General features: G+C 41.8%; 3 protein-coding genes across 5 annotated transcripts; 1 reads left to right on the forward strand and 2 right to left on the reverse strand.

The window, feature by feature from the left end:
• Positions 1–20346: 20346 nt before the first annotated feature.
• On the reverse strand, positions 20347–31793 carry dedd1 (death effector domain-containing 1). 2 transcript variants are annotated; one of them, XM_069695565.1, is made up of 6 exons: positions 31727–31793; positions 31166–31370; positions 30248–30517; positions 30008–30136; positions 29367–29507; positions 20347–21497 (listed from the first exon to the last, which is right to left on the reverse strand). In XM_069695565.1, exons 2-6 carry the CDS (start codon positions 31200–31202, stop codon positions 21091–21093), a joined length of 984 nt encoding a protein of 327 aa, XP_069551666.1. In that variant the 5' UTR covers positions 31203–31370; positions 31727–31793; the 3' UTR covers positions 20347–21090. The 2 variants fall into 2 exon arrangements, with proteins under 2 accessions (XP_069551666.1, XP_069551665.1); XM_069695564.1 differs by having other exon boundaries at positions 30248–30772.
• Positions 31794–32135: 342 nt separating this feature from the next.
• Positions 32136–35863, forward strand: rabac1 (Rab acceptor 1 (prenylated)). Its single transcript, XM_069695566.1, has 6 exons — positions 32136–32238; positions 33344–33479; positions 33628–33840; positions 34104–34201; positions 34585–34686; positions 34892–35863. The coding sequence occupies exons 2-6, from the start codon at positions 33358–33360 to the stop codon at positions 34978–34980; spliced, it is 624 nt and encodes a 207-aa protein (XP_069551667.1). The 5' UTR covers positions 32136–32238; positions 33344–33357; the 3' UTR covers positions 34981–35863.
• A 1565-nt stretch (positions 35864–37428) lies between these two features.
• atp1a3b (ATPase Na+/K+ transporting subunit alpha 3b) lies at positions 37429–58615 on the reverse strand. 2 transcript variants are annotated; one of them, XM_069695562.1, is made up of 23 exons: positions 58430–58615; positions 58196–58288; positions 47348–47464; positions 46628–46687; positions 46198–46401; positions 45874–45987; positions 45116–45250; positions 44902–45019; positions 44407–44675; positions 43903–44101; positions 43550–43794; positions 43261–43453; positions 42385–42560; positions 42145–42281; positions 41912–42062; positions 41220–41388; positions 40791–40945; positions 40534–40657; positions 40171–40316; positions 39939–40069; positions 39678–39779; positions 39489–39580; positions 37429–39050 (listed from the first exon to the last, which is right to left on the reverse strand). In XM_069695562.1, the coding sequence occupies exons 2-23, from the start codon at positions 58199–58201 to the stop codon at positions 39022–39024; spliced, it is 3072 nt and encodes a 1023-aa protein (XP_069551663.1). In that variant the 5' UTR covers positions 58202–58288; positions 58430–58615; the 3' UTR covers positions 37429–39021. The 2 variants fall into 2 exon arrangements, with proteins under 2 accessions (XP_069551663.1, XP_069551664.1); XM_069695563.1 differs by having other exon boundaries at positions 47348–47425; positions 58196–58614.
• Positions 58616–72089: the final 13474 nt, after the last annotated feature.

Here is a 72089-nt window from a genome sequence, read left to right on the forward strand (position 1 = left end):
CACACACACACACACACACACACACACACACACACAGACACAGATATGTAGAAACTGATGTAAAACCTGATACATGTTTCTTTGCACGCGCCGAAAGAATTCTGAGTTTAGTTCACATACAGTTGAGCTGACGCGCATGCACGCACGCACGCACACACACGCACACGCACACACACACACACACACACACACACACACACAGACTCGGATACAGCCAATTAGGTCCACCACCTTCAGAGAAACACCAGTGGGCATGTAAGATTCGGAGTCCGGCGGGCCTCTAAAACCTAACACAGTCATAAGCCAGAAATAACACATACACGTCTCCAGTAGGCTCTGCAGACCATGTGAAATAGCAAGGCAAAGACAAAACACTCCATTCCATCTCTGACATTTCCAATATCTGTCTATCCCTCATAAACCTCTGTTCACCCATAAAGTGACTCATTCTTCACAGATGAACATGTTCCATCCAGGCGGCTATCAGGCTGGCAACTTACTGCCCAGGCTTGTTATGATTACAAAATTATTGATTCTCTTTACATTTTACAGATGTTTGGCCGGGGAAACAGCCCGATGTGCTGAAGATAAATAGGTTTAACATCCTCATAACAGTGTGTAGATTTGGGCTGGTGCTTAAAAATAGCTGGAATGTGAATCTAATCTCGCTTTTTGCCCTTTTGTTTCTACCCTGCACGTACTGTGTTGCGAAGCTCCCCCCCCCACACACACACACACACTCACACTCACTCGCAGCTCGTAGCTCTGCTTTCCCTCCTCAGCTCCTGCTCTTCTTCTCTCACTCCGTTAATTCACTACACTGTCACCGGTCAGTGTATTTACCTAACAACAATCTCTCCCCTTTTTCCCTCTTCCTCTCCTCTCAATCCTTCTCTCCATCTCTGCCCTGCGAACGGTGAGACTGTGTGAGTGAGTGTTCAGGAGATTTAGAGCGGGGATCAATAAGAAATTTAAAAATCAATGCACTTAGCGCCAGGAAATCAATGGGCCTAATCGGGATGCCAATCGGCCCAGTCAAAACAATTAAGAGGGAAGAAAAATGTTTAACAACCTCCTCTTGCTTACATAGACACAAGGGGGGGAGACAGGAGCAAGCGACGGAGGAAAAGAGGCCTAAAGAGGAATATCAGAGGTACCGACAGGGGGATGAGATGGAGTGATATGTGGGAAGGAAAGGCTCAGGAGAGAAAGCTCAAAGCTTAGACCCAAGAAAAGAGGGATTGGAGGGAGGGGGTGGTGAAAGACAGGGAGCGAGGTGTAGAAATGGAGATAAAGAACAGTAAAAATGAAGAATATGTGACAGCAGGTTGGCAGTCATGAAGGACAACAGAGGAGAGAAGTTGTAGGTTTTGGATGGCAGGGCACAATTGGATTTTTTAAAAATCTTTTTGAATGAATATTCTGCTATTTGTTCCCTCCAAAAACAAAACATGTAACCGAGCTGAGAGTTACAAATAAGGTCATGGTTTGTGATCAGAAACACAAAAGTAATACCCTCTCGATGGAAGTGGAGCTATTTGACTCACCAAAGGCTTCCAAACCAGCTGCTCCCTACAGTCACACATAGCACAGTGTGGCACTCAGCCTCACCACACAGCCAATCAAGTGGCAGCCTGAATCCCCCCCCAAAACAACCACTTCCAAATCAACAATAAAAAAAAAAGGAGACAGTTTGCTCCCAATCATACCAAATGTTTGTCAGCGTGTGGGCACCCAATGAGGAAGCCGCGGCTGAGTGCAGGAACAGCAAGGCGGGATGGGTGGGTGGTGGTAGGGGGGCTAATTTGGGGTCAATCAATAGATCTCCCCTCTCTCTATCTTCTGCCTACTCACCACGCTAAAATCAATGGGAAAGCCAATAGTTCCCCGCCCCAGTGTGGATTAGTGAACACACAACTAATCAGCCAGTCACTGATACTGACATCTCAGCTATTAACCTATTGATACGGAAGACACGTGTTGAACACACACACACACACACACACACACACACACACACACACACACACACACACACACACACACACACACACACACACACACACACACACACACACACACACACACACACACACACACACACACACACACACACACACCAACGCACATTCCAATACAAACACCTGTGCTGCTGTAATGATGAGGCGCATTCCTCAAGGTGTGAAAACGCACACTCTGAGGTCTTTTAAGGGTTTAGATATGTCTGAATGGCAGAGAGCATTTACAGTTAATCTTACAATTACCTCAAAAAATATTAAATTAAATCTAAATATGTATATGGTGTGCCTTTGGGATTTGGGTTTGACATTTTTGCCTGGAGGTTTGATTAAGAAACCATCATTTGAAGCAGGAGGAGCAGCAGTGATAAGGAGTTTAACAATTATTCTGAGCAACAACTTCCTCTGATTCGGTCACAAACAGGACACATTAAGATTTTCTCAGCCTCCCGCTTCTCCAGTCCAATCACGTGCCTCATCTTTTTTGTGGGATCCCTGGCTTTAAGGGTCAAAAGCGGGACTCAAAATGACTCTGTGTGGACACCAGCTTCACTCTAATTCAGGTTTCAGCCACTGGCTGTTCAGCACCACCCTCCATCAAGGAGACAGGGAGTCCGTGTTAGAGACAGAGAGTGTGTGTTTGCTTGTAACATAGTGGCACTCTGCCAGTTCAGACTGACATTTGACATGTAAAGGAATATTTCTGAATAACTGGCTGTCACAATATTGCGATAATAAACAGCAAATGCCGCTGAAAATCCAAGATTTGACTCGTTACTTTACAATATGACCCGAACAGCTGATTAGAAATATCTCACAAAGAAGCTGATAACTGATTTAAAAGACGCCTGTCAAAAATCACATTTAGGACAGTAAATTGCGCAACTTAAAAGAAACCATTGCTGAGTTTTTTGGTGCCAAAACACCTCGCCGAGTCTCCTCAGGAAGATAAAATAATATGTACCTGGCTCTTAAGAGGAGCACTACACAAGGATCATTTTTCAAAAATAACAGCCTGACTAGCTTTCATCCCTTACTTTTGAAAGCCCTCTTGTTTTCTGAGATTGCCTCTCCTTCCTCTGTACCTCCTCCCCTCCCTCCCCATCCCCTCCCCTCTCTGTCATGTTTTAGTTTTCATATGTTGGTTTTTGTTCTTCCTCATTTTCCCCTTGTGTAAAAAATGAAAGGCTGAAAATAGGATGAGTGAGGGGGGAAAAAAAGGCAAGAGGCAAAAGCAGCGACTGTACATCGGTGAAATCACTGTCTGCGGTGCTGAGACTGTTCTCTGCTCTGCACTGACAGTTACGGACTACAATACAGTCCCAAACCCCCATCCATATACATCATACTCTGCAAACCAAATGTTACCCGCAGACAATGCAAAATGGTCCCTTTGCTCAGTGTTGAATTACTGTATACCAATGTGCTATTCTTACAGCATGACAGGAGGAACAGCATTGATCAGCCACAGGCAGCTGCATAAAAACACCCTTTAAAATCGCATTCAGACCTACAAGTTATTTGAAAAGCTAAATCCAACCCATGCATGTTTTTTTGAATTAGTTATCAACCATGCACATTGTAGTGTGACAGGCGAGGGAAAGCAAGGAGAACTGTCTGTCTTTTCCTATCTATTTTTATTTTTTTTTAGCTTCTTGACATCCTTTCAGCAATCCTTTTTCACACGTTAAATGCACAAAGAGAATGGAAGTGAGAGGCGTATGAAGTGGACTGGATTTCCTTTCTTTCTTCTTTTTTTTCTTTTCTTATCTTCACACTTTTATTTCCATGGTGGACGTGGCGTGAGCAGCGGGCAGTCATGGCTCAGGCTGACGTGATTTTTTTTTAATGTTTAGGCCTAATCCAAACCTCTCCCTTCACACTGTTGTTGGTCATGATGGAGATGGAGAGCGGGAAACTTATTGAGAGAGAGACACAGAGGGATGGAGAGGGAGAGAGGAAAGTGTGGAAGTGGTATTGTTGAGATGTCCAGGCAAGTCCGGATGCATTGGTTCCGTATAACATTCCTATTCCACTTCAACAGACGGATGCTGCCATTCTGTGAGGACGCAATCCTGATTTCTCGCTTGAGACCCAATATCTGCACCATACAAATAGGGAATGTGATACAGACCAGGAATATGGCTTTCTTCTTATCCTGCTCAGCCATATTGATGTTTTTTTGAGCCTTTCATTGCTCAGCCAAAATGAAGTCTTTCAGGGACCGCAGCCATTGACAGATTAAGAAAACATATCCTATTTTGTAGAACATGACAGAAGCTCTCTTGTTATCTGAATAATATGAGCGGTGCTGAGGTGGCACAGAAACACTATTTGTGAAACATTGTGTGGTTAAACTCCAGGGGTGAAATTACAGCCCGCTCTCCCTATAAAAAACTTGAACTATGGAAGTGAAAGTATTTTTTCCCGGTGAGTGTAACATCAATTTAGACTTTTTTTCTTTTCATTTATCATCTTGAACAAAGAAAAGCTCATTACACTCGGTTATTTTGTTGTATAATTGATGATGGAAAAATCTATCCATGATTATGCTCCAAAATCCTCTTCACATTCCTCATTTAGCCCTCTGAAAAGGAGGAACATGGCAACGCAGCTGAACCCTCAGAAACAACAGAGAAACTGACGAGCTGAAAATCACTGAGGCCAAATCACAGAAAATTGATCACATCCAACAAAATGGCTGCAGTGACTAAAATTGGTGAGGGCTTGGTTGGGACAGAAAAAAAAAAAAAAAATCACAAGCAAGTGCTCTCTGACAACTGCATTGTAGTTGCTCCCAGAAAAAAAAAAATACTTTGGAGCAAGCTCAAATGAATTTATTTTAATGTGATGGACACATTTAAATCAAACACTGGAGAGGACAGTGAGGAGCATCATGAAAAGAGAGGCTGGGCAGAAAGGGTAGGGGCCAAGAAAAAAAAAAAGGTTGTGTGGTTGACAGCAAAGACGACAACAAGGCGGAAAAATACAGGAAAATGTTGAAGAGATGAAGGAGAGAAAAAAAAGGTGTGTTGCAGTCATCCTGGAGTGTGTAAAAGGGTTATGCTGAGAGGTGGCATGTTCAGATGCGATAGACAGAAAGAAGAGGGAGGAGGCGAGTAACAGAGAGGTACAGGGAGAACAATTGAAAAAAGGGCTGGTAGAGAGGGAAAGAAGAGATTTGGGATTAAGGAATGAGTGTGGGGTAAAAGGAGGAGGATTAGGGGTTCGGGTGAGAGCACGACAAAGTGAGAGGCGGGCGGGATAGAGGAGCAGAGAACAGGAGAATGAGAGACACTGAAAGAGGAAACTGTACAGGGCTTTTGGTGGAGAGAGCAGGGATAAAAAGATGTATTTTTCCTGCTTCCTCTGTTGTCCTCCCTCTCCTCTGGGCAACTTCCCGCTGTTCTCCCCCTCTCTGCTGCCTTCCTCCTCTGTCTGACAGTGGGAAGATAGGTAGGAAACCTAATCGAGCCAGACACACTGGCTGCTCTCTGCTGACACTCACAGGCAGAGGGTGGGCACTACACATTCTGCTGACCAGCCCAGCTGAACGCCCCCCCCCCCCCCCCCACACACACACACACACACAGACAGACACCTATCGGCCAGAGCGGCCAGCAATTCAGGACAATAGCCTCGAGGTGGCTGGGGGACATGGGATGAGAGGGAAGGGGATGTGGTCCTGCGATACTGGATGGGTAACATATGCCACCAAAACTGGCAAGTGTTTGAATCTTGCTGGGATGAGAGGAACCGAATCATGTGGGAGCTCCTAACCTGTAATCAATGTAGAGAATCCACTGAAATCTGGTAATATTGTTTAAAAAAAAATTTTTTTAAATGGCAGGCATGGTAAACATAAGCAAGCTTCCATTACCGATTCACTTTTTTCACAATTGCTTATGAAATAGTGCTAAAACACTTGATTGTTGATCAAAGGAAAATCGTTTCTTAATGTTTATCCTAAATGATCTGTAATAATGAATCAAATAGGGTTTAGAGGCCGATCATGAACTGCAACATTTCCAGTTCAGGTCCAACAGGGAGCCGTTGTTGGGTGTAATTCCCCTCATTTCTCTTCTGGCAGATTCCTAAATTAAGGCATAAATGCCCCCAAAATAATTGAAATATAAATTTTGATAATTTCCATCATCTAATAAAAACTTTCATCTTACATCTTCACCACTGTGAAAAACAGATCTCAACTCTGTTTCATATTTCGAATTTTTTTCCCTTTTTGTGGGGGGTGTTATCAAAACAAATGATCAAATATAACATCACATTAGAGTCTGGCAACTTCAACATTTGTCATAATTTCTGATATTTTAGACAAGATTGGATAATTAAAAAAATAATTGCTCAATAATGAAAAGAAACAATGAACATTAGCTGTGTAATGCTGAAATGTGGAGAAATTGATTGCCAGGGTTGGTGTATCACAGCATATTTAAAAATAAAAACCAGTTCTGTTACATGACTTAAAGTGAAGGGGTATATAAGTACACCGGGAAAAAAAATTGTACACCATTTTTATGACAAATGCTGCATGTTTTGTCGTGTAGTGTTTAAAAAATTTAAAAGATACTCATGACATTTTTTTACAACGTTTTTGTAATTTAACAACAAAAAAAAGATCACTATGACTTTATATAAAAAGCTAGCTCCCACTATCACATTTTGCAGCCGTGCAAGCATAAACCAGTGGCCCCACGACAAGGTTGAGCTTACACTGATTTTGTTTTTGTGTTGTTCTTGTGAAACTCCAACTACTTTTTTTTTTTTTAACACCTCAAATAAAAACAACTTAAGAGAAAACACTCTTCTGTAAGACAACTAACTGCTCTGCATAAGCACAAGTTTGATGTGGTTTCACTTTAAGGGGTGAAAAATTTAAAAGGTGTTAACCCGTATGAATAAAAGCTATTGGTGACGGGTGTGGTAGGATCCGATGCCAGGGTGGGAGCGTGTCCCCCGGTCCGAAGCTGTGGCCGTGGGGCCAACGCTGCATGGGCTACGTCCTGCAGGTAAAATGGATGAGGGTCAGTGTGTAGTGGGAGAGTCTGCCTCCCTGGTCATTGTGTTTGGGGGGAGATAGCCATTACCGACTGACCGTTATGGTGACAAGCAGTGACACAGTGAGGCTCCACTCGGGGGAATTAGATGTGGACAGACGACGGGATGTGCAAAGGTTGCGTGGACATTGTACGCGTGCTGCATTGTCCTTTTTTTTCTTTCTTTTAACTCTATACATTAAGTAGCTATGTGTGTACATGTGTGATTGTGATTCTGTGTTGCTGTTTATATATGTGTGTGTGTGTGTGTGTGTGTGAGTGTGAGTGTGTGTGTGTGTGTGTGTGTGTGTGTGTGTGTGTGTGTGTGTGTGTGTGTGTGTGTGTGTGTGTGTGTGTGTGTGTGTGTGTGTCCGGATAGCACATATTTGCTAATCTGGAGGGGGTCGCTGGAGGAAGGGGGTAGGGTCAGAAGCCGGGGTCAGGTGTTAATTCACTGCTTCAAACCAGAGCCAAGCACAAAAACCAGGGGACACCACAGCAGAATAGATCAACAAAAACCACAAGGATATATTCAAGGGCCACTGGTAACCATGCACCTGTTTCTCCCTCCTGCCGATTTCCTCTTCAGATTCCCCTTCGATCTTACCACCCTCCCTTCGGTCCTAAATTCCCCCTCCTCTTATTCCATCTTTCCCGATCGTCTTGCCAGGGCTGGTCCAGTATCTGCTGCCTCCTCCCCCAGCTGTTAGACCCCAAAAGGTCAGTCAGTCTGTGGGGTCATCAGTCTGGGATGAAGCTGAACTCTGACCCCGAGCCCTTGATGTATTCCAACCACAGACCCGCTGACACACTCACGTAATGGACATGTGTGGCCTCACAAGAGGCCCGTTTCATTGTGGTCCTTTTTGATCAATTTATCACTTCTCTTTTGTCACTTATTGAAGTCCTGTCTGTGTCGGTGGAGCCTCAGTCTGTGCAGCTGCTGCTGGCTGAGTGGTCAGGTTAAGGAAGACAACGCTATCGACAACATGATGTTTTCGGATGATTAATCCATCCAACATTTATCAGCTAATCGATGCGGCGATGATTGTGAATTGCCCATTGATAATATTCAATAACCACTATTGATACATGACTATGTGGCGGGGGGTGGGGGGAACACACTCTTACATGGGAAATACAACAGCCTACACATACATACACCCAAACCATAAATCCATTTTGACAGTGTTGCCTAATCTTCCTCTATGGGAAACTATTTTTTGTGGAAAAACTTACTCTAAACACCACGGTGACAACGATGCGGTGACTTATTTAATCTCCTTTATGGTGTTTTTGAAGCAACATGCTTTAAAAATGTGTGAATGATATTTATCTAATAGATGACATTCAAATTACACTTGATTTAGTTCACTGTTTGCACAATAACCATACACTACATCTAAAATATAGAGTAGTGCTAAATAATTAAAATGTAATTTCACAGCTTTTTTTTTTTTTAATAATAATGTGACAATAAAAACTGAACAGACAAAGCATTCAGAAAATATTAAAACCACATGCAGCGCACTTTAGTGGGATTTTCACATTTTGGGGAGAAAGTTTACGAACTCAGGCAAATTCTATATTAATATATTCTGTCTACCGGTCACCGCTGGCCAATTCTTGTCACAAAAACGATGCATCGTGCAACTGCAATCTTTCCGCCTTAATTGAGGAACTGGCCAAGCGACCTTTGACCTGCAGGTCATCAGCGCATTGTGCACCGGGCCAAGGAGAGCTGCCACATCATTTGGGAGGAGAGTCGTGCGCAGAAAATGGATTAATTTTGTATGGCCTGTGGTGCTTGATAGCGATGGAAATGGCCAGTAACAACAACAACAACAAAAAAAAAATGTATAGAAAAAGCTAGATCAAAGCCTAAACGGATGGTGTCACTCTGTAACAGCAAAACTGTGCCAGTAACCCGTTTATGAAATGAGCTTTGAGACAGGCTGCATAGACTTAACATAAACCATAAAATTGAATGTATCGGTTGTGTGGTCTGTTTGAAGTTGATAAGGTGCAGGACGGGGTGTCAGGGTGCCAGTCCTGCAGAAACAGTCCCAGCTCATCTGCAGACGTTTGATTGGAACATTCACCTCCGTCATACTCGGATAAAATACAACTAATCATTTCCCCGGAACACAGTCCTTTTAAAAACCACGCAGAATGGTGAGAAGACAATTTTATAAAGAATGTCAGGTTTATATATAATTTGTTCAGGAGTCATCAATAGATTTTTAATATTCTGTGTATTTGATCTGACTCCGTGATTATTATAAAAACTTTAGAAAACTGCAAGTAGGTGTTTGCGAAATACAATTCTCGTCTATACTTAAGTTACATTTACAAGCATTTAAATTTCCAAGTAACATTTTTTTGCCTCTTGACTTTCAACGTTTTTCTTTAAAAAGAATAAAACCATATGTTTTTAAATAGGCCTAAAGATAGTTTACAAGTTCTTTTGTCTGTCTTGCATTGGGATGACATTATAGACAATTACTTCTGTAATTAACAACTTCCCTAATAAACAAAAAATATTACACCACTAAAAGTGTCTTGCAAGCATTACAATGCAGATTAAATATGGGGCCTTGAGTTTGAATATGGGAAATACAGTTTAAAAATATTGACTGAAATTTGTTGCAGGGGATTTTAAATAGCCTGACTTCTAAATAAAAAATTGAAGTTTTGAATACCTCTAAACTACAGGCTGTAGATAACACTGTTTCTTCCTGAACACTACAAAAATAAATAATAAACCACGTGTTTTTATTTAAATAATATGCATACCACCTCCACAAATAGATTATACCGTTCAAATAAGCAACAATATTGAAAATGTTTGCGAAATAAACTTAGAATTGTGGTCATAAAAAAATCATTTGCAAAAGGAAAAAAAAGTCAGAAGTTATATTTACGTATTCTCAGAAAAATTTGAACATCAATACATTTAACCGAAAACGCGAAAGGAAGCTCGAAATGTTCGACATGGTGAATAACTTTGAGTCCGCTTGCTGTCAAGCAGATAATGAGGCGATTTAGAGATTTATTTTTGGAAACTTTATGCAAAGTAACGGTGTTCAAAGTTTTCATCACAACTGCAGAAGAACTCGACTTCAATTCGCTATAAATTCTGGGTTTTAATTTCATTTCAAACAATATTTTAAGCAATTTACAAATAGCAAATTAACAATATTTAATGTAAAATTACGGATCGAGAAGCAGTTGATTCGGAATAACTTTCACACACATACACACACACACACACACACACACACACACACTCTGTCAGACGAAAAGGTATGAATATTTGGTAACAAGAGGAGGCTGCAACTCCAAATACAAATTATTAGTCTTATCTAAATTATTTAAATTATTACAGGACACAAGCTGCGCTGAGAGAAAATGTGTTTCATTCATGGTTCCCACATTAAGAAAACTCTTGTATACATAAAACAAACAAAAATAGCCTATATATGTGCATGTATTATTTCTATATTATGGTGCGGTGTAGATAAAGACACGAGTGTAGACTCGTTTAAATATAGAAACATGTTCCTCACGTGCAGCAGCGATAAATATGCAAAGTAATGACTTTTAATGAAACATTCTTTGTTAAATATGAGCCATGGGAAAAAAAAAAAAAAAAAGCAAAATGGGGGGGGGGGGAAATAAATTATCTATATGCAGGTCTTGCAAATAAAAATAAAACAAATAAGTGGAGCTTCTTCCTGCTTTAGTGCTGGCAGTCTTAACGAGAACTGTGTTGAGGGCAACGTGTGTCCCGGTCTCATGAGGGTTGAAAGTTATGCGGGCTCTGTGCTTCACACTTTATACTTAGGCCTATTATTTAGGACTTTACATTTTGCATTTGCGTTTTCCATACAAGGACATTTAAACTAGATTATTATACACAGTGAAACACACTCAATGCAGTTGAAAACGAGTCCGCAAACTTGGACGAGCTCACGTGGTCCTGCCTAAAGCAGCCTATAATGTACAGTTCTTCTAAATTAGGCACGTCGCCTGTTTACCTTCCAAAATTAAAGATGCAACAGGGGGATGCTCAGGCCTTAAAACAGTGTTTTCAGAAGAAGCAGAAAATCTCTCATCAACCCGTGATGGTCTGATCGTTAAGAGAAGATTTGACACAGCGTGGCCTTGAATATGATCTCGTAGTACGTAGGCTATACAATTTAATGAAGAGCAGAGATCAGATGGACAGAAAGGTGTTTGGAAAACACACCTAAACTAAACCAGAGCCGTGATCATTCACGTATATCTAAAGGTGTGTATCACAGCGAGATTGTGCGCAGGAAATCGCCACCCTGACCAAATCATCGCAGCTATTTGGTGTTTTTGAAGATGTTGAGGCGACATGTTGGTGGTAGGCTGTATGCTAGGGGGAAGACACTTTGCCACACGCTGTAGTCAATGGTGCAGCAGAGCAGCTTGTTAAACGATCACCGGTCACCGGGCGGACAGCGGGAGCGCAGCGGCCAGGCAGAGAGGTGGAAGCAGCGGTGGGAAGGTGTCCGCTGGCCGCTCTCATCCTCTCCTCTCCTCTGCCGGTGTTAGTCCCCCCGCTCGGCCTTATAAAGCCCACAGATCCCCTCCTTTTAATTGATTTTCTCATAATTAACTCAGTCTGTCCATCGATTTCCCTTCGGCGGCGTATCAGCCCTCGCCATCCTGAGGTGTTATTATCTACGGACATCGGGGTATACCGACGAGCAAATATCGACCGCATTGATTAAGAAGCCCACAGCTCGGGTGAATTTGGCCGTAAACTGCTCCGTTATGCACAGATTAAGACACAGGTTGCCTATTAACACATCGGCCTGTGCGCACCCCTGCGTGCGCGGAAAGAGCTCCCAAATCAGCCGCCTTTCACGACTGGGAATCAAAACAACAAAGAGGATAAACACCGGAGAGGAATCGGCGGAACAATAGTTTAAATCACTGTCTCCGTTTAACATCGCCGTACAACCCAAACCTCCGTGCACACAGATGTGCATGAATTCAATAAAAATAAAAAATATTTAAAAATAAAAATAAATAAACAACAACAACATTGCATTCCGCAACATTGACAACAACCACACATCGTCGTTTACGAAACACATAATGGTGCACGATAAATTGCAGATGATGAAAGCATTACAGGTGCAGAGCTGCAGCGTGGCTGCCGTTCGCATGCATAACACAGAGCATATTCCGAATCAAATATTCCCGCGATAATACAACATGCAGAGCAGCCAAGAAGACACAACGCTATTCGTCCACGGAGCAAAGGAGCAAGGGAGGACATGGAAAGAGAGAGGGAGAGTCAGAACACGAGGGTTGCCCCCGTGAATTAATTTCTTTCTAATCAATAAAAAAAAAAAAAAAAAAAAAAAAGCCCTGCCCCGCACACACACACACACACACAAAATAAAAAATCATTAGGACCGATATTTCTCTAGCCCTCTCTGCTCTCTCTCTCTCTCTCTCTCTCTCTGCCTTTCCCCGGGACGCCGCCGTGAGGAAACTCGGGCTCCCCTGCAAGTGGACTAAAAAGCATTCGCCTTTTGAACTGATACAGAACAGAAAGATTGTGGTATGAAAAGGTGAAAGAACGGGGGGGGAGTGTACATTAGAGCTGAGGAGAGGAAAGGTGAAAAGACACATGGAGGAAAAGAAGTTCAGTCCCTGCACCCTGCCCCCTTGAATCATTTTCTTGTTTCTTGTTTTTTTTTTTTTTTGTGAGTGTGAAAATTTACCAGTGCTTCCATCGGTGAACGTCTCCATCCCCGCCATGCGAGCAGCCTGTCTGGACAAGAGAGGGATGGAGAGCAAAAAGATGGGGGAGAGGAGGCAGAGGTACGTGAAAGGGGGGCCAGTGTGTGTGTGTGTGTGTGTGTGTGTGTGTGTGTGTGTGTGTGTGAGGGGGGGGGGGTGATCTGAGGGGTGGTGGTGGGGGTTAGAGGTGAGATGGGGCGGGGAGGGGGGGGGGCATATGGTAACACCCTAACCTTTCATGTCCCCCTTTCTTTCTCTCGCTCAGTGTCCCTCGTTGTCCCTCTTTCTCTCTCTCTCTCCGTCTCTCACCCTCAACGTGTGTCTCTCAGCGGTTTCCATGGCGACCCAGTGGCGACGGTGGTGCTGCTGCTGCTGCTGAGGAGAAAGAGGCGCGTGCATGAGAGAGGGGAAGAAGATGGAGCGAGGCGAGGCGAGACGGTCGTTTGCCGGTACAGACAGGGGACCGTGTCTCATCCGAGGCAATTAACAATCAAGAGCATTCAGCGGACTCGTTATCACTGCGCAAACCAAACGGTTTCCTCTCAGTATGCCATTTTAATGTTTGGGGTGCTCTAGATGTTTAAAAGGCCCAGTGTGACCCGGGGACTGAGTGGTTTGCATAGTAATCACATTAAAAAAAAAAAAATGTATAAACAAAACCACAGAGTTCCTCCAGTGAACTGCAAGAATGACTCTGACTTTTACACCAAGTTCAGTGAGTTGTCGACACGGCAGATGTGACGCTGACATGACCCAGCTGAGTGGATATTCACAAGCTCTACTGTTTTGAATATGAGGCCTCCTATGTGCTGCCACCTGCAGGCCAGACACGTTTTTTTTTTTTTTTTCTGCTCAGCGTGCACAGAGAAAACTGCAGCTTCCTCTGCTCACACTCACTGACACGGAGACTCATTTAACATGGTTAAATCATCTTTTTGATTTACTGATCCAGGAATTCCACTATATTCTGTGCAATGGAAAACTACCTGTTATATAATTTCTCGAATAGCTGAATAAGCAATGAAATAAAAACACATTTTCTGGCTAAATAATTAAAATTAAGCAACTGACCAGAGTAAATCCACCTCATATTCTTGTGTTTGGGAAAATCGTAATCAGACGCGGCGTATTTTAAAAACCTAAATCCATTACGACTGAACAATCACAGAGCGGATGCAGAGGTAAACCAAGGAAGACTTTCTAAAAAAAAAAAATCAAAAAAAAAATCACTTAATCTAATTTTATCTCCTCAAGAAAAGCTGTAGTACTCCCCCCCACCCCCACCCCCACCCCATCAGATGGATGTACAATATGCTGCAGGGTATACATACAATAACAGCAGCTCCAGTGGGCCAACAGAGGGCTATAGTGTCTATCAGCTTTAGATGACACGTTTCGATAGGATACTGATTTAGGCCTGAGCTACCACAAGATGACTTGAGTCTCCATCCAATCAAGGAGGTGCGGAGAACACCTGCGGACAGTGGAATAAAGTCCACGGGAGAATGATGACCGGTCCCCTGCCAGACAGCTCAGCATCACATTAGCTTTTGCACTCCAATACAATTTGCACCACACAAAACCACCTCTGATTTTTATGAAGTGGTTTTGGCCATAAACTGAACATTCACTTCACCAAATGTTCAGTGTAAAAAAAAAATAAATAAAAAATACAAGGACAGCTTTATATATTTTACTCCCGAGTTACTCCCTACTGCAGGTAATAGAAAGTGAAAACACATGTTGAACCTGATTGACTCATTAAAAATACAATATGGTTTTATTATTTGCAGTATTGGCTCCATCAATGTTTCCCTCTTGGCTTGGGTTCTCAACCAAATACATCACAAGACTGCCACTGTCCTGCCCAGCTCCGTCACCATAGCAACGGGATCTTTGACCCTGCCTGTGGAATCCCTAACCTGGATGTAGATCGGCGAGACACCGAGGAACCCTATTGGCTGAGAGCTGCTGCTGTGCTGAAGCCTGCAGAGGAGGGGTGACAGTGGAGGTAGTAGTGGGGCGGGGTGGGGTGGGGGTGGACTCTTGAGGGTCAGCAGAATCGTACAGGCCGAGAAAATGAGAGGATCCTGGGGTTTACGACAGCTGACAGACTGAAATCCTGCAGTTTCAGACCCAAAACAATCCCTCAATTGTATTTTTTTGTTGTTTTTTCAGCTTAGTCAGGGTAGCCTCGGACAGCGAGGGTAGATGAAGAGTGATAGCCGTCAGCAGCCAGTTAACTTAGCATGAGACTGACTAAAGGGAGGAATTAGAAGAGCCCCCAAACAGCGCGGACCTCTGTTAATATTGCTCTACTATGATATGCAAACCTGCAACCCCTATTTGTGTTTGAATAAATGTCCAAAACTACTAGAGAGATGTCAAAATACACTTGTGCCCAGCTTCAAGCCTGGTGTTTCTGGATTCCCCCCCTATATTACCAACTGTCCCTGAGTGTGAACCAAAATGCACAAAAGCAGGATTTCCCATAAATTGAATGCAGCCATCATTAATATACACTTATAGTTTCTTTACAACATCAAAATGTCTGCCGTGAAAAAAGGTGTGTAGGCCTTAGTTGGGTCGGAGCACTGGCTACTGGACCCTGATTAGGAAGCCAATTGTTTCCCACGTTTTGAAGCCGCGATTTCAATTAATTAATCCTCACTTCAGTGCTGTGGAAATACTACATTTATTACAAATACTACCACGTGCTACAAACATTTTGACATACTGAGCGGGAAAGAGGAGGCGAAGCAGAGGACACTAACTGCTAAGCGAGCAACCCTGAAGTGGCAATTAAGTAGCCTATAAAACGCATGAAATTTTGCAACACAAGGGGCTTGAGAAGAGTAAACGTGTGTTACACGTAGAAATGAGTCCCTTTACAGATATTAAGTGTTGTTCAGGAAGAAAAAAAACAACCCCGTGAAGGGCAGCAGGCAGTGCAACAAGTAGTGGCACAATAAGCTCACCACGAAGTCAGACAGGATACAGGTGTTGTATTGAGGTTCGTTCCCCCGTCGAGGTGCGTTTCCCGCTAGCGCCCCCTGTTGGTGGTCAGGTTTAGGTTCTTTTTGTTTTCTACGTGCGGTTGGTAACCAGCGCTTTAGTTGCATTAGCGCCACCAGCATTAAGTTTTAAGTCTGAGATCCTGAACTCCAGACTTGTCCAGCAGTTTCTTCGTCTTTCTTGATGATATTTTCTATGATTTCATGACTGAGTCTCTATAAACCGGTTGGATGTTTTCCTATTCGTGTGCTGTTGTAAACTGGAATGGCCTCGCCTTCTGTTACAGCTGACCTCTTCTTTCCTTGACCTGTCGATTTCTTGCTGTTGAATTCATTTTTCTGTTTAAACTGGACCCCTTAATTCAAAGTTCCACCACCCTTTCCTCTTGTCAGGTTCAGGTTCAGCCTAAGCTTTTTGCCTGGACTAGTTTTCCAAGCAGAAGAACCCCCTATTGGTAGCTATAGGCTGTATAAACTATATATTTACATTTAAAGGCTACATTTATGAATTGTATATTTGGTAAATGTGTTCTAATCAAGAGATAATACTCACAGTTTGCTTTTTAACTGATATTCACAAGCCAAAAATTGGATACAGGCTGAACCTAACCCTGAGCACCAAAAGGGGGACGACGCAGCACAAGTCTAACGATGGAAACACATTTCGAAGGCGGAATAGACATAGCCGCCCATCAAACCAAAAGTTCCGGTTTTTGTATGGATTAATCAAACAAACTAGATTATGTTAAAACTAGAGGTGGTAATCAGGGAAGCAAACTGGCTGCTGGAAAAATCAATGGTGTATAAGCCTTCTCAACTCTCATCAAGAAAGCAAGTTCTCCAAATTATGAACCATTTAAAATCATCGCTTTGAGCATCCAGATTGATTGAGAGACTGAATGTCAACATGCTGTCTTTCTGCACAAATCTGGAAGGGTAGAGGAGATTCAGTGATAGCTATAACAACCTCAGCCTAATTCTGTTAAGTTTTATGGCAAGATAAAAAAAAAAAAAAAAAAAAAAAACAGGGCGAGGAAGACACATCACTGAAGACCTCTCCTGAAGGACAGGGCAGTCTGATGGAAAGAATTGTGAGACATTGATGGTGCCCTGCCTCTCGTCCTTGGATATTTGTGAGCATAATGTTCCTGAGCGCTCCAGATATGTGCCCCAATTTCTCCTGACAAACAAATCTCTCATAGTGGCAGGGCCATCTGAGAGGGAGTCATTGTTCAGAGGAGGAACATGGCTGCATCCTTTGAGTTGGACCTCTCTAGTTTTGCAGACTTCTCAGACAGAGAGCCTGGGTCTCCCCGTGGGCATCACATCGCTGGTCTTGCTTTAAGACTGGGCGTGGTGAGAACAGGGCTTTCAAATATCTCAGCTTTCCCCAAGGCAGGCCTGGGGCAGTTTAGCTGGCCATCAAACAAGGCACACTCTGAACAGGGTAGAAATAGCCCCATCAGGTTTTTTCCCAGAGGGCTGGTCCCGCTTACGGTTCCCCATGATGGCAACTCAATAAGAAAACTTAATTTGTTCACTCAGTAGCTTTGTAGATGTGAGGTGTTGCCCGTGTGCTCTTAACTGTCCCAATAATGGGCAGCGTGACATGTGACATGGAAGCAACAGTACACTAAATATTTAAAACAAAAGAGATAAGAGACATTTGCTGCGAGTTTTGTTGCATAGCATCGATTGCTGCAGTCTATGTACACAATAGGAGAAATATATATAATAGATGCAAACCAATTATGAATCAAATAAATTTGATTGCTCCCTCGTGCCTTTGGCTGCTATCGTATAATCTTTAACTGGTTTAAAATGACATTATGAACTAATTAGAAGAAGGCAGTCCAGAGTGCTAGCTTATTTATTTTTTTTAGGTGAAAGGTGACTCTTCAAACTGCCCTTTTGCCAATATTTACATTATTAATTCATGTGATGGGAAGTGTGTTGGTCTCCTGTACATCAGAGGATTTAATGATGTACAAGGAAGCTCAGAGATAAGTCAAAGACCTCTCACACTATTAGAAACAGACAACATTTCTTAATGTCACAGTGAAGTAAAACCACATACAGGTGTTTTGGCTCATCTCTGTTATTCTATGAAAATTAATATTACCTAATCGTTTTAAAATCTCTAATGAAAACTATACAATTTGACAACACTAAGGAATAATATGCTTATTTTTTTTCACCTCCATGAAAATTTTCCAAAAGACTTGCTATATTCTGTGGATTACAGGGCAACATGAATGGGAGATATAATGTCATATGGAAAAAAACAAGATTATCTCAAAGATTTCACTGAGGAACTATATTTTAACTTTTGTTTGTCCTGCAATTTAAAATAGGTGGATGGAATATTTTTTACATTGAAATCAAATCTGTTTTTCGAATTCTCTCTCAGGCAGGGTTTGTAAGTGACAATAGTATATTACTTATGCTAAATAAAGCTTTTAATATGTATATTTTACTTCTAAACTGTACAAGTGTATGAGTTTGTCCTGTACTCTGGAACATCCCTCTTTAGTCTCCTTCAATAGTCTGCCACAAAGAGGGGGCTCCTCTTTCCTTCTTTTCAATGCCCATACTGGAATTAGGGGGACAAAATTTGAATATTGAAGAAAATCTTGAAACATATTTAGATTCAGCAGGCAAAAAAACACAAGACACAGGTATTTTCTCACATGGGAAAACATTTCTTTTTACTTCTTTTTCTCCTTTTAAAAGCTGCAACAGGAGCGCACAATCTCAAATCTAAAGGCAAACTATAAGGATGTCATTAGTGTAATATGGAGCATGGCTATAAGGGTTATTTGGAAACAATCAGAAACACTTTGATATTAATTTCATACCAGCTAGAGGCAGCCAGTAGTCCAATTTTTAAATTGTAAAAGTTACATTTTAAGCAGCATCCCCAAAAAAACGCCTTGAAGGCAGAAAGTAACATTTTTATGTTTCATGTATAATTATTTAACTTGCAAATAAAAATTGTAGACTTTCAAGCAAGGAAATAACACGAGAAAATAAATAGCACAAGTGGCGGTAATTTGATAACATGTTTGAAGCAGACATTATTCTTGGGTTTCATCATGCCGACAGCTTAGAGCAAGGAGAAATAATTAAGGATCTGATCCACGGTGACCTGCATTCGATGGAGTTCTTCAGACCATTTGGGGGCAGCGAGAGGGCACACTCCCACTAATACAGGTACAGAGGGTGGAGGATCAAGAAAAATGACAGTTGAGAGCTGTTCAAAATATCAGACGAGCACAAAGAGATTCAAGACCGAGGGATTTCAGAACAATACAATAGGTACCAGATTGAGATTTGGAAAACAGTTCCTTTCAAAGACTCCGACAGGATGAAAAGTTGAGGAAATGTATTAGGGTGTTTGTTTTTTCATGAATGTACTTTAACAACTGCTTGTCTTTAAAGTGAAGTTTTCTATTTGATAGAAACAACTTTGGATAAAACCCAAAATGGAAATGTTCTCTTGCGACATTAGCAGCAAAAATATAAATAATTTTATAGTTGAGAACTAGACTGTAATCGTCGTGAGACTGAAATTCTTCTATTGGTAAGTCATACAAAATTTTTACATACACATCTGTCATAATTTTTTTTAAAAGTCAAAAATAATATTCATAAATTGCTTTAGGCCAACAAAACCTTTATTTTTCACAGAAATGTTTTCTAATATATAAAGATTTCCACAAAAACAATTGCCCCACCAAAAGCAAATTTTCTGTTCACAAAAATGTTACCTCACTCTTTTTTTAAATTCTTTATATGAACAATACAAACAGACATTAATAAATTCCTGCTTTACCAAAAACACACAAAAGTAAAGATGGAAATCTGTCCATTGTCCCTCTCTGTGCCCGGCCCTGCAGAGACCTGCACTTCAGACAGTGTCTGCCTGCTTAAGTCATGCCTGTATGAAGGGACTTAGAGCGAGGGGCCTTATTGATCGCCTTCTATGAGTGAAGTCCAGGCATTAGTTCCAGCAGGGTGAGTAGACAGCTGTCTGTGAGCCACTCTACTGGGCCTACATAGCAGGGCTGAGTGGAGCTGGGATGTGCACTTTTGATTTTGATCTCCCCAACATCACTTCTATTGACCGACGTACTGTTCCGTGCTTTACTTGCCGAGAGAAGCACTTGCTGAGGCCTAGCTGGAAGCCCGGACACAAGCCACCATTGCATTATCCGGGTTGCCTTTGACAAGCTTGTGATGATGAATCTTCCATGGTCTGTTGAGACCTAGCCCTAATCACTGCTGTCATCTACTGGCAACCGCAGTATCCACTGACCACAGCAATCACAAGTTGAGTTATCGTTGTACACAGGGCTGAAAATTCCAGTGTTTGTTATCTAGGCGTATATGTGTGAACTCGACTCTCCAAAAGTTACTCACAAATACCGTCTGTAGTGAGAGCAGCCTACTTTTCCATCTGAGCTCAATTAATTTGATTTCTTTTTTAAGATCGGAAACTTTACTCAGCAGGTTAGTTCCACCTTTTAATCAGTTTTAATAAGTGTCGGTGAATAATATCCTTATTCTTCAACATTTCAGTCAAAACCAAAAGAGTATCCAACAAATGATAGTGGATCGTTTGCATTTGAGAATTTCGAGACCCATGCTGGAATCCGAACAGACATTGTTTAAGTATTAATAGAAAAAAATATTCACATAATGTTTAATAAGGAGTTTGCTACGATTTTGGCCCTGTTGTCATGACAACAATATGTAGTATTTTGTATAATTTGTGGCAGCCCAGTTGTCTTAACTTTCTTAACCACAGATTGCTAATGTCATGAGGGGCTTAGCACTTGTTCTGCTGGAGCAGGCTTGCTTGTTCCTGTTCCGAGTCTAAGAAGAGAAATATTGATATATCCTGTGTGATCTTGGTGTCTTACAAAGTAGCACCTGTGCATGAATCCAAAAGGAAAGCACATTGATCCATAATTATTATTCACCCTACAGCCACAAATACTGATCATGTTCCAACTAAAAGCTGTCAATTCTAAAAAAAAAATGAAGGGCCCGTTATTGACAGAACCAATGGTAAGTGCTGCCATCTAGTGGTTATTACATGGATATGCAACTACAAAAGGAGGCCTTGAAAATGCTTCCCAATTTGTCTTTCAATTACACTCCTACTCGATCTTTCAGTTTTAACATAATACACCCCAAAGAGTCTTTATGAGCCTAGAAACCCCAGTGAGTCTCTGTGCGCCCACCATTACTGGATGACAGCATTTCCCTGGTTCTCAACAGCCTTTGTCCCTCCTCGTAGTCATCTTGGTCCACACTGATCAGCAGGCGGACACCCTCCGAGCCTGCTGCAATCCTCAAGGAATCAGTGATGAAGACTCCCTTCAGGGCCTCCAGCAGAGCTCCGCTCAGGTAGTCACCCCAGAAGGCCTCAAGGTTGTCCAGCTCTGTGAATTTGATGTCGCAGACGATGGAACCCAGGTCTCTGGCACGCAGCAGCATGTTGGCTTGACTGAACAACTCAAACTGCCGCTCCAGTGGCTGCCGCTTGTCCGAGGAGACACCATCGCGGAGTGCCGACTCGTGCTCCAGGTACTCAGCCCGGATACGTAGGCGGATGTCTGAAAATGGTAGAGGAAGGAGGAAGCAGTGGTGGAAAAAAAAGGGGTGAGGTGGTGGCGAAGAGACAATGACGTGCGAAGTAATCGCAGGGAGAGGAGAGGGGAGCAAGTGAATGATGAGGGGTAACGCAAAGATATAGTAAGGAAAGGGTGAAGGAAAGAGCGAAAAAGAAGACAGCAGTGAAAGTGAGGAAAGGTTTTGGAGAAAAGAAATGAACAGCAGAAGTCAGATTGGATAGGCCCATAAAACAGACAGAAAAGGAGGGGTCATGAAGTCAAAACAAAAGGGAAGAAAAAGAGGAACATGACAAATCATTAAAAGGTGGCTCATTAAGTTTATCTATGGTAATGCATTATATTAAGCATTAAAGGGCGCAGTGTACCAAAAAAAAAAAAGAGATTGTGACCCAATAGACTGACCACTAACTGGACTGGAAATTGTGCTTCTGGAAATACTTCAGGATATTTCTTTGGATCAAATCCTCACAAAACGGCACATGTAACGGTGCAGCAGGGCAGAGCGAAGTGTTAATTACAGGCACTGGAGTTCGACCAACCCGATCGTGTGCACAAGCCCTTCAGTTTGTTTTGGTGAAAATGAATTTGACAATTCGGAGCACTGAAAGAAATACTCATCAACTGATCCAGGGGTGTAGTTCCTTTTTCTGCCAGGCAGTTCTATCATTTTAAGTGTTACTGTCAGCTGTGTAACAAAATGACTGAATCAGAAGAAAACTGGTGCATGAGAAATTTCAGTATGACAGCCTTCAAGGGCCGGATAAATAATGGCCGTAGCGATCAAGAAATGAATACATTCAAATGAACTTGGCGCCTTGAGCAAATATCATTGTGACAGTCACGAAAGCAGGAGTGCCAAGCCCTCGAGTTTCTTTGTGTTTGAGCCTGGTGGTTAAAAGCATCAACTTCATTCTGATCAAAATGTTTAAGGCTGAGAATAAATAGCTTGTGGAGTTCCGCAGTAACAGGACTGGTGGTCATGCAACAGCACAGCGAGAAAGATTAGAGGATACATACTGTACTGAGCAAGAGCAACGCTGAGATCATCTCCCATGTCATTATTCCAGAGCTCCAAGTGGGAACCAGCTGCGGACGACTTTTGCTGCAACAAAAACCCACGTCTCCCACTCAAACCTCCTTTGTAGACGTTAACAGCATTTACCACCAGTGACATCCATTCCTCTAGAAACATTCTCATCAGTCTCTCATTGCATTTCAAAGCAGTTTTCAAGTCGAAAGTAAAACCTTGCTGAACCAAAACCGATTTGGTGCTCTCAAACTTTGAAAGAACACTTATTAGATTAAATCTTGAGATGGAAAAAAAAAAAAGAAAAAAGGAACCTCACAAAAGGGAGTGCTGAGACTGAAAATAAATGTTTCAGTAAAATGTTACATCAGTTTTATCTGTCAGAATAACCTGAAACCCGTATTTATGGACGGGTGGAAGCACACTGTCACATACAAGAATGTCTTCACATTGGGTGGACCCAGACTTATGTGTGTGAAGCTCATATTTATGGCTGATGGGAGGACAATGACCGGAGTCTGAGTTCAGTACAAAATGACCTTATCATTCCAAGAGAGCTCAAAGGACCCGATCTGAACAATTATCAAGGTCTGTCCCTGGTTAACTATACAGAAGCTGTACTCCCACTGATAAATGATTCAACTCAAGAGTCACGTCTTTGCTTTCTGCAGCCATATTTTGTTTGGGGCTATAGGGAACGGCACAAGGCTCAAGAGGGATAAAGTTTGGTAAATGGCAACATTAGAAATGCAAATGTTGAATTAAGGCATCGATTTTGCATCTCTTAACATTTGTTGGGAAGCGATAAGCAAACAGTGGCTTTTGCATTCATGCTTCATAAATCTGTAATTAGATTACTAAAGGAGACACTTAATCAATAATGTTTAAGAAATGTTGAAAATATGCAGCTTTGGAAATCAAATCTGATTGAAAACCCATTTGCAGATTGAGATCGTTCAATTTACATGTTAGTTTGCTCTCACAAAAAAGATGAAAGGCATTATGGTACAAGAATATGAAATAGCGACATTTTTACAAAGAAGACATTTGATGGTGATTTGAGAAATTATTGAATCCTGTCTGAATTACAGTATCTCAATAACTAATATTAGTCTAAAATAACTTTAATAACCTTTCTTCAGGTCAATCCAATACATCCAGATACAAGTTTGATACATTGTGGCTAGAAAAGCCTTCTCACACCACAAATCATGACTGTCATAAAAGAATTTAAAGTACCTAAACCTTGGAGGAGTCTTCCTCCCCCTTTTTTCACGTTTTATTATTTTACACCGCCGGTTAACAGTGGCCTACTAACAGCGGGGAAATGTATACCATGGCAAAGATTGTATCATAAAGACCAATGTCACAAATACTACAATCGGTTACTCTAAAGTGACCAAAAAGATCGTTTATACCATACAATACAATCGATCAGGAAAGAAATTCTTGCCGTACTTTGCCACTGAGTGCTTCTACGACAATCAGTGAAGAGCGCTAAGGGCCAAATGGAAACTCTGCAGGGTCCCACGGCTAAGAAGACAGTGGGTACAAAACCATTGGGGAAAAATCTATGCTGAAAAAAAATGACCACAAAAGGAGAAAAAAAAATTGGTCCAACCACGACAAGTAAGTCACTCCTGAACACCAGAAACACGCTATTGCTAGAAGTGTGATGGTGGCTGCATCATGTTGTGGTGATGCTTTGCAGCAGCAGCTGTATCGCTTGAGAAGGTGGAAGATTAATTGAAGGCAGTAAAACCCTGAGAAATCTTGATGGAAGACCCATCGCAGTCTAATTTTCATCACAATAGTCTATACATTTTTACAATTTTTTTTTACTTTAATAAAGTTATTAGTTCATCAGTTTTGGGAAAGAATCCACTGTGATTGTAATGATGTAAAACAATAAAAACATAAAAATGCTCAAGGTGGGAGAGGAGGGGGGGTCGAAAACAATCTTCAGTACATATCTGATCTTCGCAGGCATATTGACAAAGCAGCAGTGACAGGATTTGTTTCAGCATTTCAGTATTTTGAGGGGGAAACTGTCATAATATAAATATAAGCATCCATCTTGAAAGGGGAACAATTTACTGCAGATCACCTAACTTTTTACAATATTCAGTACGACAGAGTGAAATATTAGGTTGAGGCGCCGTTAAGAGTTTGACCTTTTGGATCATTACACTGTGTGAGGGCTGCGGCTACGATAAACACCTGCCCTTCATGCAATTACTGTATTTATGGATGGCCTCCATTTTGCCTTCCCATTTCATACTGAACAGGATGGAGGTAGAGATAGTGAAACTGAGGGGAAGGCCATTTAAAACCACAGGAACACAGTGATAGTCATTTTGTTAGGGTTACAGAGCACTTCACGCTTCATCAGACACAGAGATATCCACTTAGACAGGACATTAGGAAGCACAGCTTTCATTTTCTCACTTTAAACACCAAGCCTCATCTTCCTCATCTCAGCCCACCAAAAAAAAAAAAAAAAAAAAAAGTTTAAGTACCCATTTACGAGGAGTCACTTGGCACGGAGAGCTTCAACTCTTTATCGATCCGTTTTTCTGCTGAACGACTGACCAAGAGAGTGGAGACTTAGGAGAGTACTGAGAGACGGGCAGACAGAACTCTCTCTTTTCCCCATAGACAAAAATCACTCTTTGTACCATTTTGCGTAGTTTGAACATTTAGTGTTCGTTCTCTCCCTCTCATTGTGTGTGAGGATACTGTTTTCCTGACACACAGGTTGGTCTGTTTTGAACTGCGAACACAGAGAAAGGAGAGAAAGAGAGAGAGAGACAAGCACAATTGGGTTGGATATCGGTTGACTGGGTTGGTTTTTCAACATCAAGCAGGCATCGCACAGCACTCACTTCTCCTAGTTGTAATGAGGTTCGAGTCAGGCCAATAGTTGGTACTGACAAGTTAATCAGCTCAGAAATGCGTTTACTGTAGCTCTACAATATAACATGGTTGTGTCTAAGTGGGATGCTTGGAATTACTCTTACCTTGACCAATCCCCTTTACCCTTACCTTCGCCAACCCATTGTTGAAGCCCCAAACTGTAGCATTAATCAACAGTGTCTATGAAACCAAGTAAGGGCCTTCACAAGCAACCCATTTAGACAGCACATAACCACTACTGAGCTGGAGGTACAAACACCTTATGGGCATTTGGAACAGCAGTTGTCATGGTCAGAATGTAATTGAGACACTTCATTGAAAATTATCTGAGAGATGAATCATGACAAGAAAGAGTATTTGAGGTCTGTTTAAATGCTAGGGGCCAGCATTGGACTGAACCGCCCTATCTATCTCTGCTCCGTCTTGACAAAGGCACACCAGGGCTTACACGGGGCACAGAGATAAGATACAGCATGAGCTTCCTTCAGCAGAGCACTGTTCGGGTTATTTTTCTCACAACCGCTTGAGTAAAGGTTACGTAAAGGTTACACAGTTGACTGTTGGCAGCCATTTTAGATTCTGTGACATTGAATGCAGGGCCAGTCCGACCAGAAGGACAGGTATCCATGCCCAATTAGCATTGAAGTAACTTGAGACTCCAGAGCTGGCTTATGTAAAGTTTTGGTTGGCCAGAATGACTTGAGCTGATTGAATCTCAAGGCGCATGTTTACAACCATTTGTAATGAGGATTGTGTGAGGGGAAACGGTGGCTCCAAAAGGTTTACCACATGCAGTGATAACTGGTACTTTCACAAACATGTCCAACATATTTCTGCTTTGTCTTTGCAGGGTAAAGATTGGCCTTTATTCCTCTGAATTCAACTCTTCAGTGTACTAGCTTCTTCACCAAAACCTAACCATAAAGCTCATTTAAAAACCTGAACCACAGACCACCAAAAAGAACCATTTGCTTGCCATGTCCTTGTTTGGATTCAAGATCAATTATTCATTTTTCTTTTTATGTAAATGGTATCAGACCCAGTTAAATCTAAATATTTCCCTCACTCTTGTATCACTACAAACTTGTGTTGACTTAATTTATTACTTGACCTTTATTATTGTATCCGGTGTCATCTCCTTTAACACATGTTCCAAACTCCACCCTATAACATGGGCAAACCTCGGATCACAGCAAGTACACTGGTATATGTGCTCAACTATGTATTCTATAGCATTTAAGAATATGAAACATTCAAAAAGGACAATTGCTCACTGGAGCAGTCAGCTCCAGCTGCTCACTGTAAGTCTGCTGAGTCCCTGAACCTTTAATACGATCACATATGTCAAGCAGACTGTTTTCTGTAACCTCTGCATATTCTGTTTAAATAGAGTATACAATATGATACAAATACTGTCTTTAACCTTTGCATTTCCATTGTAATGCGTCTTCATTATTCATTATTTTGATATGATGTTAACTGGGTAACAAAGAGTGAGCATTTTTACTGGACTTTCATTAAATTACTTTAGAGTCTTTTGGTACTTTGCTGTACATTTAGCCAAACACAAGTAATCTCAACTAGCCCTGGCAAGACAGAGAAGCAGTAAGTTGGCCACATTTGTGAAAATATGTCAAGTTCTCCAGGTTTATTATTCACATAGAAAATCATGGAATTTAAACAGACTTTCACCACATATTTCCCCATTGGAATGGTTTTAGTGAGATCAAATTAAGTTGAGCTTTCCAGAGATTTTGTTTGATTTTTACATCGGCTTAGAGACTTCTTCGACAGAATCAAGGCTTACTGCTGAGGACTCTGTCCGTTCTGTGAAACACTGACACCAAGAACTCTTGTCAGAAATAGGTAGGAGTCTAAAATCTCAGACAAAATATTTTCTCTTCCACAGTGCACAACACTAAAGAACATCACAGGATGATTTTCTGAGAGCAAATTAGGTTTTCTGAAGGGGACAGGGTAGGGAGCATCTACGTTATGATACACAAGCATCGTATACAGAGCAAAGTGGCAGCACCAACCCCTGTTGTAACAAGGGGGAGAGCCTCTTTTACCTTAGGCATCGGCCCAGACTCGTGAGAGAGCGCATGACTGAAGTGATCACGCACACTGCAGTATGTATGGACAGAGTGGAGTGACAGACTTTTTTGTTTTGTTCCTCAGTCTCCCCCTCTGTCTCCATGATCCATTGTGTCTTAGGTTACTCGATCTGAGTCACAATCTTGAGTCAACCTGGTGGAATCAAATGTAGGTCAAGACAGCAACAGTTTATAGTCACAGGCACATCACTCATCCTGAATAGCTAAGAAGGGCTGTCTTTGTTAAATGTTTTTTTTTTTTTTTTTTTTTTCATTAAGAGTCAGAATTATCAGGGTTGTTTTTGGTAATAAGAACTTCTGACCAATAGGCAATGATGCACGTTCAAAATAAATGTTTGAGAAATTCTGCATGAATGACTAAACAAACTTCACACAAAGAGAAACCGATGTTAGTGTTATCTCAGTCTTTTTATGCTGAGAGAAACTAGCATTGATTGATTAAAAGGCAAGCAATAGCTGAAATATGGAACAGGACATTGACAATGGAGTATGTAGTGCAGCTTTTCAGCGGAGTTAGACTGTTTCGAACAACTGCTCAAAACAATTTTTCAGGACGAGACGTAACGTTTGACATTTGTCAGAACCACCTGGTGACAACTCTGTATCAGGCTTGACAATAAAGCAGAACAACAGCTGCATCTGGTGGTCACTAGACTGGACACTTGTGTCAAAAGTATGGACAAAAGGACAGGAAAGAGCCTACAAGACTGTGCGCTTATCAACAGCAGCAACTGAACATAGTCCAATGGGTTAGAGAAAAGGGGAAATGAGGGGAATAGAAAGTGAAGAAGGGCCACATGGAGAAGGGGATAGGTCAAAAAAAAAAGAAGCTCTCTGATGTTGTATGCACTGTCACAGTGTAACAGTGAAAACACTGTGTAAAACAGGTTGAATTATCAAGACGATGTCGATCAACTCAAAGAAAAGTGCGCACAATTCTAAGTTTTACATTATTTCTCTGTCCAACAGTTAAATCGATAGTTCTCCCCCTTTTTGTCTCAAGTTGTAAATCAAACACAGCCCTTATATTTTTGATATGGTTGAGATGTCTGCATCTGCTGCACACACAGTGAATAAGGTTTTGAATTTCTGGTGTCACGAGACACCAAATTGAGTTGTCAGACCAAAACTAGCGCAAGCAGTTTTTCGTACATTTGGTACCAGTGCTTACATAAAGAAATCCTATAGTGGATTCAACAAAGTCCGACAACTGTGGTCAATGTACCAGAAACAATGCACAGCCAGGTGATATTATCAAATTCATTCTTACGTCCTCCTATATTTAGCATTAGATTCGAATGTTGTCAAGATTTTTAAATCCTTATAAGACCGAAAAATCTAACTTTCTCACTGCTCTTTCAACTTTTCTTTGTCCACAAATGGGAGTGAACAAACACGGCTGAATCATTACTTTGTGATATGAATTTTTGCAAGTAGTTAATTTTTTTTTTTTTTATCAGATTCATCGTAGACTGAAATCAGCTAAACGTTTCTGTGCTTTAAGCTTTTTTTGGGATTACCCAAAATAAATAAAACGCTCTTGGTATGCAAACTATATAACGCAAAGTGAGGTTCAGCATAGACGAACAACATCATAAATAAGGAGACAAAACAGGAAGTGTGGTAATGCTAGGGACGATGTTAATATGTTGAAAAATCAAGTGTTTTTTTTGTATGGTTAACTGAAAGATGGGAAAACAATCAGGAGAAGAAAGTGGCAGGGTAGGGCGCTACTGAAGGCAGGAGATGAAAAACTAAGAGACGGGTTAAGAATGCATGGGCTACACTTACCGCAGGACACTTTGTGTGGTGCTTGTGACGGAGGCAGTTGCTGGTCCTGTCTGCTTGTTTTCTTGGGTTTACGGCTCCAGCCATAACCCCTCTTCTTCCTCCGCCTCCTGGTAGGCGGCCCAGGCGTAGGAGAGTAAATACCTGGAAAAATATGGAAGGAGTTTGTGAAATTAGAGATATGACCAATGCTAGGTTATCTTAGTATTGGATTTACATTGTCCTGTTTTATTTTTGTTTCTTTTCATCCTGATTTTTTTTTTTTTTAACCAGTTGCTCCCTGATTATATATTTCTGCTTATATCAGATTAAAACATCCTTTTTACCCCCACGGAAAGTTCCCCACAAGAATAGAGTATTTAAGATTCACCAAAACACACCTAATCTTTAAATGTGTGCATACATATTTCTAGCTAAAAAAAAAAGGAGGGAACAAACAAGAATCTCCTTGTTAAAAAGAATTCCAGTGCCTCTTCACTGAGAAAAAGATACGGTATTAAGTACAGTTTATAAGTGTTATTTGCTGTAAAAAAAAAAAAATGTAACTGATTCTGGGAAATCTGTATCCTTGACTGATAAAAAAGTTTGTGGAAACATGGTAGGCTATACTTAAAAGGTTAAATACTACACTACAGTGCACTTACCATTACTTAACCGCTGTGTGAAAGATGGTAAAGGCGTTTCTGCCTGTCTGCAGTACTGTCGCATTCCAGAGGTGCACATCAACGCTCTGGTCTCGATTCCATACCTCTGTCCGACCCTCTCTGGAGATACTGAAAAGCATAAAAACATAGATTAGTAGGCAACAGGCTATAAGGACAGGAATTTAGTAAGGACTAAGACATTCAGGCGCAGCAGTGAACATAAAAACTCAAAATCCTCACCCGTCCTCCTTTTCTTGTGGGACACTAAAGGGAGCAGATCGTGACGGGTGAGGACTCTCAGGAGTTGCAGGAGTGGCTCCAGGTTGCCATCACAGAGGTATCCTTGCCTCTCGAGCTCTAGCAACAGCTCAAGGCCACTTTTGGACTTGCAGTCCAACAAGGCCCGCTGGGACCCCTTTGGTTTCAACCGCTTCCACGCCTTTAGCAGCTCTGGACTCGGGGTCACACCCGAGTCATCTGGATCGTCCTCACTGGGCTCAACTGTCCAGCCTACTGGGTTAAGAGGGTGTGGTGCAGAACAAGTTTCATTTAGAAGGAATGACATCACTTCAATGTCAGTCTCTGTCAGCTGACAACCAACTACTTCAAAGACCTCATGGAGAGACAACATCCCGTAGTAGTTTAGGCACTCTGTTTCATCCCAGCAAAGTGAGTCCCTGACGGGGTACCCTGGGTGACGCACTGCAGCCATGGTCAGGCTTTGCCTATAGCCCCCTCACCACTTTCCCACCTCTGCCAAGACTGCTATAAAAAAAAAAACAACACATACACACACATTACTTAAAAGAAAACCATGTAAATCCAACTATACAGTAAAAAAAAAAAGAAAAAAAGAAGCGATGTATGTATATAAATGTAGTTGTGCTTTTAATTCATAGAGACTGCATCCATATTTAACATAACTAGGTTAGACCTCAATTTCTGTTACATAGTAAGGGTGAATAAAATGTATTTAAGGGGGTAACATCCGTGAAAGTGCAGAGGAAAAACCCGATGTAGCGACATACAAGCTGCATTCATCGAAAACTAGCACGTAGCAAAAAAAAAAAAAAAAACCCAGCAGCAAGCCGTCTGCACTACATAGCACACAGCTAACATCGTTTCGAGGTCTGTTTCGACCACCTCAGCAGTCCTAACCTGTATCCGCCGTCAGCTCGACGCTGTCTCGAGACATGCAACGCGTCAGCCGTGAATGTGTTTACGTTCGTCGTCGTTTCAAACAATCTCTACAATGCTGGTAAACCAGCTGGAAGCCCAAAAGTCGTTCTTCAGACGCCCAGCAGCAGCAAACAAGAGGAACAGACTTCCTCCCTTGACACGTTACGTAACGAGTCACGTTTCTCTGAGGGGAAAAAAAAAAAAAAAAAAAAACATAACGCATTTATAATTGCAGCGCAGCTGTTCAGGTGACACAAAACCCGACTAAACAAACAAATATAAATTAACAACCGATGTCACGCTCGGTGAGTTGTGACACACACGTCAGATATACTGTTCACTGTGGACTACAACGTGAATGTATTTCCGGATGTTAACGTGCATTTGCTAGTTAATACCGTTTGCTTTACGTCAGCTATAAACGGGAAGCCTCGGGTCATATCAACGTCAATGTGACTATATACGCGTATAAAAGGGTTTAGTGCATTATAGAAGCGATTTTTTTTTTTTAAACAACTAAGGGAACAAGTGGCGACTCACCTTCCTAGTGTTGTTATTTTATGTTCTGGCAACTCCCACAGCATCGTGGTGCAGCTGTGACAACAGGGCTGGAGCGTTGGAAAATGAACCAATCACAACCCTCCAACTGCTCGATGACGTCAGGGTATGTTTTCTGTGCGAGCTTCTCATCAACTCAGCACGACTGGAAAAAAAAAAAATTAAAAAAAATTTAAAAACGACCCCGGGGCGGCAATTTTACTTGTATGTTCTTAACTGTAACGTCAACAATTAAAAAAAATAAATAATAATAAAATAAAAATTGAATAATAAATCGATGTCGATTTTTATTTTTATTTTTTATGGGAAATAAATAACAACAAATTTGTATGACAGCAAGCAACCCTTGGAGCCAAAGGATTGGAAGTCCTCGATGCGGCCAGTGGGGGGCGGTGTTTGACACTAGTGCAGTAGGAAGTCAAGTAGCATCCACATCATATCCGTGAACCAGAACAGCTGCTGCAGGTCCGAGGCTGTCCCTCTAAACTTCTGCTGTGAGTATTTTTGGTTAAACGATTATACATTTGACCGTTCAGACAGGTCCCTTTTTAAAAAAAAAAATAAATATATATATATATATATCGTTTGAAACAGGCTTCAATGTAATGTCCGTCCAGCCCACAGTGGGTATGAACGTTAGCAGAGGAGCTAGCTGTGACAATCTGTTGAACAACCAGCAAAGTTGTTACTACACGTCAGTAATATGGTATCAACACATATGTACAGAGTTTATAAACCCCACGCAGCTGAAGTTACTTTATGAATTAAGCCGCTGTGGTTGTTTGCTGCCAGCTTCTCCAGCATCCTGCATGCTTAGTGATGTGGCAGTGACCGAGCCCTTTGTTGACTAAAAATTTCCACTGCTGAAATATTCACTGTAGCTAAACTATGTCTCCTAAACCTGAGTGAGAGGTATGAAATGCATACATCCAACTATTGTTATGAACTAAACAGCTACTAATTACTTACACTTGCTTGTGAATCTAGCTTTTAGTGTTGTTGTGAAATGTTGTTAGCACCTTACAAATCATTAAAAAAAAAAAAAAATGACTACAACTATTCATATTTCAACTAATTGATGAAGGAGTTATTGATCTATTGTGAAATGTAAGTGTAAACAAATAGCCATCACAAGTTACTCGACCCAAAACTGATGTCTTGGTATTGCTCGTTTCGTTTTGACGGAGAAATATAATGATATTTGTATGGTATTAAAAAAGCAAACACCTCATCCCCTTTGTGAAGCTTTAACCAGCAAATGTTTGGAGTTTTTCATAAAATAGATAACAAAAGTAATGAGTTATTTATCTGCTAATAGAAAGTTTAAGTGGAGCCAGTAATGATGATGAAAAATGATATTGTAATATCTTACTACACTAATTGTAAACAAAGTTTCCTATCAAAATCGTTTGTTGATATCCAGCAGTAGTCAGTATCATAATAATCCTCTTGTTTTGTCGTTCCCTGGTACAACCATCATCTACATGCCTGACAAACCATGTATACAACCCCATAGAATACAAATAAATTGGTTAAAAGAAACTGATATCAGTAATGACGTGTTTTTAAAACATTTCTTCACTTACTGCTTCCTTGCAGAACACAGTCTGTAGATGCCATCTGGAGCGCCAAAGGGGGAAAACTGTCTCGTAGACATGGACAGCAAGGCTGGAGATCTGTTCAGTGCTCAAGATGCCCATCCAACTGGCACAGGTGGAGCTGGGATCTTGGCAAAGTATGAGCTTTTTTTTTTTTTTTTCAGTGGGATGTGGACCAAATTCATCACACAGTAGAGAGGGCTTGTGAGTCTGTGTCTGCTGATAATGTTTTGCATCGTCCTTCTTTATGTATTTAGCTGTTAATGTCTTTGTCTTATTTCTTAGGCTCTGGCTCCCCAAGGGCTTCTCAGCCAGTGTGGCTAAAGAGTGGATCGACAGGCGTCGGGTGTCCATTCGACCGTGGGCTGGCTTCGTAGACCAGCGCAAGTTTTCAAAGCCCCGCAATTTTGGAGAGTTGTGTCAGAGGGTGGTGAAAAATGTGGAAACTTACAACAGCAACTATACCTTCATCTTTTTGGGTCTCATCCTCTACTGCATGTAAGGCCAACAAGGAGTTTGTAATGTGTTCACTTGTTTTGTTTTGTGAGTGTGAATATTTTCATCTACAGTGCTGTTGTTCAGCTCTCAGTCATAGTCTGTATGACAGTGCATATTGAAAGATAGGTTTTCATCCATCAGTTTCAGCCACACGGTAATGATAAAAATGATCAAATATCCATTAATTAAAGTGTTAACCTACATCTAAAAATGCTGCTGTAATTAACATAAAAATTGTTCGTACTGTTGTTTCTACTCTTCAGTATCAGCTCTCCGATGCTCCTGATTGCGTTGGCTGTGTTTGCTGGTGCCTTCTACGTCATCCACCTCAAGTCTCTGGAGTCCAAACTGGTTGTTCTTGGTGAGTAAAGCAGTCAAATACCTCACATTTAATCATTATTACATTACCAGTAAATAATATTAATCGTTGTGTCCGTGTGGAACTAGTTGGGTCAAGCCTTCCTGGGTATTCAAAATATTTAAAAATTGTGTTGTTGTTGTTTTTTTTTTTATTTTAACAAAAGAAGTTTTTCAGCGAATTTGCTGCATTTTAATGTTAAATAAGTTAATTTATTCAAAAAAGATCAGTCATGTCAGGATCTAGTCTAAGAAAATATAATATATCCTTTACTTTTATGTATTTTCCAGTAAACCTAACCAGACTTGCTGGAGGCAGGATAAAAATACTTGAAATAAGTGACATCATTTTTGTGTTCCTAAATCTGCAAATTTCTGATCAACCAGGCAAAGAGCTGGCTGTCCCTCACCAGATGAGCCTGGCTGGAGCCGTCTCTCTTCCTGTGTTCTGGTTGGCTGGAGCTGGAACTGCAGTGTTTTGGGTGCTGGGTAAGTTCAAATTGAATTGTTCCTATTATGCATTGTTGGCGGCATGCAGAAATCTCTGTTGAACATAATTCACTGTTGCATTCAATGCCAATATCTCCATAGGATTGTTACCTAAATGGCGTTCATGTAACTAAGTGCTTATGAAATCTGTAAGAAAAACCTTTCCCATCTTATTGTCTTTTCCTTCTGTCACGTGTCCTCTCAGGAGCTACGCTGTTTGTGATTGGCTCTCATGCTGCGTTCCGTGAGATGGAGGGATCTGACATGGAGGTGCTCCTCATGGAGCCTGTGTGAAGAGCAAGCTAAACTGTCAGCAGGCGCTGGTTGACGATCAGTCTTCGCTTTGACCCTGTAATTGCGTTAGTCCACAAGGCTTGAGGAGAAGCTGCTCCTAGATCTGTTCCTTAGATATGTGTGTATCCTCTGTTACCTGTATTTTTCCTACAGCAATGTATCAAGAATGCCCTTTGTTTTGCCTCTGGAATAGCTGATGTTACACACTGCACTTATAAAACTCAATCATACACATAACTTGCCATCTGTGCAACTTAATAATTCCTCAACACGTATTTAAGCACATTATCAAGCAGATCATATCCCTTTATCTACATATTTTCAACCATGGATGCCTCTGGTTTGTGTCAAATAGTCCCTCCCTCCATGCAATGTAGCTTATACAGTAATATTTATCTCCACATTAATCTGTAATGGACTTGTCTGTGCTGTAGATATCTTAGGAAATAGTCAACAGCAATGTAGATTTCTTATGTAAAGAATGTGTAGTTTTTATACTTCTAAACTACAAAAAAAAATTAATTTTTCAAAGGAAAAGTGCCAATTAAAGCTTTAATGCGGATGCACAAATAAAACAAAGTTTTTATGCAAGAAAATGCAAAACCAAACTTTTATTTCAGATAGGCGTCTTAATATAGATAGGTTAACGTGAATAAACCTTAAAAGGTCAGTGCTTAATCATGGTATTTTGTGTTGGGGGTAATACTCTGCTGATTGTCTGTATGCATATTTATCAGCTCTGCTTGGAACGTTCAGATCTGAAGGCCATGTCAACATGAAATCATCTTTTGAAATTCATTATTCATTTATTTACATTTTGATGTAAGTTGGGTGTTTTCGTATTTAAATCTTTGAAGTGCAATAAACCCCGAATGTAAGTTTAGCTTGTTACTATCTTTTTATTTAAATTAGTCTCTCCTTAAGTCGGGTGTTTGTTCTATTCCGTTAATACCGCACTTGACTTCTGTTTGTGCATGCATGGCAGGAGTTGCAGTGAACTCAGTGGCCCTCAGCACTTAGTCTGTACATTTTCTCATTATTCTGGTCCGGTCTGAATCTACAGAGGAATAGGACAGCTCCAACCCTCATGGCTCCTCGTCTATACCTCCAGCACACCAAACACTGCAGCGCTCGCCAACCCCCTCTTGTCCCCCTTTTCATGTGACCCCTGTGACCTGTGCTCTGTGACAGGCAGCCCAGTGAAAAGGACCCCATGCTCGGGTTGCCATGGCAATGACCTTGGAGGGCTCCCAGTCAGACACACACTCGTCCACGGGCACACTCGCTTACACACTGCGGCAAAGGCAAGCGATCGATATTCTATTATACGTTGGGTGGCGAGGGGGGGGAGAGGGGAGAGAGGAGAGTCGCACTGCAGTGAGCTCACTGCAGAGACACGAGGGAAATTAGAGCGAGGGTGAGAGTGACAGAAAGTGTATGTGTGTGTGTGTGTGTGTGTGTGTGTGTGTGTGTGAGTGGGAGACTGTGTTTGTCATTGGACAGTGGTGGAGCGGTTCCAGAAAGTTTTTGTGTCTCTCATTTAAAGGGACATGCCCTAATTTTTCACTGGATGTGGCAAAGTGAAATCAAACAACACCCAATCCTTCAAGCTCTCATTATTGAGCTTTATATTATGTATCATTTGTTTGATTTGTGTACTCGGTGGGCAATAAGAGGTTTATTTAAAATAGATGACCCCTGTGGCTCACACAGGTAGTACAATTGCAGTTTGTTCCTTAAAGGTAACAAAGTTTTGCTTTATATGCAGGATTGTTTTTATAAACTTATAAGACTTTTTTGGGGAAATATTAAGACAGACATTCTCATCCCGCAGCTCATTTATGTTGATGTCCGACAAGGCTGACACATTTACAGAGTGGTTTTGGTGCATTACCCTGGGCTGCTGCCAACTCTTACTCCTATGGCAGTTTCACGTTATGCAGTTTGCAGGTTGCACACACTGTATATTCACAACACCAGGTGGCATCACATCCTGAAATTTATATTCAGTTATTTCTACTCTGCAGGAGCACTGCCTTGAACAAGGTTTATATTATTGTGCAAACATTTTATAATACAAGGGTATAAATTAAGATGAATACATTGAGGATATACAGGAGGATAATATGCAGGGATTGCTGTTGAGTGAAGCTACCTATTTGTGTGGAAAGCTTTATCCAATATATATATCTATATCTATATCGATATATATATATATATTTCAGTCAAATACAATCTGACAAACTAGCGCTTAAAAAACAGAATCCTGCTGGAAATAATGAACATTAAAATGTTTTTCTTGCAGGGCTACAGCAACAGATTGTAGATTACATTAAATGAATTATAGTGTGCACAGCCATTTAAAAACAATTTTTAAGTAAGGGTAAGGGGCAGAAATGAGTAGATGAGTGAATATAACAGAGACAAGGACACACAGACAGTTCTGGGTTGTATTAAATGTTCTAGATGTTTTATTGGTGTTGGTTTCATTTATTTGACACACACGTTCTACTAATTGTGTATTTTTTTTTTTGATTCTCATTCTTGAATCTCCATCCTTACAGCCTTTCGAGATAGACCCAGCCTGAGACCGCTGGCCCTTCGCTGGTCTCCAACACATACACGTACACAGAACCTGGTCCAAATTGGTCAACATCAGGACCTGGACTGAACCAGACCTGGTTCAGATCCGATAACAGACTCCAGGAACACGAACTCATTGTCACCACTCACCACATCACAGCACACTTAACCACATCATACCACCTGCAGCGACAGGAATCTGAAAGCCTTGTTTGGCGTCTTGCGTCTTTTGGTAAAGACCTAAAACCCTGGCTTTGTTGTTACACTTTAGAATAGCCTCCTGGAAAACCAGCAAAAATAACTGAAACCAAACAAAATACAAAAAGAGAGACATATCTCTCACTTTTCCTATCTCACCAATATTGTTGATGGTCCTCATGAATGTCTCTCTTTAGCCTTTTTTCAACATGTGTTTTTTATTGTTTCATTTAAATTCAGTATAGAATTATATAGATTTCCTAGAGCACACAGAAAGATTGAGTTGTAGTTATCAACTTGGGGGGTGTACTGTAATAGTTATTAACAAGGACAATGGTTCACACAGTGCACACAAACAGAGACAAACGGGGCAGAAGGGAAGGGAGAGGATTGGTGTGAGAGACAGGGGGAGAGGGGAGAGGAAGAAGGGTGTGTGTGTGTGTGTGTGTGTGTGTGTGTGTGGGAGGGGGGGGGCAGGACAGGACGCTATGGGGTGTGCTTTGTTAGGCCTAAATGAGGAAAAGCAGCTCTCACACACCTCCCCTCCCATCTTAGAAATAAAAAAAAAAGACAAGTAAAATCATCAAACCCCACTACCCCACACATTAAAAAACAACAACACTGTGGCCGTTCAGAACAGAAGAGAAGGAATATGGACGCAGTGAGCACGTCAGGGAGATGACCACTCAACTGGTCCTCCACAGACAGGAGACGGAGGCGAGAGGTGGCAGTCGAAGTGGTGTCGGCGGTGGGATCTCACTGTGTGATCTTTATATCTGTGTGTGATTGGAGGACAAGCAAAGGGTTGGCCAGGAGGGGAAAAGAGAAGGGAACGAAGGTTTACAGAAAGACAGGGGTAGAGAGGAGAGGAAGAACGGGGAGGAGAAAGAGCTGGATGGCCCAATTTTGCAGAGGATAGACACTCCCTTTGTATCTTTAGCTCATTCAAATCTACATACACAATATGCAGCTGCCGTTTGGTAGATATATTGGTTTATGTACACAGCAGTGAGAGAACACATGCAAAGAGTATCATAGGAGATGGGTGAGAAAGGGTAGGTCAATGTAGAAATTTGTAAAGGTGCTTTTGCTGTTTTTAATCTTTGGGGCAGTTGTGATGAAAATTGCTTCAAAGCGGTTTTTGTCTTTAAGGGGGCGGGGCGGGGCATCTGAAGATGTGTCTTGCCGAGGAGTGATGGAGTGACAGGGAGGAGAAATAAGTGGAAGATGTAAGGGGCTTGAGCAAAGATGCTCGATCGATCAATAGTATGTCTCCCTTTCCACCCAACCTGGAGTGCAAATGAGAGAAAGAAAAACACAGAAGAAAAGTTTACAGTTAATTAAACAATATTTTCGATATTTTGGGAAATTTGCACAGTTAAATAAGAGGACTGAAACTACTCTCGTGGCTGTACAATAAATACGAAGTCACTGCCACTGAAAACAGGCAGAAACGGTTGACCTGCCTCTATTCGAAGATAACAAACTCTTATCGAACAGCACCTCTAAAGCTCACTACTGATTTAATATCTTGTTTGTTTAATCCATACAAAAACTGAAATGTGCAAACTACTATCATCAGCATGAGTTTGCAAAGCCACCAGCAGAAATAACGTAAAATTACTGTGGCCAAAGCAAGAAAAAGTCTAGAAAATATACTGTACTCTGTTCAACCAAAACATGCTCCTTTGAGGAAACTTGTTTGAGGGTAAAGAAATTACACTCACCCCCAGGGTTCCGGCGGATGAGAAGTTTTCGAACTTCATCATAAACAAAGATGAGAAAACTGTATGGGAATGCACAAAACCACCAAGTAGGCCTGCAGACAAGACAAGAGAACCAGGAGCATTAAAAACAATCAAGGAAATAGACACCATGATATATTTTCATGTGAAACATGTGGTAATGACACTCACTTTAGAGGATACATCCTAAGTGCCACGTCCATGCCTGGGCAGTAGGACAGGAAGGCAGCCAGGGCTGTCTCTTCAAACAGGCCGAAGATCAAGATCTTGTTCCTGGGTTGAGAATCACAACAAAAATATTAAAAAAGGAGAAATTGGTAATGCAGAGATCCTATTTATACTGATGATTCTTGGTAAGCAAGATAAATCAGGTGCGAAACTGAAAGGAGATATGCAAGTGTATTGGTGTCACAGTGCAGTTCTTGCACTCACTTCATGCCCTGCTGGAACACAGAGTTACGCCTGGTCTTGCAGATGATGACATCAGCCCACTGCACGACTACAATACTGACAAAGAAGGCTGTGTGGCATGTGAACTCCACAATCTTCCTCTGTTCATATGTCTGAGGAGGCAGGAGAGGACAGACAGACAGTAAGACCAAGTAATAAACCTGAAGACCAACACAAGCATTCATTTAAATACACACTAACCCTGCACACTTACCCACTGCTGTCCATAGCTGTCTTCCAAGTCATTGACAGAGCGGTCATCCCAGTTGAGCCTGATGCCCACTAGACGACTGGGCAGGAAACCATTTTCAGCCAAGATGACAAAGTAGGCGAAGAAGCCTCCCAGAGCCTGAATCATGCCTGAGGAAACATACATACACCCATAGAGATTAAGTTACAGGTTTGTCGGTTTTCTAACTTCCTAAATTTATTTTTCCACAAAACATTGCAGATACATCCAAATATCATCCAGCTATTGTTTTTCGGAAACAATAAAGGAGGATGAAGATCAAAATTCAATCCTCATCAAAGACAGATCACAGCTTGGATCACTAGTTGCAGTCTTCAATTCACTTACCAATTTGTCCATAGGCAATGCTGATAAGCCTCTCATTCACCAGCTTGTCCCTGAATGGGTTCCTGGGCTGACGCTTCATGATGTCGCTCTCAGCAGCTTCATAAGCCAGAGAGATGGCTGGAACCTGAGGGAGGAGGACGAGATGTGAACTTTTAGTAGAGTATGACATATAGACAGGAGCTGTAATTGGTGATGCCGGTGTTTGAGCACAGAACCGTTTTGTCATATCAAACATAGAGTGTTTGATGAGCTCTCACCATGTCAGTTCCCAAGTCAATACAGAGGATGGTGATGGTTCCCAGAGGCAGGGGGATGTTGACAATGATGAAGAACAGGAAGGGGGTGATCTCTGGGATGTTGCTGGTCAAGGTGTAGGCAATGGACTTCTTAAGGTTATCAAAGATCAAGCGGCCTGAAGGGAGAAAAAGAAGTCAGGTCACATCACAAGGTAAATCCTGCTGTTTGGTAAAAAAATTAAGTTAGGCCTCTGAAAGCACAGATACCTGCACTGCTGCTGGATCTCTGGATGATCATCAGCTCTACTTTTATGTCCAAATATTTATTTCAGTTTAAATAAATTCCCCTTAAAAGCCTTTTCTACTTAAATCTCCTTCCCATGCTCCTCCTACATATTTATTGATTTAAGTGTTCTCGGTCTTCCCATTTACTCCTGTGGGTCTTCTCACCTTCTTCCACTCCAGTGACAATTGAAGCAAAGTTGTCATCGAGCAAGATCATGTCCGCAGCCTGTTTGGACACGTCGGAGCCTGAGATTCCCATTGCAACACCAATGTCAGCCTTTTTCAGAGCAGGTGAGTCATTCACACCATCACCTGTCACAGCCACAATAGCACCCTGGAAGAGATGAAAGAGGGATGAGGAAAGACAGTAAGTAAGCAACATCTTAGTTAAATTTATTCATCCCTCATTTATCAAGGTTATTTGGGGGGGGAAAAGAGACCTGCTTATTTAAACAACACATGCCAAATCCTAAATTTATACAATTTATTCTACAATACACTTCATATTAAGACATCAATATTAAATAATGATAATAATGATATATGAATATACCATGTTGGCAGGAAAATACATTTTTATAACTTTAAACTTCGGAAAATATTTGAAAGCATCTAAATGTTTAAATTAGTATTTTAACATAAACTGAATTAAATCAAAGCCTTTCAAATGCATTCTGACCATTTCACAGAGTAAAAGCAGGTTTTATGTATCAGTCAAGGAATCTTCCTTCAGTGGATAACTAGCGCCATCTGCTGTTGTAAATTAGTCAAGTCTGGACTGAATGAACCCAATGCATTTCCAAAAAAGAGCTTTCTTTTGAAGCCAATACACAAAAACAAAGTCAAAATGTTCCAACCTGTCTCTGGCATCCCTCTACGATGATGAGCTTCTGTTGTGGGGAGGTCCTGGCAAACACAATCTCTGTGTGATTCCTCAGGATGTCATCCATCTGATCCTGAGACAGTTCCTTCAGGTCTGTACCATGAATCACGCAGGCTTTGGCATCCCTGAACACAGACATTCAAACGGTAATGAGGTTCTCATGATTTGTGTGCTTGTTTTGTGTGTTTTTATGTAAATATTCCTCACCTGGGGTTGACCTGGCAAACGGGTATATTGAGACGAGCTGCGATGTCCTCCACTGTCTCGTTGCCCTCTGAGATAATTCCCACTCCCTTGGCAATGGCCTTGGCTGTGATTGGATGATCACCAGTGACCATAATGACCTATAAAAGCAACAAAAGATGATTTTTTATTTTTATTTTTATTATCAGGTTTCACAGGTTTAACTGTGATCTTTTACTTTTGTGTTTAGCAAAAATAGCTCACCTTGATACCAGCAGATCTGCACTTTCCAACAGCATCAGGCACAGCAGCACGAGGAGGATCAATCATGGACATGAGGCCGACAAAGCAGAGGTTGTCTGTCTGGAAGTTAACATCTTCTGCGTCAAAGGCAAAGCCCTTGGGGTACTGGTCCTCTGGCATCAATAAGTGGCAGAAACCTGGAGGGAGATGACATGTTATTAATCGATTTGTGATGTCTAAGAATCAGCTTACTTTTTCATCCCTATCACTGCTTCCAATAACCTCCAATACTCTTCTGCAGAAATATTTCAACAGTGCATTGTTTCAAGACCTCAGCAGTTTTTAGGATAAAAAATTATGTGGAATTCACATTGAAAAGAACCAAATGAAAGCTGTACGAAATATAAAAAATAATTTGTGTCTGATCTTGAGCTGTCGCAAATGTTGAGATTTGTCAGAGTTATTTGATTGTAATCACTTTTAATGCAAAAATGAAAACATGCTCATGAAAGTACACGATTACTAAAAATACTGTAACTGATTTCTTTGTGACACAGCATCGATGTCCAGTAAAAAACGTAAAATAGATGGTCACAAAGCTAAAAATTGCAGTTTGTAATAATCAAGGCATGATTTTTTTTTACAGGAGAGTGACAGTATACATACAGTAACGCACAATGGGAATAGCAGTAGCAGCTTATAAGTCAAATATGCTGTTGTATGACTAACATTTTTATTTAATGCAATTTTTGTAAAAATTAAATTAAGTTATGATATGATTAATTACATTTTTCCTTTAATTGTATAAGAGCAAAACTTGTTTTCTCCTTTTAAACCTCATGGTCTTACTGTCATATCATTCCATCTGTGTCCTCCACCAGTTCTATCCATCCTTACCCAGTACTCGCTCTCCCAGTCCTCCCAGCTCCATGTACGCATTCTGGAAAGCCTCCTTCAACTCCTCATCCATAGGTTGTTCCTTGCCCTGCAGCAGGATGGTGGAGCAGCGGTCTAGGATCCTCTCTGGGGCTCCCTTCATCACCAGCAGATAGCGGTTGTCATTGGGATCCTCTGTTTCATGCACTGATAGCTGGTGGAGGGAACAGAGAGAAGGATTTAAGATAAAACCTGCTGGAATATGTATTGGTATTAATAGTGTTGTTGATATTATCCAGCAATTACTCACCTGGTATTTGTTAGTAGAGTTGAAGGGGATCTCAGCCACCTTCTTGTTCCTGTCCCTCATGGCCCTCACTGAGCCGCAGGACAGCTCGATACACTTCAGCAGGGCCGACTCTGAGGCATCACCGGCCACGTCACGCTTCAGGATGGTCACGGAGTCCTGTCCTGCTTTGAACTGAGCGCGGTTACACAGAGCAGCGACACGAGCGAGAGCAATCCACGTCGTGGAGCTCTTGTCAAACGAAGCACCTGGAGAAGGAACAGAAGAGTGGATATCATTAACGGTAAGCATTAAATCATTTTATGGTGGTAACATTTCAGACATCTGTGGTGCCTGTATGCCTTATCCTCACTAACCTGACTGGTCCTCTGTGGTGTCAGCCTCATGGATCTGGTTGTCAAACCACATGTGGGCCACAGTCATCCTGTTCTGGGTCAGAGTGCCTGTCTTGTCAGAGCAGATGGTGGAGGTGGAGCCCAGGGTTTCCACAGCTTCCAAGTTCTTCACCAGGCAGTTCTTCTTAGCCATACGCTTGGCAGTCAAAGTCAGACATACCTGCAAACGAAGACATTCATATGAATCAGCTGCAGAGCTGCAAATGGGAGTTTCTGTTCCTTGATGCCACATAAAGTTAGCCAAAGGTACAATAAAATAAGACTAATACGATTAAATAGACTAAATAAGAAAACAAATAGAAACCCAATGATAAAAGAAGTACAGAAAAGGGAGGCATTAAAATCAGCAATCAAAAGGATATCAAATACAGAAAGAAAATAAGAAACAATAACAGATAAAAAAAAAAAAACCAAAGTATACTAGTGCAAAAGGCCACAGAATTATCTAATTACTGGTCCACTTACGGTGACAGTGGCAAGCAGCCCCTCAGGCACGTTAGCCACAATGATGCCGATGAGGAAGATGACAGCCTCCAGCCAAGAGTAACCCAGGATGATAGCCAGGATGAAGAAGGTGACTCCCAGGAAGACGGCCACACCTGTGATGATGTGGATGAAGTGCTCAATCTCCTTGGCGATGGGTGTTTTGCCGGTTTCCAGGCCAGAGGTCAGAGTAGCGATGCGACCCATGACTGTGCGGTCTCCAGTGCAGATGACAAGGCCACGTGCTGTCCCTGGTTTTGAAAAAAAAAAAAAAAAAAAGCAGAGACATAATGTAAAAAATCTTTCGCTGAATCAGGGGCTAATGGAATTTTCTTACAACCACATTTAAAAAACTAAAATGTATACATTTTTTGTCTCTGTATGTTAAAACTATATTGTGTAAATTTTCTCGTGTCTTAAATTAACTCCATCCACAGTTAATAATAGCATACAGCGCTATTGCCATGGTGACCGTACCCTCAACACAGTTGGTGGAAAAGAAAGCAACGTTTCGGGTCTCCAAGGGGTTGTCATGGGTACAGTCAGGTGACCTGCTCTGAGGCTCTGATTCTCCTGTGAGGGAGGAGTTATCCACCTGTTGGACAGCAGAAAAAGTAAAACATGCAGTTGAGTGCAACAAGAAGCAAAACTTTGAACGTATGTACGTATGTGAGTGTGTCTGTATATGCACCTTGCAGCCATGAGCTGAAACCACCCTAATGTCAGCAGGAATCCGGTCTCCTCCCTTCACCTCAATCAGATCTCCGGCCACCACTTCTTCAGCGTTGATCTGTACCTTCTCACCCTCACGGATCACCAATGCTTGCTGCATGGACACATCAATAAGTGGTTAGAAATTACTTACACACACTGGACATTATTTACAAAATGGCAGATGGGCAGTTCCAGGAGGCAGGAAAGATCTTTTATGTCCTATCATGTGAAAAGAACTCCTGCAGACATGTTTAAATATACATATAAGTAATGAATTCATCAAATTAAAAGTATTTGAAATCAAAACATACAGTATGCAAAATGATATGCAGACTGTGAGTAGCAACCACTACAGTATTTACCCCAAACCTCAGTGGCAAGAAAAGAAGTAAATGCTTGACGATTGACAAGCAGAGGCAGTGGGGGGACAGTTTGATACAGACCTTGACTGACATGTTAAATGTTACTGCAGAAGCCGAATATAGTGTGTTCATCAATCATGTAAAATTTACAATACATGAACAGTGTTTGTGTTTTATAATAACTTTGTCTCTTAAAACACATTAACTTGGTGTTTAGAACCTGGTGTCTGCCAACTGTTTATACAAATCCTAAACATTTGAGTTTTTAAAGCTATTTGCTCTTTTTCAAATCTGAGATGATTTCATTCATACAAATGCTTTTTGGGGGGGTAAGAGGTCAGGAGGTCGGGCTGAGGGTCAAGCCCATGTTTACCTGAGGCACCATGTTCTTGAAAGACTCCATGATTTTGGAGCTCTTGGCCTCTTGGAAGTATGAGAAGCAACCAGTGATGACAACGACAGCTGTGAGCACAATACCTAGGTACAACTGGGGGAACAGAGAGAGACAGTTAAGTGTGGGCGGTGGGAAGGCACAGGATACAGTACGTGTTATTCATGTCAATCCTTCAGAGTCCTAAGAGTGACGGATGTGTTAATAAGGCGTAAATGGGCCAGATGCGAATATGTTTGTGCAAAATCTCGGTGACAAACTGTGTGTATGCGTGTGTGTGTGTGTGTGTGTGTGTGGATTGCTCACATTGTCGCCTGCAGGATCGTCCTCAGTGGCTGCCTGGATGGCGTAGGCCAGAAAGCAGAGGATGGCACCGATCCACAGCAGGACAGAGAATCCACCAAACAGCTGGCGACAGAACTTGACCCACTCCGGGGTGGTGGGAGGAGGGGTGAGAGCATTTGGACCATCTCTGATCAGAAACTCTGCTGCCTTGGCATTGGTCAACCCCTGGAGGGAAGAGAGAGGACGTGGCATGAGGAGCAAGCACAGACAGATTAAAAAGGAAAAAAAAAAAAAGTTTAAGTTTGCAAACACTCTGATATATCGTAAATATATCTTTTTTAGTCTGGTGGAGTGTTGGGCTGCATTATCAATAACTCCAACTTGTATCCTACTGCCACCAAGTGGCAAACTGGAAAAACAGTCTCAAACCAACAATGTATCATCAACCCACCTGGACAATATCAGTCTGGAATTTCCTGCATACTTCCTCTATGGACATCTTGTGTTCCGTCTGTAAGGAAAAGGAAGAAAAAAAAAAAAAAAAGAAGGAAAAAAAGATGAATACTTTGTGCAGTTCAGAATTTTAGTAGCTGGTTTTTGCATGCAAGAACTCTTTTTTTTTTTTTTTTATAAAAAAACTGTCTAAATTAATCTTGAATGTGCTAATATACATATGGTATAAAATATACTTTTTGGCATTTTTAAAACATCTAATAACTTCATGAGAGTCAAGGTAATTACATATTGACTCCACGCATGCAGTTCACCTCAGAGATAAGGGTATTAGGGCAGCCAGGTATGGCGACCTTGTTGATTGTTTCTTGCGCTGAAATGTGGGATCAAACTGATGACCTCCTGATAAGTCACCATTCTCACCAGTAAAAATACATTTACTTTGGCCTGTATGAGAAAGACATTCCTTCCCTCCAAAAAAAGAAGAAAAGCTGCATATTCAACTGCAATAATCCTGCAAGAGGATGTTCTTAAAAAAAAAAAATTGAAAATATTTTTTTTCACCTGCTGAAATGCGTGGATAGTATGAAAGGAACTTTTGAAATAAGGAAATGTTATACGTCAAATGAATTAGCCTTTGACTGAGGATAAAACTGAATTGACCTCAAACATACTTCAGCTCCACAATTATTCTGAGACAAAAGGACGTTTTACTTACAATGGGTACTTCCTTCTTCAGGTCATCCATGTCCTTGGTACCCGCCTTCTTCTTCTTGGGGGATCGGTCATCTTTGTCCTGTGTGGTGGCAACGCGGTAACTGTCTGACCGCCCATACTACAGACACATACATATGTTTTATACATGCACTCAGACTAGATTAGGGAGATAGTAGCCTGTATGCCTTTGTGTGTTCTCTAGCTTTGTAAATGTGCATTAAAGGCACTACAAACTGTTCAGAGAGCTGCCTTGTCTGCCATCATATTCATCAGTCACTGACTGCAACAGAAATGAAGCCAGTGGGCTTTATCGAATTGCCCTTGATGTTCCTCTGTTTCACTACACAGTAAATAGTGTGGTATCCTTGTGAAGTGGCCTGGTCAGGTAGGTAGTATTTTTCAGGAGGTAATAATGTCAATTATTCTCAGTTCATGAGGAAGATATGATTAAAAGCATCAGTATAAAAACCTATCATTATAAAGGCATATTAAATGAGACAGGATAATACATCACCCTGATAGCTGTTATGTTTGAACAAAAATATCTACTTTAAGATTGCCCTATCATCACGCATCAAAGCATGCGCCGGCAGTCTGCTCTGCCATTTGATCTCCATTGATCAAATAATTCTCCCTCCGATGTCGACAACAGCCTGATGGACACATCAAAACGTAATCAAGTGAAAATGGTTTAACCTGTACATTTTAATTAATCACTTCCTGCTCCTTTTCATTTGTCTATCTTGCAGAAAAGGACTAGAGAGAGAGAGAGAGAGAGAGAGAGAGAGAGAGAGAGAGAGAGAGAGAGAGAGAGAGAGAGAGAGCAGGAAAACTGAGTTTGCAGATTTCTCAAAGGATTCTCCTGTGCTAAAATATTAGACCAGATGGATCAGAGACACTTTGAAGTCAAGATTACTGGAAAAATGAAGCCACAAGTCCAGACATACACATATAGAAAGACACTTTAAATGTCGTTATCACTCTTCTGCCTGCTTTACTTCACAGCCCGTTGTTCCAGCTGCCCTCCTTACTGTAATTGTCCCCTTAGAAATTGGCTTATGTTGTTAAACCTATTAATAACCCAGATTTTCTCCAGCACTGCACATTCTGGTTCTCCAAGGTCTATAACTGTAGCTCTAACTTCTTGTCTGGAAGGAGAGCAGCCTGACCGCTGAGCTACATCAATACAAATGTGCCTCATCAAAAGGTCAGAGGTGACATGACGAGGCAAGAATCCCTCCCAGAAGGTGTTGGCGGATCCCAGTGGAAGGCCCTTTCATTAACACAACCTGGTCATCAAGGAAACTGAGCTTGGAGGCAGATCAATTTAGTAAGATGTACATTGATGACTCCAAGCAGAGGTTTGCAAGGCTGATACAGTAAGTGTGGCAGTCCAGCTGATATGGATGACACATAATTTAATCTAAGTCAATACCAATCAACTAATGATAAATGACAGGAATCATTTTAATCTCAAATTAAGGTACTTGTGAAAATAAAATGAGAAAATTAGGTTAAAGGTTTTTATTTCATGAGTAAATTTGACTGAGTTTCACAGGAAATAAATTTGTGTTCTGACACTGAAGTAAACACCCTCTAGTGGTACAGCTAGTATTTGACTGCTGTGTTGGAATCTCATTATGAGGTAGCTATGAACTACAGAGATAAAAACTGCTCTGGCCTTTGACATACTTCTTAAAAGCATGTTTACTTTAAAATAAATGGGTCCACGTCAAACCGATATATTTACAAAAGCACTTGCGTGGGAGCATTAATTAAGACGTTCCCAACTCCTCCACAAGTGTTTAAAGTCAAACTCACACCCAAACCACACCAAAGCATACACACCCGCAGTGGGACAAAATGTGACCAACTTTCCACTGCATTTCCCAATCGTGCTGCAACTGTACTGTTGTTGTGTGAGAAATAATGTCTCTACATACTTCATTTGTATGTGGTTACAAGTACCTGTCTTTCTGGTTTATCATCATAAAACCAAGGCTTGAAAGAAAACATCTCCATGATAACTCCCACTCACTTAACTATGGAGCGGGAGCTGCTCAACGACCACTTCTGAATTCCAAACAAACAATGAAACCATTTGTTCTAGCATGTCAGTGTGAGAGAGCTGTTTGACCTGAATGCAAATACACACACACACACACACACACACACACACACACACACACACACACACACACACACACACACACACACACACACACACACACACATATATATATATAGAGAGAGAGAGAGAGAGAGAGAGAGAGTGTTCTGCAACAAAAGAACAGGTGAGCAAATCTCCTGCTGCAGCAAGACCAGGCAGGCCTGGTGAGGCAGACTGCATAGGAGCGAGACTGATGCAGTGGAAAAGTACTGCTGCCGATTCCCTCTGAGACAGACAATGGTTGTGTGTGTGTGTGTGTGTGTGTGTATCTGAGAATGTCAACAAGGGTGTGTTGGCACATGCATACATACATATGTATTATATGCACAAATGATTGGAGCTAAAGGGAGTAAATAATGGCTCGATATCCCCTTTCAGCGATCAAAGAAGACGTTGAGTAACATGGAAAGTTACAGATATACATTTTATTCAAGTGTAATTTGGCACCACAGTTTCACTGATGACAGACTGGCAGGTGTGTGTGTATAAATTTGTAGTTATTTTATTGTTGTGGCTAGTTTTTCCAGAGATAAAGACTGAACACTGTAAACACCCATTTAGAGAGTATTGTCAGCTCAACAGTGCACCTGCTCCCTCTGCTGACATTTTTAATATAAATATGAACACAGACTTCTTTCTCCTTATGGCATACACACTCACACAAGCGCACACGCTTACATAATCCCGGACCACAAAAGTGGTTGGCAGGGAGATGGAGACGAGTGCCAAATAAAAGAGAGAAGTGGTGAAAAGTGAAGACACGGAGAGATGGATGTGAAGGGGGCGGATGACAGACAGAACTGGGCGCATGGAAAGGGAGACATCAGTGGGAGGTGAGAAGCAGGGACAGATAAAGAGAGACAGATTGGCAGGTGGAGGCAGGATCAGAGGGTGAGTGAGAGAGCGAGAGGCGTTGCCGTCACCTCTCTTTCATGCTTCTAATTAGATATTGACCAGCAGTCTTTGTTTGCTGGCTTTGTGTCACTGTTTGACCTACTGTGACCCCACTCTAATACATTGCACAACCTCACTTGTGTGTGTGTGTCACTTTGAGTAGGCGTTTCTCATATGCTAATAGATTATCTTCTCACTGTGGGGTGTCTGTGTGTGCTCCTGTGCAGATATGAATGAGTAGTTATCAGCATGACTCAGGAAAAGGGCGAGTTGCCAACCTATTCTTTGTCTGTTTCCAGTATGTTGAGTATGTTAAGTGTATACTCGCTTTACATTTGTGTGTCATTTTGTTTGTTTAATGACACGAGGGACAGCCTGGCAACTTGTCCCCCATTTAAACACCTGATAAGATGTCACCATTGCACCTGAAGCAACATTTTGCCACGGATACAAACAACAAACACTCTAAACTACCTGACTGTCTATTTAACCCTCGTGTTGTCCTCGGGTCAAGATGACCCGCAGCTGTGTTCAACCAAGTTCTATTTTATTTTTTTGGGGATCATTGGTGACAAGGAGGCTGTGAGGGTTTCTTTTAAAGAATGATGACCAATGATCCCAAAAAATATAAAAATATAGAAATAAAATAGAACTTGGTTGAACACAGCTGTGGGTCATTTTGACCCGAGGATAACACAAGGGTTAATACTCATTTGTTTATCATTTTGTCTCTTGGTCATAATTATTGAAGTCAACAGAGAAGATAATGTCCATACTTAATCTATACAGAAAACCTGTGCTGCTGCCCATAGATGTGTGTCTCTGTATATTTGTCCAGCTGTCTCACACAGCTCTGGGTAATTTAACGAGCCCACTCTGTCCTGAGGAAGGAAACAAGAGACTTGTGGCTGGAATTACAGATGCTCATTCTCCCACAAGTGCACAGACCAACACAGTGATGGTCAGACATATCTCTGACATCATCAGGAAATGGAACAAACCTCTATGGATTACATAGTGTAATCACTCACATCCAGTGGCATACTGGCTTATTAAAATAGGCTTCAAATATCAATAATTCAATTAAGCCCATGTTTCATGTACAGTGTCTGCCTCCGTGTCTGATTTGGTCACGAATTATTGTGCAGGCCTGCGCTGGCTAATAACCAAGCTAAACCTTGAAATTTGCCCTCATGTGAGCAACACTGATGAGTGTGTTTGGAGGGCATGTAACCATGGTGACCAGCAGGGGCCATTGGCATGGTGATGAAGCTCAGCAGTGGCCTAGTATTCCTAGGATCCCCCGATGTGATCCGGCATGAGTAATAATTGATGCATCTGTAACTGGACACTGTATTCACTGCTCTAAAACAGACATGCGATTGATTCAAGGAATTCGTGTGCGTGTGCTTATATCTGTGCGAGCAGAAGTGAGTCATTGTATTGGCTACAGTCCGTATGTGCAGCGTCTACACGCATTGCGGCAGAGAGAGTGAGGGAGATGCAGAGTGAAGGAAAGAGAGACCCAGTCACGCCACAAGAAGATACAAGACACCAAAGATAACACACTTTAAATGTGTGCTCAGAGAGGCCTGAGACCTTGTTAAAACCTTCCTCACAGTGTCAGTTAAAAGATCATTTTCTAACTTGAATGACTGGGCAGATTTGAACTTTTCACACGCCATAAAACTACAGAGCCAGACATGGCAGTGAAATCAAGTGATACTACTCGATTGGGTTGTGCACATCATGCACCCACTAAGCGATGTGTTCAGTTTAGGAGTGGCACGAGAGAGAGGAACTACGCACGTTGAGGACAGCAGGCCGAGGCATGCAAACTGAAGGGGGGTTTGACCGGGATTGGCAAGTTGCACGTTTTCTTCCCGTTTTATGATTGAGCCCTGCAGCATGACACAAATACAAAATGGCTGTTGTCAGGCAATTCTGTTCGTCTTCACGTGGAACTCTTATGAGGAAGTGGTTTGTAGGTGGAGGAAAAATACCAGTGCTCCAGATGTTGTTGTTCCGCAACCACGACAGTATTTGTCATACCTACGTACAAACGAGTCTACACTTCCTCTTTGCACGTGGCAGCCACACACAGCGAACATATCAGCTCCTCTGCACGGACCACGTGAGAGCTACATCATTCTGTTATTGCGTGTTTTTCACATGGCTGTATAGGGAAAAAATATATGACATGTTTTCCGTGTTTAACACGTGGTCATTTGTGCTCTGGCCACATAGCAACTGGTTTTAAAGGTAACATGAGGTGGATATTGGCTCGAACTCAGGTCAATTCTTCTCTTCAGTTCAGTAAAAATGTAAAGGCAGGAGGTTAAAGGCCCTCCGTCTCAAGTCTGGTCCACTGCTTAGCTCAAATGTTGTTCATTTTATTAACAAGCCTCAATTTTATTTATCGAGTGTAAATGGCCATTGTCACCTCTTGAAGCTCAAATTATGAAAATCGGATCTCTCCCACATTTTGCTATCTTTTTCCTCTCAATGAATAATCTAATAAAAGCAGCAAATAATTGCCAAAACATCATTTAAATAACCTCAATAAAAGAAAAAAACAGAAACTAGTGACAAATTGTAAAAGCTGTTAAAAAGGATGAACACAGTGCCCTGTTTGTATTTTTTTTTTTTTGCATCTGTAGGCATTCTACTATAACCTTTGCGTGTGTGAATACGTGTCTTTGCATGCTAGTGTGTGTGACCTTGCAAGGTCATTGGGCCATCTGCTGTTTCTTGCAGCAGGATGGAAAGGCTCTGGCCCACAGTAGGGGGGCTCAGGCTGGGGACCATGGGACATGGCTGTTGGGATTAGCTAGTCTTATTACTACACTGGATTAGCCCACAAAAAGCATAGTGGGCTCTTTGTGTGTCTCTTCCTTCTTTTCCATTCTCTCCCAGAAAAATCACATGCATAAATGCAATTTCCACATTTATCACCAAGTCTTGATGCCAATTATCCAGAGAATGGGTTCTAACAGTATTGCGTAAGGAAGTGATTATGTAGTAATTTTTAACTGATGATTAGTATTTAGATGCTTTGAAAAAGAAACTATCAGGATACTTGTTTCTCTTCTCTGCATCAGCCTTGCAAGTGATGTGAAGGCTTTTTATCTTTTAACAAACTGAACAGACATCAAAATGAAGAGATTCCAGACATCAGACATGAAGAAGAAAAGGAAAAAATAGCATGAACCCTGTCTGGAAGAAACAGACAGAGACTCTGTTACTACTGAGGGGCAGCTAAAACTAAAGACTGTATGAACAAGTATAAGCACAGAATTGATCTGATGGAATAGTGTACAGAAATAGATTCACGTACGATAAGAAAGACTGACTGATGAAGAGCACTGAAAGAAAATCGTAATCTCCAAACCTCATGAACAAAGAGAGATTAACTCTCTTTAGCTTTCAGATCATCTGTTTTGTTCTCGCTAAAAAAAACGAAAAAGAAAAAGAAACAAAACCAAGAAATGTAACCAAACACAAACCAAATCCCAACCTATGTTATACCCCTCCCCCCCTCCGCCCGCTCTACTCTGTTCCCTCCCGTCCATCTGTCGGTGCTGTCATCACGTTCATCTGTTCATACCACAGAAACTATTGTGTAACTGGGTAGATTTAGTTCTATACAATGTACGGCCGAGTACTGGGAATAATGGGAGGACTTAAACTGTGTCTTGGCCCGCCTTGCGAGTGTGTTCTGGTCAAGATTACCATTGTAAATCTCTTGGCACTTGTTGAGAAAATGGCATCTCGCCATGGTGTGAGTGAGGGCATCGTAGGACTCCCCAGCAGGCAGGTGGTCCCACGGAGACATACAGATGTTTCATGCACACACACAGCTGCTGACTGCTCAATATCCAAATAACCATTAACATATCAAATTTTCAGCACGAGTCCCTTTGGAGCCAGGATCTGTTGTGTGAATCACACTAATGAACAAATCATTCAGTATTCATTAATTTATTTACAGTTACTCAGATAAAAGTATTTTAAAAAAAAATGTCATGGCAGCATTAAATGGTAACCAAATCTAAATAAATCCAATAAATTAATGATCTCTGGTTTTGACAGGCATTTGTCTATTGTGGCTGCCCAGTGTTACACATTGTGCTTTAGTGTATTCACACAGGCACACTCACATCTCCAGGACAACACCCTGAATTAGTTATGTTGCTGTAGTCAGGGAACCTAACCCTTCTGAATCGCTCTCTTGATGGGAGACCATCAACTCATTAATGCTGAAAAACTGTTGGCCGCATTAATCATTGTAATCTAGTTTTAAAGTAATGTATGAAGGAGGCAGCACTGACCTTTACATTTTATTAGCATTACACAAGCTGCTTCTGAGCTCACAGCTCAGTACTGTTAGTCTCCTGCTAGTGAAGAGGCTAATTGGAAGTTTGTCACTGAGGCACTGGAGAAATCTGGACTCTGTCCTTCAGAAGTACTCTCACTAAGGAAAATGTCCTCATTACAAAAGATATCTATTGATTAGACATTGTCGAGTGGCTGGAAGGGGACAATGGAGAAGCGTTTCAAAGGGTCACCGTATTGACCTTAATTGACCCCTGGAATCACATGGCCAAAAGGCTGGTCAGCAATACCGTGTATACATCCTGTATGGAAATGCTGTTTCTATTGGTCCCTGCAACGTGTGGCACAGATCAGCTATGGTACAGTGCAGCCTATCAGCATCAGGCAGCAGGTGCAATGGGGAGGGATGTGCAGCACTCTGCACCAAACTGAGGGCTGGGCCTCTGCAGCGGCCACACACATCCAACTCCCGAATTACCTTCAATACCACCTCCCAACTTCTTTTTTTCTATCACTGCGCACATCTCATTAGTACTCGTGTAAAAGTACACAATGTTCTAGAAACCTTTGTATCCCGAGGAAATTGGTACATTTATGTTAACAGGGGCTTCAGCAGTACTGCATCCAGAGCAGAACAGCCACACCCCTCATCACCGGCCATTTTGACCTTCTCACAAATCCTTAGTGCTACAACACCTTCCTTTTCCTTTGATCCTCTCCTGGTGCGTCATCCGAGCCACACCACATCTCTCCAACCTCTCCGCCGCAGCTAACCCATCGGTCGGAAACGTCCGATGAACATCACCCACCCAAGCTCATCCCTCCTCTCCCAATCCCATCTGTCTCCTCTCCTCTTGATAACCAATGCCATAAGGCGCAGCAAGAGGAAACATGAGCCATGGTAATGTGAGCCTCGGGTCGTTATCCTGTAACAGGATATACAGCCAAGCAACCCCCCCCCCCCTCCATACGCCAGCTCCCTCCCGTTAAATCTCTCTCTCTCTTTCTCTCACTACATCTGCAAAACCGTCACTATGTATCTGCCCTTCCCCTCGCTCTCTCATTCTGTGTGCCTCTTGTTCTCTCAGCAGCAGCACCCCCCCCCCCCCAGCTGTGTCACATGTCTGAAGGTGAAAAGCAGCAGTCGATACATGTGTGCAGACCTTCATCCACATCTGACTGTACACTCCTCCTATAGACTCTTGCGTTTCAGCCAGTAGCTGCATCAATGCAGAGAAGCACAGATGAGAGGGTGATGGATGTGTGTGAGTGACGACACTCTCTTTGTCGTGCTCTTCCACATTTAGAATATCTTTGTCTGACAAAATATGCCGGTTGTCTCTTTGCTCAATAGCATCACTGCTGTCTCTTAACCTTTCTTCGTGCCAGCCTATCACAGCTCTTTACAGGGAATTTCCACACCAGAGGCCCCGCCCCCGGTTTGACGCAAAAGGCACGTCGCAAGCGATGCCCCCTGCGGCCTTGGGAAAGGACAGCTGGCAGTGCCATAGCACAGTGCGCCAGTGCGAAATTGTCGGAAGAAACCCAGACACAGGGAAAGATAATAAATGTAATCATCCTTATAACAAGCTCCCCGGTACATTTGCACATCCACGACTCCCGAGACGTCATCCCTGCATTCATTCCATTCCCCATTCAGGGTCACCTTAGTGCGCAAAGGGCGAAAGGCAAAGAAATCAGGAATGCTAATATTTTCCTATTATTTTATTTTATAACGCCAACCTCTGGAGAGATGTGTCATCTTCCCAAATTACACATCATTTCCACTGGGCGTCTCTCCCTCTTCCTGCTACACCAAACTTCCACACAGCAGTACGGTACCCATCCCTTTTGACGCAGTGCCCACTAATGCTGCCGGGTTAGCTTCCATGTCTAAACGAACGACACGAATCCTGCGTCTCTCTCAGCAGAGAATTTTTCAGATGCTGCAGAGGCAAACATCAGCTCGCGTCACTGCCGTCATGACACCGGTTCGCACTGGCTTTTGGAGCAGATTTGTCAGTACCGCATGGTTTTCTGTCTGCAGCGTCATGCCGCCGCAATATTCAGTGGGCAAACCGGAGCCAGAGATTAAAAATTACAACTCCTTTCGCAGGATGGTGATAAGAGTAGAAATTGCGCAATAGCTCAAAATCGCACCATGGCTTTAGCCTGGTATTTTTCCACCGGGGCTCCGCTGATTCATTTACACGGCTAATACGTTTATTCAGACAACCGGAAACATATCAGATGCGTTAATGGCGTATTAGACGCGAGCAGTATTTGGCAACTCTCTAAAATCACACCGACTTCACGTAACTCTAACGGAACACATCGTCGCGCATCCGCGAACATCGTTTCTTTAATCTGTAGTGTTTGTAAATGTGTTCACTGATGGCGATTATCGAGTCCCTGTTATGTCATAAATTAAAGGGGAAATAAGCTGGTGAGGCGCTTATTCCCGGTAACCGCATTATGACGCACGGGTCATCGAGGCTGCCGAGGATGAGACTCCTCAGCTGCTAGCGTCCACATTAAGGACGCAGCGGGCTCAGCATCTTCCCTGTGCACCGCCAGATGCTTCTCCCAGAGGAGGACCGGAGAGAGGGAAGAGCCAGCGGGGCGCAAAGCAGGAGAGGACAGGAGGACGAGGAGGAGGGCCGGGGGTGGGGGTGGGGGTGGAGGAGGGGGAGGGGGGGGGCAACGAGAGCAACGAAGGAGGTCACAATGGACTGTGGTCATTCATCCCATGAAAAGTCATACCGCATAACTGTGCTCTGTAAATGTGAAAACTCGTTTTATTCTAACACAAGATAATAGCTGGTGAAGATACCACATCCCCCCCCACCCCCTCCCTCCCTCTCTCCTACGCCAGAGCAAGAATAAACCGATTAGGCCTACTGTGGCTGGCAAGGTTATCGTCAAAGCAAGGCCTGTCAGAGACCTAAATGACACCCTGAACAACCGCTAAACCACACAGACCTACTCCCCTTAGCAGACTTTGGCATTCGTTTTTTCGTTTTTTTTTAAATTTATTCCTAACCTTTTTCATCATAGGGACGCGTGACTAAGAGGATGAAAGGAAATTAAATGAGCCGGTATAATATTCTGTTCAAATGAAAACCAGGCTTCAAATGAACCTGAGCAGCTACTAAAAGATGCTGCTTTCTACCTCTGCACTAGACAGGCGCTTCTGGCCACATCAATTTGTCGCAGTCTACGAGACCAGGGTAAAACACAGTTCCGCATTAGAGTCAATGTCACTCAGACAAACGGGCTTTCAATAAAGGAAAAAAAAAAAAGATGACATCACGGCTCATTTTCAAACCTTTCCTCATCAGATTCCAGGCTACCTCTCATTTGTCAGGCCACTTCATGTGTGGCTATAACGCAGTGAAGAGACCAAAAAAAAAAAAAAAAAAAAAAAAAAATGGAAATCGTCAGTCTTACCCCCATGTTGGCGCAGTCACTCTTCTCCTCTCAGGTGATGCACGGCTTGAGAGGTATCAGCCCCTCACGTTGAATTATATCAAAATGCCTCGCCTTGAAAAACAAAACAAGATACGCTCAGTTGTTTTTGGGAGGCTTATATGATCAGAACAGGGAAAAGACGTCGGAGAAGTTAACCTATCTATATTTCTGATAAACGAGTTTCCTGGGTCTTAAATGAACAGTCTCTCAAACCTTGAAAAAGGTTCGGCAACAATTCCCTCCTATGAGGCGTCTTTCAAATGAAATGTTGCGGTCTCAAGCGGAGCATCACGAGCAGTTCCGCTTCCTTCCTTCGCTCTCTGATACTTGCGGTGAAAGACCGGCGATTCTACAGAGCCTCACTGCTACCTTTTCAGGACTTGATCTCCCTCCGCGGCTCTGCCAGCTGCCGCAGTACTCCGCTCTTCTAGCTGCACCACTCCGCCAGTGGAAGAAGCGCCCCGTCAAGCAAATGGGTGAATCGAGGGGACAATTAAACCCCGCCCACCATCAACACAGGCCAATCATAATTCTGAGCGGTTCATCGCTATTGGGATTGTTGACCAATTGTTTTCATCGCAGTCTTCTAGCGAGCCAATAGAAAGCCAGTTCAGCCCCTCCTGCTTTACTGCAGATTTTCGAGGCTTACAGCCAGCAGCATCGCGAGTCTCTAGGCAGATTTTTTTTTATATATATATATATATATATATATAAATGGACGCACAAGGTTAGATTCTAGTTGTCGTGATTGTATTTGTTCTTCATGTAATGTATTTATGTAGCATAAAATAGTGGATTTTATGTGCATTACGCAATTGCATGTGATAAGCAGCACCCCTGGATGTCTCATCGGTCGTGTTGGTCCTATCATGAGCATGTTGTGCACCTCCATATGTCACTTCAGCAGTGGGCCTGGGTGCAGCAGACAGAGGGGAGAGCAGTACATCCATAGTGTGTGTATGTGAGTGTGAAAGAAATTGCAGTCACAGCTCAGTCACCAATGTCTCACTACACATCAGGGGCGTACTGGGCTGCAGAAAGCAGCCTGCAGCCTGACTGCCCATATCAGCAGGTGCACAGTTTTGACAATGCAGAGTCAGCACTTCGGCTGATGTGGAGGGACTCAGCAACAAAGGTGAAAAATGGGTGTAACTTAGTGGATGTACAAAAATAAATCAGAGCTGACTTGTTTCGGCACCAAAATTATTTTCTCAAACTGAAGGGTTTTTGCAGCTTTGCTTGACATTTATGAGGACAATTGAAAATCTGATTACTACTGTTGATGTGGGATTGACCGGTGTTGCAGGTACCCACACTGAGAGAGTAGTCTAACAAAAATCAGACTGCATTCTTTAAGCACTTGAGCAGGCAGGAAGCAAGTGGAATGAAAATTATAGAAAAGAGACAGAATAGGAGATATGCAGAGGGCGAGGACAGTGTAGATGGAGAACAAAATATGAACACGGGGAAAAAAACACACAAAAAAACGTGTGAACAGATGTGTATGTTTCTGTTACAGTGCAAATGAGTTCAAAGACAGGGAGCGTGGACAAGAGACAAACAGAGGACGTGCAAGAGCGAGAGGAAGCTGGCCCAATGCAGCAGTGAGATGCTATTGGGGGCCTTTGGTCACATTTTCCTTTTCACCGACGATGCTGCAGTGAGAGAACACGCGCAGAATCACTGAATTGCATATGCACATGCATGCATGCATGCACAGCAATGCCTGATTTGCAAGGGAAAGCTGTGAGTCATGCCTGCTATCCCTGCAGCAGATTGCTGCCATGCCTCACTGCGCTACTTGCTCTGGGCCCAGACGTTGACCACGCAGCATCATGAAAGCCCAGAGAATCAGAATGGGGTGAGCTCAGGGTTAGAGGACAATCAGCTGCAGCACTCTTCAAACATGCCGTTATGGTGCAGTTTTATTTCTTCAGCTCTCTGAAATAGGGATGATGACTAACTAATAATACAAATTAAATTTTGCCGTGAGTCATTATGTTGTTTGTGCTTGTTTGGTGTTTGTGGGACCTTCTTGAACCACCAGATGGGTAGGGTAAAGTTTCAAGTACACATTCTGTTGCCACTCTGCTAAATCCCACCCTCACAGCACTAACAAGATGTTCAGGTGCATGTTGACACTTTCTTATGTTACTGTTTGAGCCAGGTGTGGTTTCAAAGACCAACTTGTACTGCTTATATGAATAACAAGCTACAATGTAAATTCAAATGAGTGTTGGTTGTTCACCTTTTACCACCTACTGTTCTGCTTGTGTGATGCTGGTTCTGAAAAAGTCCCTGTTCGTACCATTAAAAGTAACATGACTACAAACATGTATCAATAGATTAGCCTAAAGGGCCTTTCCCGTACACGCAATATCTCATGTGCTCCACGAGGGAATTAAATCAAATCTCACAAATTTTCACTTGGTCCCAAAGATGAACTGATTATAATTTTATAGGTAAAGGTCAAAGGTCACTGTGACCTCACAAAACACATTTGTGGCCATTAGAACTCAAATGCTAATTTTCAGATAAACCTGTCAGAGTACACCAAACTTAAAAATATGATGCCTCCCTAAATTCAAAGCAGTTTGGCTGCACAAAATCATATTGAATTTGTTTTCCATGTTAATTTAATTCATTCTTTTTTACAAGGAATGTACAAAATAACAGAAACACTAATGCAGTTCAGTTTCCTTTCAGTAAAGGCTCTTTGATGAAGCTCATTATCTTCAGGGTTTTGTGAGGCTACAATAAGTCTTGAGTTAATTTGATGGTCAGTTTTAAGACTGCAGCATAAACAAAAATCCCATTAATTGTCTTTTGAATTTTGATATTTATAGTAAGCCATCTTTATCAACAACCGTTTCTATTAATTTGCCTGCCTTAGTGACACTGTCGACTCGTTTCTTTAATGTATTTTTAACAATTAGCTTTACATAATCCTTGCAGCACCGGTGTTGTGATTTAAAGGCAATGGAAAGTGAGGATTTAGAATTTGATCCTGAAGCACACAGCGCTGCCTAGGAGTGTTACTTTGTCATCATCAGGCTGCTAATAAAGTTCTATTCAATCTCATTTCAACCAAAATGGCTGCCAGCAGTAGTCCTTCGTAACCTCTGTCATGCCTTCATGTTCCTCCCTCCTTCCTGCCCCCCACCACCCAACGCTTACCCGCCTTGCAGTACAAGAAAGGAGGGGAGGAAAAAAAAATCCCCCCATTCTCGTGCTCCACAGCAACAGCAGTCGGATGACCTTGTCTCTGACTTGTTCTGCTGAGTCAGAAATAGAGGGATGGGTGAGAGGGGATACAGAGAGAAAGCAATAGGAGGGAGAAGGAAAGAGAGGGAGAGATGACACAGAGAAAGCTGGAACTTATTGTTATTCTAACTGATTCGGTCTCTGTGGATGCTGCTCATGTTGACGGTGCTGTGTCATACTAATTTACATGAAGCTGATTCATGGGACTTGAAGACTAGCAGACCATACAGGACTCAGCCAAGAGAGATAAAGAGCCACATGTGTTTGTGATAGTGTACGATTTTTGGAGAGTATGGCGTCAAGGTGTTCAATATGAGTCAGGGCTGCAGATGAATATTGTATGTAATGAGGTTTCAGTGTCATAGGCCTTGTGTGTAGCAGGTTTAGGAACATATGTGGTGGTCAGACTAAAATAGCCTGTTTTCAGTGTATATATCTATATAACTACACATTGCGTTTATACAGTACGGTTTGTGATTGTTGAACATGCAGTTCCAAAACTACAGTTATTAATATGCTGCTATAACAAGATTTCCACCAGATTTTGGATTTTGCCTGCACGAATTTGCTCCTTTTCAGCCACACAAGCACTAGTGAAGTCAGGTACCGATGATTGGTGATAAGACCTGGCTTTCAATCAGTGATCCAGTTCAACCCAAATGTGGAGGGTAAAAGTCAGGGCTCTGCGCTCCTAAGTGAAGTTTTTTCAAATGTAGCTATGACAAAACCATCTCTATATGCACTTTTCTTTGTATTACTATAGAAACATGACCATGTTCAAAATTAAAGGGCATTAAACAGCTTGTTGCTATGCAATGCTGGGATCACTTTCTGCTATAGATTTTAAGATTTCTCTTTATTGGAACTAAGGGGCCTCATGCAAACCATTATAACCAGCCCCACACTAGCAGTATAATAACCATACATCACTTGTAAGTATGTAAACAAGGGTGTCCACATACTTTTGGTGATGTAGTGTATTTATGGACATCTAAAATTAGGGTTTCAATCGAGCCATGTGTATTTGTGTCTGGGCGTGCATGTATGTGTGCATGTGTGAAGGTGATCCTGGCTAATCCGATTTTATAAATGCCTGACATAATCTGTGTTCCACTCCCAGTGTCCAGAACGGGGAGAAGGAAGGAAAAGAGGCAGACAGAGAGAGCGAGCGGAGGAGAGAGAACGAGAACCAGAGACAGGAACGAAAAAGAGGAGTGATTGTAGGGGATAGATAATAGAAAGACAGATGGGCTAAAGGAGGATGACAGAAACGAAGCGTGAGAAGGGCGGAAGGGAGAAACGGGGGGGAAGGGATGAAGTGGGCAACAAAATAAGTAAGACATAGATGAAGGACGACAGAGCCAGGTGGGTAGTGGAAAATTCCTTTGGGATTTAGTGTGGAAAGAGTGACACAGGCCCGTCAGTCATGGAATGGGACTTTTGGAGGAGGGGGCCGAGCTGTAATCAGCAATTTAAGAAGGAATGCAAGAAAAGCAGAGGAATCAGTCAATGTAATGAAATCTATAAATTTGTCTGACAGTAAAATCTATTTGTGTGCAGATTGAGTTGAAATACAGAAGGACAGAAAGTGATGTGGTTTATATAAGCCCCATCAAAATTTACTTTATCATACAAATAACTGTTGTTTTCTTATATCCATAAAAACTGTATTATAGACAGTATAAATTGCTTTGACAATATCGGACTTAAATATGCATTTTTTTAGGGAAATTATGGGTTTTCTAAACCTGAGGGAGTTTTACAGTTACAAACAAACATCTGATGAGTATTTTAAGACGTGCTTTTATGACTCAGTTTGTTCAAATATGACTTGTTTTAGGCAAACTAACCCATCTGATGAGTATTTTAAGACGTGCTTTTATGACTCAGTTTGTTCAAATATGACTTGTTTTAGGCAAACAAAAAAAACAAACAGGTATGATAAAGGCCCTGCCCATGCCCACAGGCATATTTTAATTATCCTGACAGATGAGGCCTCTGCTCAGGTTGTAGTTGGGTGGAGTTATCCTGGGATTTATGTCACCAAACTCTTTGCACTAGTGAGATGATAAAGGTGCCCCTTTCTCCGCACCCTAAGAGGTGCAACAAATGTAACCTGAGAGCGAGGGAGATGTTAATCAAGGACAGTTTGTGCACGACCGTGCAGTGCTGAGAGGACATATGATCAGCCAGAATAATTCAAATCAACTATTCATGTGCACCTATCACGTGCTATTAGACTTCACTGTTTGTCAGAAAATGACATTTACAGAAAATGTAGCTGGAACAGATAAACTAATAATTAAAATCTGACAAAAGTCAAATAAAAATTTTTTATTGCCTTCTTTGTGTTGTTACCTTAAGAGATTCATTAACTCGGTATTTCAAAATCCAGCCAACATTTCTGTATTGAAATAGAACTTTGTCATAGCAGGAGAAGCAAAGGTGTTGCTAATAACATTAATGATGGCTCTGCGCCATTTGAGTGTTACAGTAAGTCATGCCAGCAAGCCAGCATGTACAACACAAGTGCCCGGGACCTGGGACACCTTGTGTGGCCATTTATCATGTTATTAATTAACGCTTGTGCTTTTCATGCTATGACATGTCAGAAGGGCAGCCATGAAAGAGAGAATGAAAAATGAAAATATAAGAAACATATAAAGGAGGAAGAGGAAGGTTTGTTCAGAAAGAGCCGGTCAACATCAGGAAATAAAGCCTCACAGAAATTTCATTTGGTGCAGTCAGAACCTTCTCATGACACACACACACACACACACACACACACACACACACACACACACACACACACACACACACACACACACACACACACACACACACACACACACACACACACACACACACACACAAATCCGACAAATATATATCATATATTTGTTTGATAATCAACCACGCCTGGCACTGTTCAAATCATTTACAGTCATATTCTCTCTTCATCCATCTGTACATCTGGTTCTAAATCACCCCTCCCCCTCCTCTGGTAGCTGTCCTTTCAGCACCACAGCCACTGCAGCAAAGCCCTGCTCCACTCTACCTTCCCCCACCATGTTTCCTTTTTTTTCCTTTGCTGCTCTACCTACATTTTCGCTAGAGAAGACCCCTCACATGCCTCTCTGACTAATATATGCATGCTGTATACATGCTTCAGATGTGAAGCTGATCTGCACTCCGTAAGTGGATTTGATTGTTGAAAAATGCATTGCTTTTATGTGGTTTTGGTTAATGCATTTCCTGAAAGATTATCAGGTGCTAATTTCTTGTACTCGACTCAGTGCTTCCAACATCATTTGCTAAACATGACGTAATGACTGAAAGAATTGTGAATGAAAGTAATGAGTATATAATGAAGCCTCTCAAAATACAAGGCCATTAGATAGCAAACATCCATCCACTTGTTTTCCATTTCATGTACCTCCCGACTATTTATTCTCAATAGCCACTCAAAAAACACTTAGAGTTTCATTAGGACCATAAACGTCAATATCCTAACATACTGCCATTGAAATTTTTCACCTATATCACTCTTTCGGAGTTATACAGATTCCTAGAAATTTGCCTTACAGGAGACAACCATTGTATATTATAAACCAAATAAATGTAGGCTTCCTTATCAAATTAATTAATTAAGTAATCAAACTAAATCTTTTCTTGACTAAAAAACTGCACTGTACTTAATTACAGAAATATTCTGTTTTGTCTCAACATTACTTCATACGTCATGATGCAATTACGCTTTAGCACTAATAATTTCATACTCATTACGGCTCTCTGTATCACAAAGTTGGATGTGCAGTACTTCCTTACTGACAATAAAAAAAAATCATCTTTGTAAAGCTCTACGTTAAAGCTGCCAAAATGCCTCACACATTAAAGCACAAAATATAATAACGGCATGCTGGTTGCGTAGTTGTCGGAACGTTATTTCTTACATCTCGTAATCTCTTGACAGCAATAGCTGATTATAAAGTTAACATTTTTAAATTCCTTTCTTGTGAGCAGATAATTTCTTTAATATCATAGGTTATTCTTACAATAGCTAAAATGCTTCTCTTCCACAGATGATTTCATGAATAAATAAACTACAATGCTTCTGTTTTCACTGAAGCTTCTCAGCCAGTGAATGAGCATTTGAGAAAATTCCTAGGTTATTCACTAAAATATTAGTTCATTAAGCACTTGAAATTTAATACTCTGGCTTTAACCTATAAGTGCATTTTTTCTTTTTAATATTGTAAATGTTTTGCCTATTTAATTTCTGATTTCTCTAAATGAAATCCTTAATATTTTTTCAAATGTCCTGTACACTCATGCTGGTGGATTCAGTTACATTGATGTCACCAAACTTGACTGTGTTCTAATATAAATCTTAAAGAATAATTGTTATGCCACAAAGAGTGCAACACAACTGAAAGCGGAGTGGGGGAGATGTTAATCATGTGCAGTTTGTACACACCCAAAATTAATTAGACCTCCTGAGATGAGGTAATTAAACAGCACTTGTGTGGGTACACAGTAGGTGTTTGGCTTTGAAGAAATAGTTAAAACATTTTTGGAATGAACCTATTAGCTGCTTGTTGAGTTGGCTGAGAGGCTTGATGCCACTCTCATGTTTGTATTATAAATTTTAAGCTAGAGCTTAACATAAAAATTTGAAACGGGAACCTGGCGCTTTCCGAAGATAACAAAATCTGCCTTACAAAATCCATTAAAGCTTACTAATTAATTAATCTCATGTGTCCATTAGAAATTGTGTAAGAAGTGTAAAAATAGGTTTTTATTGGGATTATGTGCTGATGTATTTATTGGCCAGGTGCATTAACTTCCAAGAGTCTCTACAACCTCACAGTAATGACAAGGCTCCATGAAGTTACTGTGACCGGCTGAAAACCAACAGTAAAACTACGATGTGTTCACAGTTGGGATTTTGTGGAGACTAAACAATATAAAATATGTCACCATTTGAGGGGCTGGTATACAGACTTTGTTACTTTGTTTGAACAGATTCATGTTCGCTGTCAATTTTCAGTCTTGGTGCCAAGATAAGCCGGCTGCTCACTGGAGCTTCATATTTTCTGCACTGATGTAAAAGCACCATTGATGTTCTCAACTGTCTGCAAGAAAGCATTTAAGAATATTTCCCAGAAATCCTGAAGCCAGAAACACAATAATACGAATTAGAGACTAGTATAATTTCAAACACGCAATCCAAACAAGCTAAAACTCAAGGTTGAGTTTATTACAAGTTATCCACGAGTCTCCAGAAGACTACTTGAAAGTAATTTGATTTCTATGGCTGTCCACGTTGTTCCCATGTAAAAATATTTTTCATAAAGACATCAAATTCTTAAAGTACTTGACAAAGCACAGTCATTTGTATCCAACACCCCAGTGTCAAATTTCTTTGTAAATGAGGCCACTAGAGTGACAGAAAATGGTTTTCGAGCACTGATGATTATTCAGCAGATTAGCAGATGAGCTTTTCACCTCAGATGGGGACTCTGTAAAATCTATTAAGTGGTGCGCTAATTCTTTAGTAATTTCTCAGAATTGTGCTTTTGCTATATTTCGTCCACCACCCTTAAATCCTTTTTCCTTCCTGGACAGCACATTTGACAAAATTTGTTCTTCATGGAGGCCATTTTGCTGACTGTCTATCGTATTAGGCTACTTTGAAGCTGTTAGCTTTGTGTTTTTAGGTCTGCTGAGCCAGTAGTGTGTCACGCTCACTTCTCATAAAGAAAAAGGTGCTTAGTTCAGACAGTTCTGGCTATCTGTAAGCATGGATCAAATGTTCTTTTGTCATTGCCTGTGTGCACTGGCGTATTTGCAGGCAAGCATTTTTTGTCACTGATAAGTGACCTGTCATGTGCAGGAGAGCAAGCCGCCCCAACCTGTTTTAAGAGACCCGATACGCTGTGAGCATGTGAGATATATTGTCAGAATCTTGCGTTAGCTGTGTTCTTTGGATTCACTGATACATGTGAGCCAGTAAGTGTGTGTAGCAAGTACAGTAAGCAGCCTCGGGGGGAGTGATGGGAACGATGACAGCGCTGTAGCAGAGCTGGAGTCGAGCCATGTGCTTCATGAGGGAACTGGCCCTTTAATGCCTATCGGCCAATCAGGCAGGGCATGCTGGGAGCAGGCCGTCCTTGGGAACGACCTTGCAGGGGGGCCGAGGGATGGAGAGGGTACAGAGGGAAGAGCACGCAGAGCGCCAGATAAAGCAGAGGAAGAGAGGGGCTGGTACAGACTGTGCAGGGAGGATGGAGGAGGTCTGAGTAATGGATGAAGCAGGGAGGGAGAGAAAATTCACAGCACGAGAGATGTGAAATGTATTCATCTCCACCACAAAGGCAACTTAGTGCTGCATGAAACAGACAGACGGATATAAGACGTAGATAGATAGTTACATGCAGACCGATAGCAGACAAATGAATGAGAGATGGATAGTAGAGGACACTAAGAGGATTAAAAGTTCAGCCGCGTAGTTCTGCCTAACTCCACCTCTTCGTCTCCTTCTCTCTCCCTCTGTGGCAGACATGCAGACGTCACCCCTCCCAGATTAAATTGACAGCATGCCACACTCGTACACTGCATAAGAATTCCTCTGAAAGGGATGAAAAAGAGGAATAAGAAAAGGGCTCAGATTTAGAGGTGATAATAACGTGGGCACAAACAAATGAAGGTGAAGGAGAGACAAATTTTGCAGCACTCTTTGATAAGAAAATGGATGCTCTGTTATACTTCAATATGCTTGTTGACTACTGCAGAAAGATTGATGAGAAGCTGGATACTACTCTCAGGTCAGTATGGTAATATGATGTTGCAGCCAGGAGACGGTTGGCTTAGCTTTGCATAATGACTGCAAACAGGAAAAAAACAGATGACGTGACTCTGTCCAAAGGTAAAAAAAAAATCCCATACCTGCACCTCTGAACCTTACTTATTATCATAATATTTAAATAGTTTAAAACGTACAAAAAACAAACTGTAAAGAGGACAGATTCTGATTTTATACCATGCTATTTCTCGCCATGGTGCAGTAACTAAAAGTACTCCTGTACATAGTCACGAGAAAAAAAAAAGAAAGACATTAGGCAGGTTTCGGTAGCTAAGCCCAGCTAGCACTCTCCCCCTGATTGCAGGGTTTATGCTAAACTAAAGCTAAACTGACATCTCACAGCTGTAGCTTCACATTTACTGTGCTAACAAGAGTGTTATTGATGTTATCACGTAACTTTTGGCATGAAAGCACATAAATGTATAAATGTAAAAGTATTTCTTCAAAAACATGATTGAGGCAGTGAGATACTGAACATATTTTTTTTTCAAAACTCCTTTTCATTATAACCTGATTAATCTTGACGATAGTCAAACAAAACATTTGCTTGCAAAGTGCCAAGTAAGTTATCCAGCCCGCCTACATATGTGGTGTCAGCAGCAAGAATAGCAATGCTGTGGCCCCACCAGATGTGTTGCCTTGTGTGTTACCTCATTCTGTTCCATTCTGTTTGTGTGTGCATATGTGCGTGTCTGCCTTTGTGCATGTAGGAGAGAGATGGTACAAAGGAAACAAGACCATCATGTGTCTTAATATGTTGGAGCCCAAAGGTCAGCATATTTGTGCACAAACCACATGCACTAGTGTGTGTGTGTGTGTGTGTGTGTGTGTGTGTGTGTGTGTGTGTGTGTGTGTGTGTGTGTGTGTGTGTGTGTGTGTGTGTAACTGGTGGTCTGCTGCTGATGTGCCCAATGGGTAAGAGCGATGGAGTGCTAACCTGATGCGATGCTAGTTCAGCAACCTCAGCAATGTTTTCATCATCACTGCACCCATTCACCTCGGACATAAGTCCAAACCCCGTTCCACAGTCCCTCTCAAGTGGACTTCTCAACAGACAAACGCACTTACAGATACACATTCGCACAAACAGCGAGAAGGGAACAATTTCAGAAAAAGAAATATGCCTCTACTCTGCTACCTAATTTTGGTATTTCATTTGTCTTCTGAGTGCGTCAGGTGTGCAACGAGCAGTTGTGTGTGTGTGTGTGTGTGTGTGTGTGTGTGTGTGTGTGTGTGTGTGTGTGTGTGTGTGTGTGTGTGTGTGAGCGTCAACGTGTGTTTCTGTGTTTTCTGTCCCCTGTAGGTTTGTCCAGTGGTTGTGTATCCGTGCCCTTATCCTGAGCACTGCTCTGACAGAAAGAGGCTGCTGTGTGCTCGTTACTGACTCTCACAGACATTGCTCTCTTTCTGGGAGTGTGTGTAAGTGACTTGGTAATTGGCTCTACACTGGCTGCTGCTTTGTCCCCTCTGTGTGCATTCACTCGTACAATTACAACCCAAACGTAAGCTGATCTGTGAGAGCTGTGTCGTCCACATGACAGGTAATGTACATGCAATATTGATCGAGACCGAGGCTTTCATCATTCAACACAAGTGTAGTGTTGAATAGCAAAGGGAATGATGGCTGTCAGGGTCGCCTCAAGGAAATGACCCTGGAGATGAGAGGAGGTTGCCCTGGCAACCACCAGTCCGCCCCTCCCCCTCCATTTTTCATTTCAGTCTTCATCACATTACTCATCTGTCACACATACAACACACATCCGCACATGATGTGCAATGTGAAGGGGCATACCTAATATACTTTTATATTAACTACAATATTTACCTGGGTTAATATAGAAATGTAAAAGATATTGTGCAGCCAGATTAGACTCACAATAACACCACTTGCGAGGAAGAAAAAGGGAGAGAAGGAGTCGATGATACATCCAAACCACATCAAACATTTTTGTAAAACCTTCCTCTAAAGAACATTGCCAAACGACATCTTTTTTTGTATCCCTCCCTGATGCAGAGAAGCTGCTCCATTCATCTCTTAAAGGCTGGACTACTGCAGTGTACTATACTTTTGGATTCCTGCCAGGAGTCTCCAGCCTGCTGCTTGAATACTAATGAGAGAGTGGTAACACCACAGCCACCAATTTCCCTTTACAAGCTACACTGGTGACCCGTCTCCCTCAGGAGAGGAGTTATCAATTCTCCTTCAGATCAGTGTACTGTATCTGTAGAAATGCACCTGACTGGTATTCCAGGAACTATGGTTGGATGCTGCTAATCTGTATTCATAACAAATACATAATTTCTCAGAGACAGAGTTGATTATTCAACCTCTAATCGGGTGACCTTTTGTGCACTACCTTGATTAAACTCAGTATTAACAGTAAATCAGACCTTAAGCTGAGCGGCATCCTTTGGCTTTGAAGCATACTTTCCTACATCTAGAAATAGCACTGGAGTTTAAAAAAAGGCTTCAATACAATTCGATTAAAGGGGCATTTATTTATGTTATAAGCTATGTTAAATTCACTAAGAATTATTAAGTCACTCACGATGGGTAATAGGAATGTCAGCTGGACAAAAACGGTACAGAAAACAAAGGTGCTAATGCTAGAAAAGAGCTTAAGTTTGCACTTTTCTTCCCTGTATGTCACCCTGTCTCTACATCTACCTCTCTCTCTCTCTCTCTCTCTCTCTCTCTCTCTCTCTCTCTCTCTCTCTCTCTCTCTCTCTCTCTCTCTCTCTCTCTCTCTCTCTCTCTCTCTCCTCTCTCTCTCTCTCTCTCTCTCTCTCTCTCTCTCTCTCTCTCTCTCTCTCTCTCTCTCTCTCTCTCTCTCTCTCTCTCTCTCTCTCTCTCTCTCTCTCTCTCTCTCTCTCTCTCTCTCTCTCTCTCTCTCTCTCTCTCTCTCTCTCTCTCTCTCTCTCTCTCTCTCTCTCTCTCTCTCTCTCTCTCTCTCTCTCTCTCTCTCTCTCTCTCTCTCTCTCTCTCTCTCTCTCTCTCTCTCTCTCTCTCTCTCTCTCTCTCTCTCTCTCTCTCTCTCTCTCTCTCTCTCTCTCTCTCTCTCTCTCTCTCTCTCTCTCTCTCTCTCTCTCTCTCTCTCTCTCTCTCTCTCTCTCTCTCTCTCTCTCTCTCTCTCTCTCTCTCTCTGTCCTCTACATCCTCACCTCTCTCGCACACTTCCCTCCCTGATTCTCTTTAGCTAGCGGCCTCACGGTGAGTCTAATTTGAGCTGCAACACGTCAGTTACATTTGCCTTTTATTACCCCATATACATGTGTCTTACATATGCATTTTGTTATCGAACATCTTCAGTGTATGGGTGCGTGCAGCATGTGTATAGAGATAAATAATGTGATGAGGAGAGTGGAGATGTTAAGAGGGGGGATGAAAGGCTGTGAGTCTCCAGGGTCATCTGACTGGGGTGACCCTAACAGCTGATTGGTTCATTCCCTGTCCTTTGAGCCATCCCATGATGCTTAGAGGGAGGATAGCTCCCAAGGTTATGCATGCCAACATATAGGGGAACATGCAGCTTGCAACATAACATGCGCACGCACACATGCACAGAAGAGTGAAGTGGAACCTTATCCCTGGAAAAGCCTGAGGGATTGTCACATTTTCATTTAAACTGCTACAGACATGTTATAGCAGTAAATCACAGCTCATTCTCCTCCCCAGAAGAGCAAGGACAGACAGAGGACAGTGTAGCTTAACTATGAACAGATGCTCTTTGAAGCAAACTTATA

This window comes from Brachyistius frenatus, unplaced genomic scaffold, assembly GCF_029030835.1.
Source record: "Brachyistius frenatus isolate BFR_SWC_R1_liver_20210118 unplaced genomic scaffold, ASM2903083v1 Contig_20, whole genome shotgun sequence".
Taxonomy (NCBI): Eukaryota; Metazoa; Chordata; class Actinopteri; family Embiotocidae; genus Brachyistius; species Brachyistius frenatus.

Coding starts and splice junctions, on each gene's coding strand:
- dedd1 (XM_069695564.1), bottom strand. CDS start 30,719: ATGGCTGCAGTGCGTCACCCAGGGTACCCCGTCAGGGACTCACTTTGC. Junction 30,137..30,247: donor CCACAAGAAAAGGAGGACGG/GTGAGGATTTTG, acceptor TATGCTTTTCAG/TATCTCCAGAGAGGGTCGGA. Junction 21,498..29,366: donor ACCACACAAAGTGTCCTGCG/GTAAGTGTAGCC, acceptor TACCATTTTCAG/ACATCCGCCTACGTATCCGG.
- rabac1 (XM_069695566.1), top strand. CDS start 33,358: ATGCCATCTGGAGCGCCAAAGGGGGAAAACTGTCTCGTAGACATGGAC. Junction 34,202..34,584: donor GTCCAAACTGGTTGTTCTTG/GTGAGTAAAGCA, acceptor CTGATCAACCAG/GCAAAGAGCTGGCTGTCCCT. Junction 34,687..34,891: donor TGCAGTGTTTTGGGTGCTGG/GTAAGTTCAAAT, acceptor GTGTCCTCTCAG/GAGCTACGCTGTTTGTGATT.
- atp1a3b (XM_069695562.1), bottom strand. Junction 42,063..42,144: donor GTTTGCCAGGTCAACCCCAG/GTGAGGAATATT, acceptor GTCTGTGTTCAG/GGATGCCAAAGCCTGCGTGA. Junction 39,780..39,938: donor GTGTTCCAGCAGGGCATGAA/GTGAGTGCAAGA, acceptor TTCTCAACCCAG/GAACAAGATCTTGATCTTCG.